This window comes from Myxocyprinus asiaticus, chromosome 15 (genome assembly GCF_019703515.2).
Source record: "Myxocyprinus asiaticus isolate MX2 ecotype Aquarium Trade chromosome 15, UBuf_Myxa_2, whole genome shotgun sequence".
In the NCBI taxonomy this organism is placed as follows: Eukaryota; Metazoa; Chordata; class Actinopteri; order Cypriniformes; family Catostomidae; genus Myxocyprinus; species Myxocyprinus asiaticus.
This window is the reverse complement of record NC_059358.1, coordinates 26764120-26831789: the sequence shown is the minus strand read 5'-3', so window position 1 is coordinate 26831789 and position 67670 is coordinate 26764120. Positions and strand designations below refer to the sequence as shown.

General features: G+C 38.8%; 1 protein-coding gene across 2 annotated transcripts; it reads right to left on the bottom strand.

The window, feature by feature from the left end:
• Positions 1-7229: 7229 nt before the first annotated feature.
• LOC127452782 (epithelial discoidin domain-containing receptor 1-like) lies at positions 7230-61890 on the bottom strand. 2 transcript variants are annotated; one of them, XM_051718490.1, is made up of 19 exons: positions 61549-61890; positions 44805-44957; positions 39629-39731; positions 33906-34134; positions 33664-33811; positions 33435-33537; positions 31604-31790; positions 27740-27989; positions 27065-27178; positions 25727-25774; positions 24555-24721; positions 23762-23963; positions 22046-22159; positions 18998-19296; positions 18723-18850; positions 9050-9247; positions 8704-8968; positions 8106-8255; positions 7230-8022 (listed from the first exon to the last, which is right to left on the bottom strand). In XM_051718490.1, the coding sequence occupies exons 2-19, from the start codon at positions 44899-44901 to the stop codon at positions 7882-7884; spliced, it is 2943 nt and encodes a 980-aa protein (XP_051574450.1). In that variant the 5' UTR covers positions 44902-44957; positions 61549-61890; the 3' UTR covers positions 7230-7881. The 2 variants fall into 2 exon arrangements, with proteins under 2 accessions (XP_051574450.1, XP_051574451.1); XM_051718491.1 differs by lacking the exon at positions 25727-25774.
• Between the last annotated feature and the right edge of the window lie 5780 nt (positions 61891-67670).

The following is a 67670-nucleotide window of genomic DNA, read 5'->3' as shown; positions in this document are numbered from 1 at the left end:
TGATGCTCGCACTGAAACTGAAAGAAGACCGAGTGTGATTTGTAGGAACAAACACTTGAGTATTCATTAGTAAATGACAAGTAACACCACAGTTACTATTAATGGTTTATAATGTGTTTTCACTTTATAATAATGGTCCAGATACCCTTTAACTCCCAAGGAAGGAAACAGTAAGATTTCATTAATTAATAATGCGTTACCATGACCCACACTTTAAAATAATGGTCCAGGTCATTAGTAATTCCTTCATGTTTATGTAGAAACACTTGACTCATTACTTATGGGTTACCAAAATTATTAAATTAAGTTAATAATTTGTAATGAACAGAAGAGATATCCCAAGGAAAACACAGGTTGGGCACATACATCCATATATTTTTGTAAGGTAAGCTGAATATGATACTCTACCAGACACTGTAGCCTTGATTTAGCCTTAGTACTACTCATTTATCCTGCATTCCTGCATAATTACCTATTAATGACGGACATTATTATAAAGTTTTACCAAGATTTCTGTAGCAAAGTTTGATTCCATTTCTGCTAATACAACAAGTTGATTATGATTAGATTTTTTAACTAAATAATCAAATTATTGCTCTCATTCAATATATATATTCGTATTAAATACTAATTCAATTGTCTTACATTTACACGCTCTAATGAGGGGCACTTGCTTGCTAATTTCACCTGACAGGGTAATACAAAAGCAACCCCCTGCTTGTTTCATGTATATCTTCATACACTTTAGCCTATGTAATGGAGGGCCCCATCTGTGAGTCCCAACCACTCCCCTGGAGGATCACATGAGCCCCTGAACTTCCACTGTTGTTTCATGATCTCGTATGAATCAGAAACGCCCCCTCTTGAAAACTTAAACACCATGGAGAAACCTATAGTTTCGTCACTAACCTCAGCAAAATGCTATGGAGGGCCACTTCCTCCATCATCCGGCCCATGAGCCCTTTGAGGTCCACTGTTGTTAACATCACCTCTAACCAAGATGTAAATACTACAAGGGACTGAGTTATTGCACAACAGTTACATGAAAGTTACATGTTTATAACTGAATCAAAATCATTTAATTGAGAAAGTTTACTGATGACAGAATGTTCTCCATAATTTCAAAGGCAGAAGTCAACAATAACAGGTTGACAATGAATTCATGGACCTAACCCCTTTTTCTTTTATTGTGTACTGTATTTCATTTCATTTTCTTTTCTCATATCTTATTTTATGCACTTAAAGTACATATGTATCTAGTGGTTTCTAAATGTTGTTTGAGTTGTGTGTGGATGCACATGTGAAATTATAAACTTCAGATTAAGAAAATTGAATCTGTTTGAGTGTTAAATTGAAATAAATTCAAATAAATATATATATATATATATGACTTTCTTTTTCGTAACACAAAGGGAGAAATTGTGACAAAATGTTGTGTTCAGTGATGTTTATGGCAGTTTATGGTGACCACCTCTTCAAGATTCAAAAAGACGTAAAAGTATTATTCAGAAGTCTAATAAATTATTCCATGAGACTCATGATTGTTATAAAAGCATATGACGAGTTCTGGTGAGAAACAAACCGAAATCAAATGTATTATTTAGTGAAACTGTTGACCGACCGTTGCTCTCATCTGCACGTTCATGAGACCAACAGTTCACGCAGCCCTGCTCATGAGATAGGGTGCTCAAGTGAAAACTCACTTTATCTAAAAACAAGTCTCCCACAGCAATACTAACAACAGAACACAACACAGCTGCACACAAACTAGAGAACAGAACTTACTAAACACGTCTGAAGAGTTTGTAGTTAAAGAATAGATGCATTTCTATGCCCAGCCTTATCTGTTTGAAACGGAGTACTCAATTAAACTGAGAGGGATAGATGGGGAGGCTGAAGGCAACCAAAAATAAGCACCTGGTTTGAAAAGGTTACTTTATTAAAACATCTACAAAATTATACAACAGGCAATGACAATGACTAACACAGGCAGAGAGTCTAAAACATAGACAGACAGACCTGATTAATAACAGATACCAAATATTAACAAAGAAAATTATGTTCCATTAATTATTTACATTTTTCATTTTTTATAAACATGAATAGATGAAATAGCTGAGGAAAGAACATGCCCGAAACTATATTTATTAAAATACAATAAAAGTTTAGTTCAGGAGTTCAGTAAAGCTCATTCAAAAAGCATAGTCGGCATACCAACATAACCATTTATGACTCACATTCTTGTGTATATTACAGTATAGGGCTACTTATGTGTCTTTATTACTTTCCACCCCTTCATACACATCAAGGATGAATGTCCACAAACCAGTTTTAAGTCGGATTAAATGAACAATCTGCAGCTTTTAAAACAGCACCACCGAGAATTGAAGAGTTAACTTATCTTTATGGCAAACAAAACTAACTTTTGGTTTAAAGGTTCATGGACAACATATACACGGGGGCAACATCAATCCCTATTACCTTGTAGCCCCTAAAAGTGGCTGTTGTGGCACTGACAACCGTCCAGTTGCAGCAATTACATACCGCAACAGTCATCACTTTCATCACCAAGTCCCCCATGGTTTTAAATAATTAATGTCATTACTTTTTTAAAATGTTTAACAATTACTTCTCTAACTTTTTAAATGAAAGTGGTTCTATAAGAAATACATTTTCTGATGTCTTAAGTATGTCAGGTTTGTTGAGGAATAAAGTGTTAATGAGAGTGATTGAAAGATTCAAAAGTGCTGCTACTGTATAACAGCTGCTGGATTTTTTGGTACTGCAGTGAAACTTTCAATTGCTCTTTGTAAACAGAAGATTATTCAACAAATTTCTGTCACTCTTACTGATATAAATGTTAATAATTTCTGTACTGTTGCCTTTCTGCTTGTTTTCCTCTCTTTCTCCATACTTTCCAGGCACCTTTGATACAATTCTGGTAGGTCCAGACACATTGAGTCCTTTCAAATAGTACATTAGGAGCATGCTACAATACAGTCCAAAGCAATGATGATTTCCAAAAGTCCAGTTGAACACAAGTTCTGATCAGGAAATTCTGCTTAGTTCAAGTCATTCCACATAATGCCAGGTCAATTACAAAACTATCTGCAGTCATTTTCATTTCTATCAAATGACTACACAATAAACCACATTTACAGTCAATGAAGGGAGGAGTGACAGGGACAGACAGGAGTGAAGTCACAAATATCAATCGTCTGATTATGCTCAAATTGGCAATATAATGCCATATGCCTGTTTTCCTGATAGATACATCACACTGTTGTACGTAATTACGTAACACATACACTTGAAGCCCTATTCTGCTTGTTCATGATCTTCACAGAAAAGTTCATCCACACTTCACATGGGTCTTCAGAAGTTTCACTGACTTTTATTTCTCAGATTGGCTGCACAATCTCCGTATTAACTGGGTGTGTCAGAATGGTTATGATGCCTCATAACATTGAGCCAAAATGCTGACAACTACAGAAAATCAGCATATTAAAAAAAAAACTGGGACAACGCAAGAAAAATGGGTTCACATGACATGAGAATCATGGAATACTTATCTGCTTTTGACATCAAAAATTAAACAGGCATGCGCACAACACTTGAGCACATTGGATAAGCTGGTAAGAATGGTAAAGGTGGATACATGCAGAGTGAAATTATATGTATATTTTTGCCCATTTGTACCGGTGTTCTTATCAAACATGCAAAAGTGTTGTGTGCATGTCTGTTTATGTTTTGACATCAAATGTAGAGAATAATCAGATGATTTCAAGTAAATGTGGTTTTCTTGCCCCGTCTGATTTTTTTGAATAAGCTGGTTTTTGGTAGTTATCAGCATATTGGTGTGCATGTTTACACACTCATTATGTCCGAATCAGACAAATTACCAGCAACAAGCAATTAGTCAACACAGAACATGTTACGTATGTAATTGTGCGACATGACAATTACAGTGGAGCGGGATTTTGGACCAATACGATTTTACAGTGAGTGGGGCAACTCAGCACAATGCCGCAGAAATGTCCTGTCACTCGTCTTTTGTTGCATCACAGCTGGTTAGGACATGATTCAAAACAACAATTTGATATTATTTATTGAGATGAAATAAAGACCCCCACCATGTGAATGTTTAATGATCTGTATGATCTCAATGTCAAATTTCCTAGTATGCAATTTACCCTCCACTACATTAATTTGAAATGTTATTTGCTATTGTTATTTAATATGCAAGAAGAAAAAAAGCATAATTGCTGTATTTTTTATATAATATGTTTCAATACATATGATAATTTGTCAAATGTTGCCCACAGAGAACTATGACTAAAGAGTTTTTCGAGCCATCTACTTTGGTGCTGCCTCTCATCTAGCTACAATACCTTCCACCAGTTATTATGATTATGTTTCGAGATCTATTCATTGTTCAGGGAATGAAGAGACAGTTTTGTTAGCTGTAGGTTCAGGGTTTAAGGATACAGGTTAGACGACCAGGATATAAAGTTCAGCTGCCATGCAACATTTTATTCCAAAATCCCATATTTTTCCTGTTAGCCCATTTTCAGTGCTAAGTCAACATATCTGGACCTCACAGAGCACACTAATCTTGAATTTCTATAGTAAGAAACGAAGGAAACATTTGCAGAAATGGTTCACCCAAAAATGTAAATTACTTTTCAGTACTCAACCTGATGTCATTCTAAACTTGTATGCTGATTTTTTACTATGAAACACAGAAGAAGAATATGCAACCTTGAAACAGTGATTTGAAATTAAGAACTGAATTAGTTTAATTTGTAAACAGAGCATTCTTTTGAGATTCACAAACCAAAATTGATGATTCTTTCATGAATTGGACTAATCCAGTTTTTGAGTTCTGAGAAGAGTGCCACTGAATAAGAACTTTCAGTCTCTTCCTCACATAAAGCTATCGTATATCTTCAGAAGTCTTGGAATACAGTGCATCCGGAAAGTATTCACAGCGCTTCACTTTTTCCACGTTTTGTTATGTTACAGCCTTATTCCAAAATGGATTAAATTCATTATTTTCCTCAAAATTCTACAAACAATACCCCATAATGACAACGCGAAAGACGTTTGTTTGAAATCTTTGCAAATAAAAAAAATAAAAAATGAAAAAAAAAAAAAAAAAAAAAAATCACATGTGCGTAAGTATTCAAGCCTTTGCCATGACACTCAAAATTGAGCTCAGGTGCATCCTGTTTCCACTGATCATCCTTGAGACGTTTCTACAACTTGACTGGAGTCCACCTGTGGTAAAGTCAGTTGATTGGACATGATTTGGAAAGGCACACACCTGTCTATATAAGGTCCCACAGTTAACAGTGCATGTCAGAGCACAAACCAAGCCATGAAGTCCAAGGAATTGTCTGTAGACCTCCGAGTCAGGATTGTATCGAGGCACAGATCTGGGGAAGGGTACAGAAAAATTTCTGCAGCATTGAAGGTCCCAATGAGCACAGTGGTCTCTGTCATCCGTAAATGGAAGAAGTTTGGAACCACCATGACTTTTCCTAGAGCTGGCCGCCTGGCCAAACTGACCGATCGGGGGAGAAGGGCCTTAGTCAGAGAGGTGACCAAGAACCCGATGGTCACTCTGACAGAGCTCCAGCATTTCTCTGTGGAGAAAGGAGAACCTTCCAGAAGAACAACCATCTCTGCAGCACTCCACCAATCAGGCCTGTATGGTAGAGTGGCCAGACGGAAGCCACTCCTCAGTAAAAGGCACATGACAGCCCACCTGGAGTTTGCCAAAAAGGCACCTGAAGGACTCTCAGACCATGAGAAACAAAGATTGAACTCTTTGGCCTGAATGGCAAGCGTCATGTCTGGAGGAAACCAGGCACCGCTCATCACCTGGCCAATACCATCCCTACAGTGAAGCATGGTGGTGGCAGCATCATGCTGTGAGGATGTTTTTCAGCGGCAGGAACTGGGAGATTAGTCAGGATCGAGGGAAAGATGAATGCAGCAATGTACAGAGACATCCTTGATGAAAACCTGCTCCAGAGCGCTCTGGACCTCAGACTGGGGCGAAGAGTCATCTTCCAACAGGACAATGACCCTAAGCACATAGCCAAGATGACAAAGGAGTGGCTCAGGGACAACTCTGTGAATGTCCTTGAGTGGCCCAGCCAGAGCCCAGACTTGAACCCGATTGAACATCTCTGGAGAGATCTGAAAATGGCTGTGCACCGACGCTCCCCATCCAACCTGATGGAGCTTGAGAGGTCCTGCAAAGAAGAATGGGAGAAACTGCCCAAAAATAGGTGTGCCAAGCTTGTAGCATCATACTCAAAAAGACTCGAGGCTGTAATTGGTGCCAAAGGTGCTTCAACAAAGTATTGAGCAAAGGCTGTGAATACTTATGTACATGTGATTTTTATTTATTTATTTATTTTTTTATTTGAAATAAATTTGCAAAGAAAGATTTCAAACAAATGTTTTTCATGTTGTCATTATGGGGTACTGTTTGTAGAATTTTTAGGAAAATAATGAATTTAATCAATTTTGGAATAAGGCTGTAACATAACAAAATGTGGAAAAAGTGAAGTGCTGTGAATACTTTCCGGATGCACTGTGTATTGCACAAGTTGTATGAACTACCTTTATGGTGATGTTTTGGTGTTTTCTTGTCATTTTGGAGCCTTGTTGTTTTATGGAAAATGGTTGCATTAAAGGTTCACCTGAAAATGAAAATTCTGTCATCATTTTCTCACCCTCATGCCATCTCAGATGTGTATGACTTTCTGTCTTCTGCTGAACACAAACTTAGATTTTTAGAAGAATATCTCAGCTGTGTAGATCCATACAATGCAAGTGAATGGTGGCCAGAACTTTTATGGTCCAAAAAGCATATAAAGGCAGCATAAAAGTAATCCATAAGACTCCAGTGGTGAAATCTCTGTCTTTAGAAGGAATATGATGGGCATGGGTGAGAAACAGATAAATATTTAAGTCCTTTTTACTATAAATTCTCCTTCCTGCACAGTAGGTGGTGACATGCACGAAGAATGCGAATCGCCAAATACAAAAGAAGAAGAATGTGAAATTGGAGATTTATAGTAAAAAAGGATTTAAATATTGATCTGTTTCTCAACCACACCTATCATATCACTTCTAAAGATATGAATTAAACCACTGGAGTCTTATGGATTATTTTATGTTTCCTTTATGTGCTTTTTGGACCATAAAAGTTCTGGCCACCATTCACTTGCAATGAATAGACCTACAGAGCTGAGATATTTTTCTAAAAAATTTTCTTTGTGTTCATCAGAAGAAACAAAAGTCATACACATCTGGGATGGCATTTTTGGGTGAACTACACCTATAAGATTTTTCAAAATACAAGTACAGGTTTAGAATGACATGAGGGTGAGTAACTACAGACAGAATTTTAATTTGGGGTGAACTAGCAATTCATTGAAATTGTGAGTCAAAGAAATGTCCCATGTAATTTTTAGGAAAGGCAGACTTAATGTCCATGACGCATTCGGTGAGATTTGAGCTCTGTGTAACCAAATACTGTGGAATGATGATGTGATATGCATCAACAGGGGAACAGCAAGCTTAAAAACTGATTTTGGGCTGAAATGTTGCTTACTGAGTTTTGCATTTTAGGATGGGGGTGAGAAGCAGGTCATTTAGGGGCACTGAACCTGCAGTGGGCCCTGACCCACCAATCATAAAATACACTAATTTACATAAGAGTGCTTAGCCGTCGTGTCTGCTTAAAAACACACCACCAGTCTGTGGTCCACACACACACTTTCTTACATCCCTCTTCTCTCCTGTTAAAAAATGAGCAGAATAAAAGAGCAGTCCTTTTCATCTCTTAGTCTGTCTCTCTCTTTAAACCATGTTCATGGCATCTTCAGTGAGGAAGGAGTGAATGTACGCAAATGAAGGCCGTAGTTTACAGTCTCTGTTCCAGCAGCTAAGCATCAGCTCATACAAACCCTGTGGGCACACTGCCGGGCGAGCCAGGTACACCTGATACAGAGAGAGAGAGAGAGAGAGAGAGTGAGACTATGTCTATGTTGAGTGTTGATGTGTGTGTTTGGAAGTACTCATACCTGTCTGCCCTGGTCTCTGAAGAACTCCCCTGCGTTGTCAATGACCTGTTCATCGGTCATGTGACTGTACGGCTGCTCCTGACACACACTCAACATCTCCCACAACGTCACACCAAATGCCCATACATCACTTGCTGTAGTGAACTTCCCCTACACACAAACATAGAAAAATGACTTGCATGCTCCAGCATAACACGTTTATTTATATGAATGTAAAAGCTTTTAAATTTAGGTTCTGCGACTGGTCACCATTTAATTTCTTTTTCACCATTTTAAGCATCTTTTTGCCTTTATTTGTTCATTTTAAATGATCCTGCAGTGTTACAACTGATTTTTTTAAGTACACATATTTCCTGCAGTCATTCAAAAAATATGAGCTCCTGAAAACTGCATACATTCATAATAAATGAACTCACAAAAAACTGTCTATAATAGTTTAAATAGAGTATAGCATGTCATACCGCAGAACATGTCAACTTCCAAAAGTATTTTTTGTGAACAGTGAAGTTTCTAAAATTTTATAATAAAGACTGCAATACAAATTAGTAATTCTAAATAAATAAAGTTTCAATGACTCATTTTGAGTATGTTCCCTCACCATGAGTATGCACTCCCATGCCATCCAGCGAATAGGCAGCACAGCTCTGCCCTGGATCCTGTAGTAATCGCCAGCATAGAGGTTCCTGCTCATGCCAAAGTCAGCAATCTTTATATGACGCTCTCCACCTCTGTCCTCCCCCTCTCCTCTATCTCCACCCACCAGGCAGTTTCGTGTGGCCAGGTCTCGATGCACAAAGTTCAGAGATGACAAGAACTTCATACCTGATGCGATCTGACTCACCATGGAGATCAAAGCTGGGTAGCTGAGACAGAAAGAGAGAAATTTTACTTTTCTGTATTTTGATAATTCTTTCTAACCATGACAAATGTGTGTACGTGTGTACCTGATGGTTGGTGTATTATGTAGAGGTCCAGTCTTGTCCAGTAACACTCTCTGGGAGAGGTACTGATTCAGGTCTCCACTCTCCATGTACTCTGTGACCATACACAACGGATCACTGCTCACACACACACCCAGCAGTCGGATGATGTTTGTGTCCTTCAGGCGAGATAAGATCTTCACCTCCTTCAGAAAATCATTCCTGTTCAAAGACGAGGGGGAAAAGAATGAGGGGACACACAAGAGTGAAAACTAGAGGTCAACCGATATATATCTGTTTTGCCGATTAATCTGCATCGATAGTTTTCCCCATTGCGTCCGGTGCTGGAGTGGCTGGGAAGGGTCTGCTGTAATTATACAGTATGAGAGCAGTCTCTAGAGGCAAAATAAAAACTATCACTTCACTGATGCCTTGTGGTGTTTGTTTTGACACATGAGACTACACTCTGCATGGAGCGGAACACTTCAGATGCGGATTTAAAACATCAACAACTAAAAGGTATATATACAGTACATTACACGTTGTCATATCATTATAAAGTAATTAATTTGTTGACTAGATGCTGCATTAGTAGAGAACAGCAGTATGTTTGCCAACAAGGCTGAGAGGACCCTAACATTAAAGATAACCTCAAGCAGTTAGAACAATGTGACAAAAATAAGTCCTACCCAAATGTTGAAATGTCACGATTGTTACCATCTATTTGCATTAGTTTATATCCAGCTGGTCACATTTCTGCATTTGTTAGCCAGATAAGTTGCATATTTAAAGCTAGTGACGTGAGAAAGCAAATTAATATCTTCATGCAGCCGAGAGAATCTTATAAACAAATCAGAAACGCATCTAATTTCAATTAAAAAATTTTATTCTCACTGTAATGCGATGACTTCAGATCTATCATATTCTTGCAACACATGCAACAAATACAGTTTAACAGATAGCAGGTGTCTTAATATGCTTTTAAAGTTCTATTTAATTAGACACATCATCTATAAAACAGCGCTCCTACACGAGACACTGAATAAACAAAAACAACGGGAAACAAAGATGTTCGTCTAGCGCACGCTTACATAGAAAAACAAATGGATGGTTGCAAAAATGTTCAGTGTGAACAGCCCCTTACAGTTGGTGGAGGTCTTTGGCCCTTGCGTCTTGCTCTCTTATAAGTGTTTCTCAGATTAAGCAATGAGTTGCTTAAATGCTTTGTCAGGAAAGATGTTCAACTTGGAAATGTGTTAGAGATTCTCACGTTCTGCTCCAGTCTGTTGTGTTCCATCTGTTTGAACAGCCCCTGGCCTGAGCTCATAGTCTGAGCCACTTCACCACCGAGTTCAGCCGAATACCACTTCTATCTGTGAATATTACTCTACATACAACTGTACTGAATAAAAACAATGTTGTATTTCGCTGTTATTATGAAGCTTGAGTCTGAAGTATGAATCAGTGCAAGTGTAACAACATGTGAACTGTCTATTGAAGTGTTTTTCCCCCAGTTTTACTTTTGACTTAACATTTGAAAATATGGACCGACTAAAACTTTATTTATTTTATGCACATTTGTTGAAAATGAAATGCTCTTTTTTTAACAGCCTGGATAGGAATGTTCTATGCAATAATATAATGGTGCTGTTGGTTTATGTTTTTATTGTGCCCTCTGGTGGACTAAGGAGAAAACGTCAATTTAAAAATCAGCTGACTTAAAAATTTGAATATTAGTTCATATATATTAATATTTATTTCAAAGTACAATACATTTTCATGGTTCAGTCAGTACTGTTTATTTTTGTAATAAAGTTCAGCACTATTTTACTTTGAGTGTTTTTTAGCTAACAGCTATTGATAAAGCTAGCTAGCTAGCTAACACTGACATAGGCTATCATATAAATGCAGTCAATGTACACTATATTGCCAAAAGTATTCGCCCACCCATCCAAATAATTGAATTCAGGTGTTCCGATCACTTCTATGGCCACAGGTGTATAAAATGAAGCACCTAGGCATGCAGACTGCTTCTACAAACATTTGTGAGAGAATGGGCCGCTCTCAGGAGCTCAGTGAATTCCAGCGTGGTACTGTGATAGGATGCCACCTGTGCAACAAGTCCAGTCATGAAATTTCCTCGCTACTAAATATTCCAGTCAACTGTCAGTGTTATTATAACAAAGTGGAAGCGATTGGGAATGACAGCAACTCAGCCACGAAGTTGTAGGCCACGTAAAATGACAGAGCAGGGTCAGCGGATGCTGAGGCGCTAAGTGCGCAGAGGTCGCCAACTTTCTGCAGAGTCAATCGCTACAGACCTCCAAAGTTCATGTGGCCTTCAGATTAGCTCAAGAACAGTGTGTAGAGAGCTTCATGGAATGGGTTTCCATGGCCGAGCAGCTGCATCCAAGCCATACATCACCAAGTGCAATGCAAAGCGTCGGATGCAGTGGTGTAAAGCACGCCGCCACTGGACTCTAGAGCAGTGGAGACACGTTCTCTGGAGTGACGAATCACGCTTCTCCATCTGGCAATCTGATGGACGAGTCTGGGTTTGGCGGTTGCCAGGAGAACGGTACTTGTCTGACTACATTGTGCCAACTGTGAAGTTTGGTGGAGGGGGGATTATGGTGTGGTTGTTTTTCAGGAGCTGGGCTTGGCCCCTTAGTTCCAGTGAAAGGAACTCTGAATGCTTCAACATACCAAGAGATTTTGGACAATTCCATGCTCCCAACTTTGTGGGAACAGTTTGGGGATGGCCCCTTCCTGTTCCAACATGACTGCGCACCAGTGCACAAAGCAAGGTCCATAAAGACATGGATGAGCGAGTTTGGTTTGGAAGAACTTGACTGGCCTGCACAGAGTCCTGACCTCAACCCGACAGAGCACCTTTGGGATGAATCAGAGCAAAGACTGCGAGCCAGGCCTCCTCGTCCAACATCAGTGTCTGACCTCACAAATGCGCTTCTGGAAGAATGGTCAAAAATTCCCATAAACACACTCCTAAACCTTGTGGAAAGCCTTCCCAGAAGAGTTGAAGCTGTTATAGCTGCAAAGGGTGGGCTGACGTCATATTAAACCCTATGGATTAAGAATGGGATGTCCCTTAATTTCATATGCGTCTAAAGGCAGATGAGCGAATACTTTTGGCAATATAGTGTATCATGCAAAGAAAAGTGATTACTTCAAACTACAGTCTCGCATAGTCAGACCTATATCCACACTTTGTTTTAGCCCTGTTCCAGCATCGGAGAGTCAAATATAATATACAGTCTCAAAGTTTGTAGTAAAACAATCATAACTGTGTTATTTTAATTATGCTACCTCATCCAAAAAAGGTCACGTGACGCCATGCAAGAGGCAGACGTGTGAGCGACGAGCTCTGCGCACTTTCCTAAATTTGTTATTATTTTTATGTTATAATCTGGTGAAATTTGATACACCCAGTTACACATTTGCTCTTTGAGACAAAACATGGCAAAGAAGTCAAAATCCTCGGGCTCTGGAGACATTAAAAGACACTTATGTGTTCCCCGACAGGCCTACAGACTCAATTTGGATGGCGTGGCGGGAGAGGTGATCCAGCGTCAGTTGTCCAACATGTCAGTGATGTTGACGAAGGTTCTTGCTGACTTGGAGGATCTCGCGGTAATACGTCGATCGATTACGGCGATGGAAATAAAATTCTCTGAGATAGTTACAAGAGTGACTGATGTTGAGAGAAACAGATTTTCTGGAATCTTTGGAGAGGGAATTAACCGCTAATCCGCCCGTGACCAAAGTTGAATTGGAACATCTCCTTGAAAAGCTTGAAGATCTTGAGAATAGAAGCCGCAGGAATAACATTAGAATTGTTGGAATTCCTGAGCATGAGGGAAGAGATGTGGTGAAACTCCTAGATGAGCTTTTCCCGAGTCTGCTCGACATAACAGGCCACAAGCTGGAAATCGAGCGAGCTCACAGAGTCCCAGCTCACAGATTTGCTGAGGGAGACAGGCCCCGATCGATTCTGGACAGATTTCTGAGATCATCCGATAAAGATCTTGTGTTGCGCCAGGCGAGAAGCAAAGGGAAGCTTTCTTGGAAGAACCGTAATATTTTCTTATTCCCGGACTTTGCGAGCTCGACGAGAGAAACGTGATCGGTTCAAGGAATGTAAGAAACTCTTACATCAGCGGAAGATCACTTTTGCTCTGATGTTTCCGGCCAAACTGCGAATAGAAAAGGTCGGTCGCAAAGTATTTACATGTCAAAATCTGGCAATGTCTTTTATAGAATCAATGTCTGAGTAAACCATTGGATGTTTCTCATGTGAGTGGGTCGACTCGCTGTACTTACCCTGGCCTTTGAGGAAGCTGGGCGTCATTTTGGTTTCTTTTTGCTTTTTGCGTTGGCTCCACCGAGCGGCTGGAGTTTGTTTTGTGAATGACACTTTTCCTTAAAGAAACTTTTGCATTGACGAAAGATTACTTTTGCATTGAAGTTCCCAGCCAGTTTGAGAGTGGACACTACGGATGACCGCAAAATATCTACATGCTCACACAAAGGATGTCTTTTATTAAGTTGACAGATTGTGTAAATCATGGTATATATTTTTATGCGGCCTCCGAGTGAATTGGCTCGACCATCCGGGGAACCGGGATGCCGGATTTGTTTCTTTTTGTCGTGGGGGCTCGTGGGCATTCATAGACCTTTTGAGTTTAGAGGGATTGTCACCGGTTGGCACTTTCGAGCGTGGGGTTAATGCGCACGTTTTTCTTTCTGTTTGTTTTGTTCGGGGGGAAGCTCGGGGTTTGATTTTTTCACTAATGGGGAATGTGGTCTGTATAATTTTGTTTTTGACGCACAATTTATTTTTTCTACTATATAAAAATGTAAAATGTTAATATGATTGTACTATCTCTCTCCACATGGAATGTGAATGGGTTGGGGCAGCCCATAAAAAGAAGGAAGGTTATTACTTTTCTTAAACGTAAGAAATATGATATAGTGTTTCTTCAAGAAACACATCTCTCCCTGCAGGAAGCTGAAAAATTTGGGAAGATATGGGGTGGACATGTTTTCTTTAGTGCTGGCTCAAGTAAGAGCAAGGGAGTCATTATATTGGTAAATAAACATCTACAATTCAAATGTCTCAAACAGATTAAAGATAAAATAGGAAGAGTCATTATTGTTTTAGCTGAAATTCAAGGGCAAAGTCTGATTTTGGCTAATATTTACGCACCTAACGCTGATGATCAGGGCTTTTTTATAGATCTTGAAGGGATGCTGCAAACTGCTGGCACCCCTCATGATATAATATTGGGAGGAGACTTTAATCTTTTGATGGACTCAGTCCTTGATCACAGTGAAGCAAAAGTGTGTAAACTCCCTAGAGCAACATTGACGCTTCACAGGATGTGTAAAAATCTTGGTCTTATGGATATTTGGAGACTTTTGAACCCATCTGGTAGGGACTATACATTTTTTTCATCAGTCCATAAGATTTATTCTAGAATAGATCTTTTTTTGATATCCAAATTCCTCATTTCATCTGTTGTTGATTGCTCAATTGGAAATATCTTAGTCTCAGATCACACCTTGGTGAGTTTAGAGATGTTGCCACATATAGAGAAAAAGAAATCATACAGTTGGCGCCTTAATGTGTCCCTTTTGCAAAATCCTGATTTCCAACAAATGCTAAAGACTGAAATCAATGTTTATATGGAGACCAACTGGTCCTCAGTATCCTCTGTGGGCGTGGCTTGGGAGGCACTTAAGGCGGTTCTTAGGGGTCAGATCATATAGTATGCCTCATTCATCAAAAAACCCAAAGCACGAGAACTCGTGGAGTTGGAAGGAAATATTAAAAGTGCAGAGGCAGAGCTGAAGCGCCGTATGTCAGCTGATGGCCTCAGAACTGACCTGATTGAAATATTGATATAATACTATTTTGTCACGGAAAGTGGAGTTTTGGTTATTCAGGGCAGGACAGTCATACTTTGAGTCGGAGGACAAGGTAGGGAAGCTTTTGGCTAGATATTTAAAGCAGAGAGTGTCTCTTTCTACCATTCCCTCAGTGAAATCTGCTGGTGGTGAAATTTTTACCTTGGCCATTGATATTAATAATGCTTTTAAAGAATTCAACTTTGATCTCTATAGTTCCTCGTCTTCGTCTACTGATAAAGATATTAGAAACTTTGTGGAACCATTAGATCTTCCTAAACTGACGATTGAGCAAAAAAACTCTTGATTCTGAGATAACCTTGGAGGAGCTTGACAAGGTAATGAAGTCCCTACCTACTGAAAAGGCTCCGGGGCCAGATGGTTTTGCCGCAGAATTTTTTAGATCCTATGCTACAGAACTGGCTCCACTTTTGTTAGAAGTTTATACTGAATCATTAAAGAATGGAAAGCTTCCTCCAACCACGACACAAGCCCGGATCAGTCTGATTCTTAAAAAGGACAAAGATCTAAGCGAGTGTAAAAGTTACCATCCAATCTCCCTGATCCAATTAGATGTAAAAATATTGTCAAAAATTCTGGCTAACCGATTAAGTAAGGTTATGACATCTCTTATACAAATAGATCAAGTGGGATTTATTCGGGGCCATAGCTCTTCTGATAACATCAGACGTCTCATCAATATCATGTGGTCAGTAGCGAATGATCAGTCTCTGGTCGCTGCCATCTCACTTGATGCCGAAAAGGCGTTTGATATGGTAGAATGGGATTAAGATTAAGATTTTGGAAATGTATGGGTTCGGGAGTACATTTATTGGTTGGATTAAGTTACTTTATAAACACTCTGTAGCAGCGGTACAAACAAATGGACTAATTTCAGATTATTTTACTCTGGATAGGGGCACCCGTCAGGGTTGCCCTCTTTCCCCTTTATTGTTCTGTCTTGCCCTGGAACCATTAGCAGCTGCGATAAGAAAGGAGAATGATTTTCCAGGGGTGGTTGCGGGAGGTGTGGCACATAAGCTTTTGCTTTACGCAGATTATATTTTATTATTTGTCTCTGAACCTACTAGATATATGCCTTGCCTCCACAGAATTATTAATTCTTTTTCCAAGTTCTCAGGATACAAAGTCAATTGGTCTACATCCGAAGCTTTGGCTCTGACAGCCTACTGTCCAGTAACGGCTTTCCAGCCGGGCGCCTTCCAGTGGCCCAAACAGGGCATTCAGTATTTGGGGATTTTATTCCCAGCAAATTTGTCTGATTTAGTTAGTGTTAATTTTGACCCTTTAATAAAAAGTGATGTGGGCAGGTGGGCTTTATTACATTTATCTATGATTGGGAAGGTTAATGTTATTAAAATTAATTGTATTCCAAAATTTAACTACCTGCTACAGCCTCTTCCTATAAATGTCCCCCTCTCTTATTTCAAGCAATTTGATAGCATAGCGAAGTCCTTCATTTGGAAAGGTAAACATCCCAGATTGCATTTTAACAAGTTACACAGACCGATAGACAAAGGTGGGCTAGGACTACCCAAGATTTTGTTTTATTATTATGCATTCGGTCTCAGGCATTTGGCTCATTGGTCACTTCCACCTGAAAGAGCCCCTCCCTGGTTTTCTTTTGAACAGGAAGTCCTTGCCCCTATTTTGCCACTGCAAAGCCTATCAAAGTAACCGGAGAAGTTAAATCACATCCCGTTATTTCACATTTAATAAATAGTATTTAATTCAGACATTTACTTAAATGTTGCCTCAAGCATATGGCTGAACCCCAAATTATGTATCAACAAGTCCCCTTTCTGTTGGTCAGATTGGATTGTGAGGGGGGTTACTACACTCGGTGACCTGTATGAGAGTAGAGTGTTGAGATCTTTTGAGAATTTGGTTCATCATTTTGGGATTCCCAGATCTCAGTTCTATAAGTATTTACAGCTGCGCCACATGCTCTGTACTGTTTTTGGGAGTAGCACACACCCCCCTAAAGCGGCAGGTGCTTTGGGAGAGGTGATTGCTGCTTTTGGAAGAGGTCATGAAGCATCAGTGTATTACTCCCTGCTAATTCAGAGTCTGGGGGAGGTTCGCCTTATGCAATTTAAGATTTTACATAGATTTTATTGGACCCCCTCTAGATTATATAGGCTTGGCCTTAAAGACACACCCACCTGCTGGCGATGCCAGTCAGAAGTTGGAGACACTACCCATGTCTTTTGGGGGTGTGTTAAGATCCAGGAGTTTTGGTTGAGGGTTCAGAGTTATTTGTGTGATGTTTTGAACATTCAGGTTTTGCTTTGTCCCAGACTCTGTATTTTGGGTGATGGGGCGGTCAATTTAGGGGATAATCACATTAAAAATTGGGTTCTGACCAGTCTCATGATCGGCAGGCAAGCAATTTTAAGGGGTTGGAAGTCAAGTGGAACACCCAATTTTTCGGAGTGGTGTGTGGAAATGGGGAGGGTAGCTGCATTTCAGGAAGCAGTAAGTAGAAGGCTGGGGTTTAGGGACTTATTTGTTAAAAAATGGGGCAAATATTTAGTTTTTTGGGGGGACTCTCGGGGAGGGGATGTGGAGAGTGTAGTTTAGTTTAATCATGTATGCTTATTATTATTATTATTTTTTTTTTTTTTGGATTGTGTGTGTTATGTGGGACAACAGGGGTGTTCGTTAGGGGTCAGGGTGGGATTGTATTAGGGGGGTTTAAATGTAAAATGTTGATTCTTTATATATTTGTTGAGTTTTTCACTGTCGTGCATATGAATCAATAAAAATGTTAATTACAAAAAATTATGCTACCTCATCTGTTAGCATGATGCCGGTGAATCACGTTCAGCCTCTTTGTATGTTACGTCATTGTTTTGGTCGATGCTCGCGTCCCTATGGAGTGTGTGCGCGAGCACAGGTAGATGGCTGCAGTTCACTTAACGGCCACAGGTGTCATTAATAACAAGGGTTTCTGAATCTTACATACTGCACCTTTAAAATATCATATTGAAATCATCTGTTTCTTGTTTTGTTTTTTGTTTTGCAGGCATGATAAATTTTTTTACTTAGAATTCTTAGGAAACTTGTCAAGGAAATATCCTGATCATATTTAACTCCAAATCAATACAAAAAATTAAATTATATATAATTTATTTATATATGATGAAATTATATTTCTTGTACATTTAGGACCATTAAGTAGTTTTGCATTGTGACATTATTTTCAGGACACTTGAACATATTTTATCCTCCAATTCTCATTACTGTAACAGGTCTGGACATTTTACTTTTTTCCAATTGTTTTTGATGACAATTCTCATTACTGCGGCAAGGTAATTTTGTATTGTATTTTTATTTGATTAAAATCATAAAAAATGAAAAGACAGTAGCAAAGGAATACTACTATGATGTATAAATACTTCACAATTTAAATAAATTATTTTTTCACATTACAGTAATGAAAATATCACAATGACCATCTTGTATTGCGGTAATGAGAATTGGGGGTAAAATGTGTGTAACCGTCATGAAAATAATTTCACAATGTAAAAAAAATTAATGACCCAAAATAGGCTTTAATTTCTATAAGTAAAATAAAATTTCTTATTTGTTTTTGATTTTGAAGTTTAGAAGGACTAGGCCATTTTTGGAGAAGTTCAATGATTTGGTGTGTTAATAAAAAAATAAATCAACCACTTTTTTGTTGTTTTATCACATCGGAATTTGGTTTGAACAATCAGTATCTTTCCACTCTGAATTCAGTTACCTGGCATTTTTAGAAGCATCTGGCCGCAGAATCTTCACAGCTACCAGCAGAGGGCGTCCTTTCCTCACATTAAATGGGAACTCCAGGTTCGGAAAGTCCTGCAGGTTTTCAATCTCACACAAATGAACCTAAAACGAAATTAATAGCCAGGTATACATGGAACAACATCAGTTGTCTCAAGTTCTCTTTCAGCTGCACAATATCATTTCTGATTTAAGAATTTTATATTGGAAAGAGAGGTCTGAAAATATACATGTTTGTGTAAGCCAAAGTACCTCTCCAAATTGGCCTTCTCCCAGCTTTTCTTTGAATATAAGTCGTTCCCGTGGCAACTCGGGCAGTGGTGGGCAGTCTGTGGGTGTGGTCGAAAGGGCAGGGACTGCATATGTATTATTACCACTAACGCCTTGCAGACTGCTAATGATTTCAGCTTCTGCATAATGAGGAACACTCCCCCCGCCTCCTGATGCTTCTCCATAATTTATGCCTGATAGGCCAGGGGGTGGGGCTCCAGGGTAAGGAGGCGGTCCTTCCTGAATGGGCAGGCCTTTCTCAACTATATCAGTAGCACAAGCTGAGATTAAAAAAAAAGTAGAGTGACAGAGGAAAAAGTTATAAAAGAGAGCTAATGACCCATATTATACATTAATGAGTAATTATGAACAGCAAACATGCACTTAAACACTCAAACATACACTGAAGAGGACACATTACATACATGCATGCTGTTGTGATATGTATGGTTTTATGACAGTAAGACTCAGTAAACATTAATGGGGCTTTTCCACTGCACGGTACGGCTTGACTCGACTCTGCTCACTTTTTGAGGGTTTTCCACTGTGGATAGTACCTGGTACCTAGTACTTTTTTTTAGTACCACCTCGGTCGAGGTTCCAAGCGAGCCGAGCCAATACTAAAGGTGACGTTAAAACACTGCAGAACACTGATTGGTCAGAGAGAATCGTCACTACCAGCGTCACTGGATTTGCGACATGGGACATCAAACCGCTAGTTTTAAAGTTTTAAAGTTAAAAACAGCGATAGCAGTATCATTTGTTCATGCGACTTTCGAATTGTAAAAAGAAATGGCTGTGCGCAAAACCACGCCGAGGTCAATAAACGAGGTGCAGACGTTCCTCTCGTTAGTAGCCGAGGAGAGGATCCAACGAGAGCTGGATGGGGCGACGCGAAACGAAAAACTTTTTCAGGAAGCGTCTCAGCAGTGACTCAGCAGCTGTTGGGGCCGCACACGGCTACAACCAGACCTACCAACAGTGTAGGGAAAGGTTAAAAAACTCAAGTGACTACAGAACCATCAAGGACCACAACAGCCGGAGTGGATCAAACAGAAGAAAGTGGAAGTGGTTCGACCAAAGGGACGCTATCTATGGCAATAGACCAGCGAGCTATGAGAGGGAGAGTGCCCTGGACTCGGTCATGGCGTTATTGGAGTCCACGATGGAAGATGGTACATTTATGTTAACTCTATATTCTGCTTGAAAGCTTCACTTTATTTAGTTGAACAGCTACTGCTTTGTTGTGTGTTTGTGTTGAGTTTAAGATGATGTCACGGCAGTAGAGGTGGCGCAACTATGACGATCAACCTATAATCCTACCCACGTTGAGGCTGCACTAAACTGCAGTGGAAATGCAAGCTCAGAAAAGTAAAGCCAGCAGAGTCGAGTCGAGTAGAACCATAACTTGCAGTGGAAAAGTGCCATAACATACCCCTCACTCCCTAATGGCTCATATGGCATCAAATCCAGGGTCTAAAATGAACTTTTTGCAAATTCCATTGGAGAGTAAACTGAGAAAATTTAGTTCACAGTTTTTTTCATACCAGTCATGAAACTGCATTACTAGTAGGCAAGAAAAAACATCTAAATAATCCCATGTCATAGGATTTACTATACAGCACAGGTCATTGTGTCACTTGCAGCATCTAATCTACAAGCTACTTTCCATCTCTTAGCAAAACTGCAACTGTCAAAAAACAAAAACAAAACATCAAAACACATCAAGATTTCATTCCACATATTTTTGCTTTGCTGGCTTAATGTGAGAAATTCCAGAGCGTGACGAGTTCTGGAGAAATTTCCTAGATAAAATTCTAGATATAGATTCCTTCTAGGGTGGTTTAAAGTCCTTACAAGATGCTAGTCACGACAGATGTTTTTTAGCTTGTATATCTTTGATTTATAACCAGTCATATTGCTTACATCAGCTAGTGTCAGACTATCATTGTTACTTAAACTATGTATTATGTATGACCCTTCACTAAGCTCCGCCCCAATTGGTTATGGTCGCTCGCTCTGACAAGCTCTGCAGAACTCCCCATTGGAATGAATGGGAGATTGCGGTGAACGATGTGGTTTTTGGCATAATATTCTGGGAATAGATCATATTTGTTTGTGGGCTGGTATGAAGAGTGACATTGTAATGCAAATTTATCTGAAGGTTTTTGTAAAAGAAATGGTTACATTTTGACAGTCATTTAAAAAGAGAAAAACTTCATTTAATAGCGATTACACATCTAATAACATTAGCTAAGTGAACAGAACTGCTTATAACGGCTCATAACACACTCATTATGATTCTGTGAACTGTTTATTTACTATCGCTTTGACTTCAATCATACATAAATTAATGTTCTGTTATTAGCTTTAATTTGCCTTGGAACAAATGTAGGTGTCATTGCAGATGTTATATGTCCATTTGGGAATGAGGGCTGACACAGTTTAATCCATAACATGCTCTTCTCCAGATTTATTTAAAGATTTAAAAAAGAAAGAAAGAAAGAAACACACTGCGGGTATCCTCTCTACTACAAATGACACGACAACAACATGTTTAACTTTTTTTATTATTATTTTATAAATCCCACTTAAAAGTAATCAAACACACATGACCAGAGCCCTTCTAATAGTTGAGCCTACAAGCTTAGCCTAAAATAGCATAACGTGGCACTCCCATAGACATTCTATGGTGGTACAATAGTAAGAGCATCTCTGACATTACTTCCATAGGCTCTCATTGGAAAAAAGTAAACGCGTGTCAGAGTAATGGCACACAGCAACAATTGCTAAGACAGGATTGGTCAGAAGCGCTTTTAAGGCGGGGCTTAGCAAAGGGTCAATTGTGGACCCTGATCACATCACTGAAAAAACTTATGTCGTACCATTTTTATGCACATGTTTAAGACCTTCTCTGCTGTTCTGGGGCCATTTTATAAGCCTAACTGTTACCTTAAAAAGGTCAGTGACTTTAACTGCTCCCTAGGGAGGACATCACCCCTTTGCCATTTCTTTTCCCCTTTCTCTTACCCTGGGGCAGGTTTTGGGGCTTTTCTTGCTGGCTGTGGCAGATTGTCAGCCTGTTGGGGCCATGTGTCAGGTCAGACAGGAGGAGATGATATGCTGGGTTGTTTAACAACAGTGCTAGGAGACATACACAAATCCCACAGACACACAAGTCCACAAACACAGGCACAACACCATAAAACGACAACACAGAGTGAAGGGTGACAAAACAAGTCATAATGCATAAAAACAACATGAAACAGCACAACCACAACACGATACAAAAAGACGCATCACAACATGAGATGACACAACAACAAAACACAAACAACAGGGCCGTTAGGCGAACACAGCATACCAGTTACATGTGAGATGCACAGACACAGCAGGCAGTGTTATCGTTGATAATTATGCAGGCTGTTAATTATTTTTCATTGGTCAGTGTGTTTTGGGGCATTCTTTTAAGTTGATTAATGTATGAATACAATCACACAATGATTCAAAAATGTATGATTTCAGCATGACAGCAACAAAAAGATTTAATGAGGGGAAAAAAAACACCTTAATTTGTTTCAAAGAGGAAAATATAAGTATAAGTGGACTAAATTTGGAGCTTTATAAAGCCACACTTCAATGTATGAATGTCTTTACATTATATAACAATATCAATCCAATGGCATTTACATTGGACACAAAAAGAAGTTTTTTTGTTTAAAAAGATAACACAAGCTACATTGTAAAAAATTAAGTATTTTGACGTGGGGACCTGGGTAGCTCAGCGAGTAAAGACGCTAACTACCACCCCTGGAGTCGCGAGTTTGAATCCAGGCGTGCTGAGTGACTCCAGCCAGGTCTCCTAAGCAACCAAATTGGCCCGGTTGCTAGAGAGGGTAGAGTCACATGGGGTAACCTCCTCATGGTCGCTATAATGTGGTTCTCGCTCTCGGTGGGACGCGTGGCGAGTTGTGCGTGGATGCCGCGGAGAATTGTGTGGGCCTCCGCACGCGCTACGTCTCCACGGTAACGCGCTCAAAGCACGTGATAAGATGCGTGTATTGACGGTCTCAGACACGGAGGCAACTGAGATTTGTCCTCTGCCACCTGGATTGGGGCAAGTCACTACGCCACCACGAGGACTTAGAGTGCATTGGGAATTGGCCGTTCCAAATTGGGGAGAAAAAAAAAAAAGAAAGTATTTTGACACTTTCGGGTTGTCAAACTTAATGCAACATATTTAATGTGATGACCTACACTTACATTCTGCTAGCACACATGTGAACTTGAGGGGGACTGACTTCAGACGTCCAGTGTCAATGACTTTGAGACTTTTTTATGTCAAAGCCATTTCAAAAATTGCTAAGAAAAGTGAAGCTACTGCAGCTCTGAGAACAGATCTAGCATTTTTGGTTTGCAAATGCCACTTTGATATTTTTGTATCTAATGCAATGACATTCAGACATTTTTATACGAGACTTTAGTGTCTAAAAGAGTCTAAACACCTTTTGGGGCCACTGTAATATAGAAAATGTGGAGTTTGCTGGAATAAAATCTCTGTGCTTTTATCTTTTCCCCTTCCCCCTCGCTCTCTCTGTCAGATAGGACAGTGGGCCTTTGTATCTGGGTAGTAGATTGTCCTAAAATACTTTTTCTGATGCTGTTTTGGCAGTGCTGTTCCTTCTCTGTGGTGTGCACTTACAAAGAAGGATGCACTGAAAGTGTGTGTGTGCGTGTGTGTGTCACCTGTGCTGTCACACTGCTCTCGGGGCCGCAGTACAGTGCTGGGCTCCTGGTACTCTCCCTCTCTGTCTCTGTCGTCTGGGAAAGTGTGTATGCGCTGATAGCGGCTGGAGTACGTGTGTGTGTTAGTATTGTTGATCACAACGTTATCCAATGGAACTGAAAGATGAACTCGTAGCTCGTCACTGGAGAGACTGCCCTGGGCCTGGAGATATACACAAAATCAAAACCCACGAAACCAAAATTGGAGTCTTCTGGCTTTTATCCATATATGTCAGCTCTAAGGCCATTGATATGCCAGTGTACTCCTAAAAATTGAGAAAAATGTTTAAACAGTCTTTCTCATCCAAAAAACTATGAACCAAAATACTGATTGACAATATTGATGACTCTGGGGCATAAACAACTTTTTGTTCAATAAAATGTTCTCTAGAATGGAAATGTCCTCTCCCACTAATTTACTAAAACTATACTAATACATTATACTAACATACTTCCATTTTGATTAACATTATATGTAATGAAAAAAAATGTATGCAATCACTTTCTTACTTTTTTATTTTTATATCTGCTTCTTTTCGGATATGTGAAGCACTTCAACTACAAATAAAATGTATTATCATTATCTGCTCTTGAATATGTCCCACCACAACTTTGTTTAACGAAATAATAAAATTACATTCATCTAACAATTTCATAGGGTCTTTAAATTTAACTGAAACACATACTGTTTATTAAGATAGTCGAGAAATACAATGTATATTTAGCCATTAAAAACAAGCCCCTCCCTCCCCACCTTGCCAAGTAGCTTCTTCCAGTACTGCCTCCACAGTATGACAGCTATAATGGCCAATAGGAGCAGGATAATTCCAACCAGACAACCAATCAGGATGGCTGTGTTGCTGCTGTCATCTTTGGCCACAGGTAATCCCGCCCTCAGAGTGATGGCAAGGAACTCCGCCCCTGTCAAAGACAGCAACTCTCTGATTACATACAATGCACATGTGTGCATGTTTACGCATCACTGACCTGACATTTAAATCATTACCAGAGGCATTTCAAGGAGTGTTTACACAGAAAAGCAAAGCTTATCTGTCCAGAACAGCCACCTTCTAATCTAAGACATGATGGGTGGGGCAGTAAATGAGTACATGCCTTCATGGTCATTGACCCACCTTCTCTGATACGACTTTATTCCTTATACACTACCTATCTCTCCCTCTCTCTTCGCGAGTGTGTGCTTATGTCTGTAGATTTAGGAGGCAGCTGTTGATTTGGGGGGGTTTAATGAGCTTTGACGCGAGTAAATGAGCTGTGAGAGAGGGCACGGTCCTAAAGTTGAGGGAACAAGAGTTAATTCATAGAGGCAAAGGACCAGTGACCGGAAAAATATCACAATAAAGAGACTTTATGAGTTGGGTAAATATGAAACACTAAATCAAACAATAGCGCATTGAGTAAAAAAAAAAAAAACAACAAAAAAAAAAAACAACCAAACCATGCAAAAACATCTCCAGGCTTCAACCCTGCTGAAAAGACCAGCTTAGGCCAGCTGTTTTATGTTGGTCTAGCTGGTGGAACAGCATTGCCATGTAGTTCACCACCAAAAAATACTACTCAACCAGTATGGTATTTTTAACTGGTTAACCAAGGTAGGCTTGCTGGTTAAGCTAGTCGAGGTGCCTGGTACGGATACCAGTAAACCAGCAAAACAAAATATATGCTGGTGACCAGCAACACTGGTCTTTTCAACAGGGAAGATGGACACACGTGCACTCAAACACATACAACCAACAACCACATTCTCAAGGCATTTTATGTGAGGGCTGGATTTTCTAATTGGAAGGGAACAACATGAAAGGACTTGTACTGGAAAACATGCCGTAAAAATCCAAGATATATAAAACAGCAAGCATGGAGACAATGCTCTTTTCTTTCCTTTGTGCCCCTCTCTCATTTCTCTCTCACCTGTTGGCATGCTGCTGGGCAGCTGTGGGGCTGTGCTCATGAAGAGGTCTGGAAAAATGAGGGTGTACAGGTCAGAAGAGTGAGAATTAGAGAAATGGGTGTGAGGGTGGAGGGTGGATGAGGGGCAGAAAGAGAAGTGTAAAGATGCTGAAAGATGAGGGAGAGCAATCTGAGAGGGTGGAGTAGTATTAGCCCCTGCCAAAAATAATGAATTATCCAACATTCAACGATCAGACAACCTCACCATTAAACTTTATGAGTCACTACTGATGAACATATGTGACATGCCAATGCTTTGCATTCACAAATGTAATGCAGTGGTGTTGACGTGCACCTAGTCTAGCACAGCTAGACTTTTGGCTTGCGGCATACAATCTGGTCTTCATTGCAGCCAATTCTAACCAAGAACCGCCCACTTAGGCAGGAAGAGACTGTCCGACTGACATAATAAGCGACCAACCACAGTTCATTTTGTTTTTAAGTGACATTTAGAGGCGGGTTTATCGGAAATCGATAATAATACAATAATATCGTTACTGTAGCTCATACGGTACAGCATAGCGCTAGCAACACAAAGATCATGGGTTTGATTTCCAATGAACATGCGTACTGATAAAATACAGTATGCACTTATTACCACAGATTTGCTGTAAGTCAGGGGTTTCAAACCGGGGTCTGGGGAATCTGAGGGGGCCGCAAAAGGGGGCTAGGGGTCCCGCAGATAATTTTAGAAAAATTTTTTTGTAAAAAATAAATAAATAAATGATCGTGAACCGAACCAAATTGTGAGATTTGTGAATCGTTACACCCTTAATAAATGTACATTTTTGTATGTATATTACTGTTCACAATAACAAAGTAATTATTGTTGTCTGTTTCTCTAGCTTTATACCTGCAAAATTATTCTAAAAAAAAAAAAAAAAAAAAACATAAAACAAGGTACATATTCTCCATATACTTTTTTTAAGATTTTTGGTTTTTAACTTTAGTACAATAACAATATATAAACAATATTTTTTTGCAAACAACATGTCTTTATAATCACACATACTGTTTTTCTGAAACATACTGTATAAATGGGCTTTTAGACAGTGTCACTGTCCTTGCAAACTTATTATTTCCTCATAAGTGCTTGTTGTCTCAACCAGGTACATTGTTATCATGACTGCTTTTGTGGACAGAGTAAAAAAAAACTTGTGTACCCTTACTCCCAGAAGTTGTCTAAAGCCAGCCAATCAGATTGGACCTGTCAATTTCAGACAGCACTTGGCATTTTTGTGTGCATTATGCATCAGATGGTCAGTGAATACTTTGGGCACTAACGTGCATTTGACTCACCGGTGGGGCTGCTGGTTCCATTTACATAGTTGGGAGTGTTTGGAGGGGTGACATTGAGAGGACGAGTGCTTGAGGAAGGGGGAGTCGGAGGGAGAGATCTATCGTCAAATGGCACTGGAAATGATAAAGACAATTGATAACAAACAGAGAGTGAGAATCAGATCACAAAAAAAAAAAAAAAAACTCAATAAGAAATAGATAACCTAAGCGTTATCTTGCACACTTGGGCAAAATTTCATGAACGGGCAATAGAAAGAAAATTAAGCAGCGGTTTGAGGAAGAATGCCAAACATTCAGAGAGAAGTGGGAACTTTTTTCAGTGTTGAATGTGGGAATGCCTGCTTTCTTACAACAAGACTCTCTGGAACACTTGATTCTGATTGGTCGATTGCAGCACTCTGCGATCAAATATTTTTGTATAGCTGACCGCAACTCAAATCAATACTTCAGGTCTATTTATTTATTTTGTAAATAGCCATATAGTAAGTGTGATGATGTACTAAATGACTACAAGTATACATATTAAAAGAGGACGTTTTTAAAATGTGGTGCTTGTAGTTAAATTAAACTTGTTCACTTTACTGCTAAACTGGCTATGGTTGATTATCGCTGCTGTAAGGTAATGATTTGGAGTGTGATGCTGTGAGAGGTTCAGGTTTGTGTGTGTTTGCGTACCAGAGTAGAAGCTTATCTCGCTTATGAGGAGCCAACGGTCGGTGAAGGCGAAGCGGCAGCGTAGGATTTGCGCCAGTCGTCCTCCAAGAGGCAGTGAGATGGTGCGGGACGAAGGGTCATGCAGGTCATCCAATGGCACCTTAAGGCTGAGCACTGGCTCCGCCCACGGACTCAACAGACTGGCCTTAAACTCACACACTACCTCACTGAACACCCGCACACCCTGACTGTGCCTGTTATTACTGTGCACCTGAGACACACAAAGAGACAGAGAAAGAAAAATTTAAAAACAACATCCAAGTACAACTGATTGCAGCTGGGTCTGAGTGGAAAATTAAACATTCCTTAGTATTTGGTGTGTCCCCCTTTTGCTTTAATGACAGCATGCACTCAAGCAGGCATGGACTCCACAAGTTTGTGCAAAACCTGATGGTACATAGTGTTATTCCAGCATAATTTGAGAATGTTCAAAAGAGCATTTTGTGACTTTTTGTAATAAGAATTTAACATGGCCAATGCCACAAATAAGCTCATTTGATCAGTGATCTAAAAATATGTGATATTGCATTATTTTCATAACATTTCTATGTTCTGTTTATTTGCAGTTTAAAATTAAATTTGAATTCTAGATTTTTAATGTGGTCTTTTGGTCCCCACTACATTTGCAATTAGAAACTATTGGAAAATAGAAAGATGGGGGGCAGGAGGTTGGCATAATGTAGAGGCATGTGCTTGGGAGCAATCTGTCCCGAGAATGTTATACAAATCACTGCGGTGGAAACAAAGGGCATCAGGGAGACATCAATAGAAGTTATTACTTTACAAATGGGAGATGAGGGAAGAGGAAAGAGAGAGAAGAAACAGAGGGGGTGAACGAGGAGAGGATGTATATGACAGGTTTGACATTAATGGTCCTGTTAGGTCACCGTCTAACTGCACACATGTGTGCAAACACTCACTGACACATGAAATATGTGTTTAAAAACTAACGGCTACAACAGCGGCGACCTGGTGAGGAGGTTATTTGATAGTCAAAGCTATCATGACGACACCTTGTTAAATCAACATGCACGCGCACAAACACGTTTGTTTTCCTAGAATAGTGTGGACATTTAAATGACTTGCACTGTTTTTATACTGAGCAAGTGATATTTTCTATCGCCTACCCCTAAACCTAACCTTCACAGAAACCTTTTTGCATTTTGTTCATTGACATTATTCAGTATGTTTATTATGCCATTTTTCCTTGTGGGTACCATTGGCAGATGATTTCTGGTTTTACAATTCTTGTAGGCACTGCAAGAAATAATTTTCTTACTCTGTATTTTTATCTTGTTTTCCAGTAAACATCTAAACTTTCAATCAAAACACATTTAGTTGAGAAGCAAAACTAAACTAGATACTGTATAATTTTAAAATGATTTTATTTTTATATTTTTAACTCATCCCTCCTTTCTTTAAAAAAAGGAAGCAATAATCAAGGCGACAGTGACGCACTTTCAATGGAAGTGAATGGGGCCAATTTTTGAGGGTTTAAAAAGGTAGAAATGTGAAGCTTAGAACTTTATAAAATAACTTACATTAATTCTTCTGTTAGAACTTGTGAATATTTGAGCTTTAAAGTTGTTAAATCTTTGCTTTTACAGTAATTTTAGGGTTTATGCCGTTATGTCGCCATGGCAACAGAATTGTAAAATTGGATATTGCTTCACATTGTAAAATTTAGTAAGCAATTTTATCACACTAAAATCATGTTAACACACATTGTTTACGTCTTGTGGTTATACTTTTGAAACAGTGTGTATTTTAACTTTTACGGATTGGCCCCATTCACTTCCATTGTGAGTGCCTCACTGTAACCCAGATTTTGTTTTTTTTAAGAAAAGGTGAGACATCTCAAAATACATGTTTGTGGTATTTAACATTATGCCACAAATGCTGTTGATTGAGCTTAACTTGTATTGAACTCAGAATATTCCTTTAAGTCTTATTTGCTAAAAAGTTAATAATAATAATAAATAAAAAATATCCAGATTGGGTAAGAAAATTAAGCTGGTTTTTCTTACATCATTGGCACATAGATTCTTCTTAAGTTTTAAGCATAAACCTCACTACATTTTATTCTATTTTTTTTTTTAAAACAAGACTTTATATGTTATGTCATGTTGCATCTCAAGTGAATGTATTTGTAAAAATGTACATTATTACAAGAAAACAAGGTTGCTTAGTAAAACAAACAAAATTACCAAATCAAAACAAAATTTGTGAGTATAAAGATTTTTTGCAGTGTGGACATCTGGTCCCCATAACGTAGGCAAAACCTGACACACGCACACACAACATTTGAGGGAGCTCCTCCGCTCCCCTTGGTGAACTGTGGCAAACATTGTGCTGGCATTCCTGTTCACCATAGGGTAGATGATTTGTAGGGGAAAACTGCCTCGAGAGGCTGCAGGTATTCTGTAACTGGAGGAATTTCTATAAACAAAGGTCTAGGATATGGAGATTATTTAAAGGGAGGAAGAGAGCAGAGGGAGGTGTCATAAATCATCTCACAACGGCACTTGCACATGTGATGTTTTTTTAATGGGAAATGTTTAATGGGCCCTCTGGTCCTGTTTCTCTGTATCTTTTTGGAATTTACAACAAGATATACAGGGAGTGAGGAGAGGAAGTGTATGAACAGTGGGAAGCCACAGGAAAAACATGAACAACATGGGAAGTGTTTATGTATGCTGTGATGACAGAAATCACAGAGTGTAAAGAATTCCCTCTCAAAACTGTAAAGTCACATACAGATGGAGACTGTCAGAAGTGGGGAAAAACAAACCAGCATTCCTGGTTAGAAGACACTCAAAAAATTACAATACACACGCATACCACACACAAAAGAAAAATAATTATGGTTCTGCAAATTGTCCAACAAAACACTCGGATTGCCTTCACAATCACACACCACCACAGAATCAGACCCACAGGCACAGAGACAAACACAAACAAATCAAATGTTCATTAAAGGGTTGAAAGGTAATGACAGGCTCCTGAGGGTGGAACTGGGAGGATTTACTGAGCTGGAGAATTATCATTACTGCCTTACTGACTGAGCTGAATTCTCGGATAGCTTTTGCAGTCAGGCATAGTGCGTAGTTCAGTAGGGTTGAAGATGAATGGTAGAAAGATGATATATATCACATATATTCACACACCAGCCTCTGAAATTAAGGGAAGCAAAATGACACAGAAAGTAACAAAAATTCCCATGAAATTCAAAATACAGGGGGGAATAAATGCCCTCATAATGCATTCCTCTGTTTTGTATTTGTAACATCTGATATAGTTTTAAATAGTCTATTCTAGGACTGGTTATACATATTATTTGCCTAAAATAGTAGATTTAACTATGAGTAAGGGGCCGTTCGCACTGAATGCGTTTACCTGCGCTGTTTTTCAGTTGTTTTTTTATGTAATCATGTGCTTGATGGATGCCTTTTAACATTGGGCCATGTCTTGCTGTTTTTTCAGCATCTTGTGCAGGAGTGTTGCGTGGTTAGATGCCTTGTAAAGTTGAAAAGAACTTCAACTTTTAAAAATGGGTCTCCAGACACTTGCGTTCTGTTCTATTTGTTATGCTGTGTCTGGTCTGAATGGACTCTGAGAGGTAATACATCTAATTATTTAAACAGAGAATGTGTCAATTAAATTATTAAATTGAAGTATTTCAAATTTAGGTATTGCAGTATATTCTTCATATTGTTGGAAAATAATATGCCCTCAAAAAGAGCAAAAAATGCCCTGGAAATCAAATCAAAGGGGCTAATGTTGGTAAAGTAAATTTCTAACACTAATACACACACAAATACTGACCTGCATGGTGTGAAAAACCCGCGTTTTCTCAAAGTGGAACTCAATGTTGACAGTGGGCTGACCCAACGCTTCGCGACTCCATCCCACATAATCATATCCTGGCCACACTCTTAACTCTTTACTCTCCACAAAATCATTCCCACCTAAAACACCATCACACAACTGGCCTAAGCCTCCAAACATCACCCTACAGAGAAGAGAGAGAGAGAGAGAGAGAGAGAGAGAGAGATACATTACAGAACTGAAGTAAAGTTAAATTGATCATGTCATTGGGCTTGTGCACACATATACAAAGGTGTATGTGCTCACATTTATGTTGGCATTTCCCATGCACAAACACATCTGTTAGAGTCCCATCTGGCTAATGTCAAAAACGTTGGCTCTGCTATTGCAAACATTTCTGCCCTATTACAAGCACATCTGGGAGTGTTTCTACAAGACATTCACCAACCTCAACCAACATACACACACACACGTTGGTGAAACTATCCTTATGAGGCCTCTCCATAGACATAATGATTTTTATACTGTACGAACTATAGATTCTATCCCCTAACCCTACCCCTAAACCTCACAAAAAACGTTCTGCATTTTTACATTTTCAAAAAAACATCGTTTAGTATGTTTAAGAGAATTGAATTATAGGGACACTAGAAATGTCCTCATAAACCACATTTATAGCATAATACCCTTGTAATTACCAGTTTGTAGCCTAAAAAAAAAATTTCCTCGTAAACCACACACACACAGAGAGAGAGAGAGAGAGAGAGAGAGAGAGAGAGAGAAAAGGGGCCTGGACTTTAACATACATCACAGAAAAAGGAATAAGTCAACCAGATGAGATTTGAAAAGGTTAGCCCAGAAAGTGTTTGACTGCTTGTTTCTGACCAACATAAGCATAAACCTACGTGGGAAACGAACTAGACGGTGATTAAAAAAAAAAAGTGTTATTTGGCGGTATCAAGATCACATTTTCTCTGACTTAATTTGCAATGTGTAACACACGAGGCACATGCCAGACAAAAATGCAGAGAACGAAATCTTGGCGGGAGATCAAGATGACAAGGACAGTTTTTGGGTGAACTAACTTAGGGATAGTTCACCCAAAAATTAAAAGACAGAACAATGTTTATGTCCTGTTTTACTCTAAATCTCCACTTTAACTTTCAGATGTGAAAGTGAAACTAAACAGGCACCACAAGTGACTTTCAGATGTAAAAGTGAAAGTGGAGATTTAGAGGGGAAAAGGACTTAAATTTTTATCTGTTTCTCGCAAACACCTATCATATCGCTTCTGAAGACATGGATTTGTTTTTTCTGTTTCCTTTATGTTATGTTTGTGTTTTATGTTTATTTCCTTTAGTTACAAAGGTCTGATCACCATTCACTTGCTTTGTACAGTGCTGAAATATTATTCTAAAAATCCTTGTTTGTGTTCTGTTGAAGAAAGTAAGTCATACACATCTGGGAAGTCATGAGGTTGAGTAAATGATGAGAGAATTTTCATTTTTGGGTGAACGATCCCTTTAAGAAATTTGAAATATGATTGGGAGCGTGTGTGTGTGTATGTGTGTGTACACGTGCTTATTAGCTATAGTTTGGGGAAAGCTTTAAATTACAAAACCACCCTTTCGGACATCCTTATTTGGAAAAAAAATGGTGCCTGTTCATAAATTAAAATTTTTTATTATTCTAAAAATTAAAAAAGTTAGTTGGTTAGGGTTAGTCTCTAGTACTTATAATTCGTTTTTTATAAAACATTAGAAGTCTATGGTACAGTGTGTCCCAATTTAGACAGTTACTGTAAGTAAAAGTGTGCACTGCATATTACCCTGCCTCTGTACTGCCATCATAGACAGAGTCATTAAGATAGACAGGTGAGCCTGACAAGTTCATCACATGACCCACAGGAGCGGTGTACGCCTTCAGTCCATCTGTCAGAGAGCACAAGAACATTAAAGGTAAATGTCATTTGAATGCAAAATGTGCCTGTAGTTAATGTTTTGAGTGTGTGTGAGATTGTTACTGATGATGGATTGCATTTAATGTGTTGAACTCACCTTTCCAGACACAACCGTACAGTTCAACTCTCAGGCACACACTCATCACGCGGTCCGCCAGCGGGTAGAACCGTACCATGCGTGCTATAATGGGAGGTCCCAGGTCCTTCAGGACTATATCATATGTGTTCTTGTTCCCTGTCACCACCTGAGACAAACAAAAAAATGACACACACTACTAGTGCCATTTCTACTACATGCTACTCATGACATTATTCTAAACAAATGTTTAATGCTGAGACCTCTTGCCCCCAGCGGTCCTTCCATGTTATCCAGTGTCGCCCATCACGGGAGTAAAGGAGCCGATAACTGCGTGCAAACTCCCGCCCGAGCCCGTCTGCATGCCGCCCCTGCGTGCCCACCAGAGACAGAAAGTAAAGTGTGTGCAGGTCTACCTGCAGGTACTCAGAACCACTGGGGAACACCGGACCAGCTGGACACCACGCCCCGTCCCCATCTCCAGTGCTTAGCCTAGGAGAGATCATAAAACAAAATAATAATATTTGCAGGCATAAAAGTATTATTATTATTAAATATAATATATAAAAACATTCAGTGGGTACTTAGTAAATGCACTGTATGCATATACCTAAACACAAATTGATAAAATATTAAAAGGATTTGTTTGCATATACACTACCAGTCAAAAGTTTTAAACACTTGACTGAAACGTTTCTCGTGACCTTAAAAATCTTTTGCTCTGAAGGCGTATGCTTAAATGTTTTAAATTAGTTTTGTAGACAAAAATATAATTGTGCCACCATACTAATTTATTTCATTATAAAACTAAAATATTATTAAAAAAAAATAAAAGTAAAAATAAGTTTTTGAAATTGATGACTTGGACCAAATAATAAAGAAAAGCAGCCCAACATAGATGGGAACTCCTTCAATACTGTTTAAAAAGCATCCCAGGGTGATACCTCAAGAAGTTGGTTGAGAAAATGTCAAGAGTACATTTCTGCAAATTCTAGGCAAAGGGTGACTACTTTGAAGATGCTAAAATATAACACAGTTTTGATTTATTTTGGATTTTGTTTAGTCACAACATAATTCCCATAGTTCCATTTATGTTATTCCATAGTTCTGATGACTTTACTATTATTCTAAAATGTGATAAAAAAAAATTATAATAAAGAATGAGTAAGTGTTTCAAAACTTTTGACCAGTAATGTGTATAAACAAAAAACATTAATTACTTAAGGCACAGTATGCATAAATAATTGCATAAAACACTAGAGGCACTGTGGGCATATGTTTTGTAACATCTGCTAGGAAAGTGTACATAGGGACAAAAATTTTAAGTGCACAATGCAATTTCCTGGCAACAAACCTGTGTGCAATGAGGTGATATGTGAGAGGTGAGGTATGTGTGTATTTGTGTGCGCATGTTAACACCTGCATACTGAGTTCACCTGGTTCCACTCTCCCACATAGTTCTAACACATACACACACACTCGCTCTCTCTGGTATTCAGTGATAAAACACATGTGAGACAGTTTAAGCCTTTTCTACTTTTAAACTGTCAAACACACACATGCATGCACTATGATGAATAGTGGGCTGAGACCATATCACAAAGTGGACAAAAACATGTACACAGTTGACAGGTACAATTTGAATATGAAGAAAAGCTTTTTTTTATTTGTTTCAGTGTTTTATTTATTCATTTAGGCTATTTGCTTGTTTGCTTGTGGCTAAAGTGAAAAGGTCTGAATTTGGTTAGGTTTAAGAGGACTCGTGTGAACCCTCAAAGAATAGCGCAAGTCTTTTTATTGGCAGAAGAACATGGTCAAAACATTACCAAATATCAGTTAAAGTAATCACTTAATTACTATTTTATCACATCGCAGTTCAAATCGCACTTGCAATATTTTTCAAAATATATGCAATATAACTCTTCTATCGGCATAAAATCTGGTCCAATTTGCAGCTTCTTCTGGCCAAAAACAACACACTTAAAGGGGGTTGCACACCAGACATGTCTAGTGGACAACATGGTGCGTTCTAAAATTCGAAAAACAATTGTTTTCTATGAATGCACGCACACCACTGCCACCGCTCGCTGTCTGTCAGTGGCACCCAGCTACGACTCCGGAAGCTGCTCAAATTCCTGCCGTGCTATGGAGCTCAACAACATATTTTCCACTAATTTCGACCCAAATAATTATCAACGGACATAGATTACTCATGCATTGTTCGTTTTGTCCACATCGACGTGCCGTGTTTGATACCTGTGTCCTAGCCGCGATGCGTTACCAGTACCTAATGATTTTCGTGACTTGCGGTTCGTTATCGGTTCCCAAACATGCAATTTTCAGACGATGCAGATGGATCACAGCAATAAAATAATCTGACAATGTTTCACACACCGCAAATCAGCAGCAGCGCTGTCCTGCTATTGAACCTACAGCGCAAAACGTAGAGCACATGTACGTCCAATTTCCGAACAAATGAGCCGTTTCAGTTGAATCTACAGTTTGCAAAAAACAGCACTACCAGTGTAGTCAGATTCCTGAACACGGATTCCTCAGCATGGCTAACTAACTGTACTCAAGACAGAAAACCGGGCAGGTGGAACGGCTTTAGTGATTTTAGTGACATGTCCAAATCGTTACGAAACAGCACGATTCAGCAATGGTAACCGTTTGGCCAGATGGTGAAAAGGAGGCTATAATTTTTTATTTCCAAATAGCAACGCTGCATGTGAAGATGTTGTGAAATCCATTTTATTTATTGACAGTAGCAGAACTTAATCTCAGGGGGTACTTCAACTAAATTATTTAGGTTGTAGTGTCCAGGGTTGGGAGGGTTACTTTTGAAATGTATTTCACTACAGATTACAGAATACATGCTGTAAAATGTAATTTATAACATATTCCGTTAGATTACTCAAGGTCAGTAACGTATTTTAAATACTTTGGATTTCTTCTTCAGCACTGGTAGATTTTTTCACTTGTTTTGACTATAAAAACTCTGCCAGTACAGTAAGACAAAATACACGTTAAAAATACATTCGCTGAAAAACCTAAATATCTTATGTAGTGTTGTTTCTAAAACAAGATCAAATCGATCTTGTTTTAAGGATTTTTAGATATTTGTACAGGAAAACAAAAAAAATCATCATCAAGAATAGGGATGACCCGATACTGACATTTTTAAATGGATCAGGTATCGGTCCAACGAGCTGATCCAAATCCGATACTGTGTGTTAGTCATGTTCGTTACTGTCAAGCTAAAAAAAAAAATGATATAAAATGCACGTGCAGCTCCAGTGCATCAGTGAATGGCGCTAATATTTTTAGTCTTCACGTGGTGTGCAATATTAGAGCGCTACTCATGATCAACATCTCAGATGTAGATGCTCAATAGTTCGGTTCACTTATATGCATTTTTGCCAGAATTTGAATAAGAAGCAAATTAAACTACTGTGAACTTTCCTACAAACAGACACATACAGGACTTCCTGGAGCGTTCAGAATGTCAAAATAAAAGTGTGAGGGTTTAAAAGTTAAAGGTGTCACAGAGGCAGAGATATGAACTCAGTAGCAGGGTTAACTGAACAGATGATTGAAACAGTGATGTAACACTGCAAGTAAATCCAGCTGAGAAGAGTGGCAAACAGCAGATGAGTAATATCCAGACAGGGTATAGACACGATGAACAGATAACTCACAACAGTCTTATGATACTTGCAGGCAATAATGAAGACACAGGTATGTTTGACATAGTAGAAAGGTCTAGAGTCTCAGAGATACTATCGATGAGAACAGACAAAAGTTTGCGTGAAAGCGGGTATATATGCAGTCCTTGATTAGCCACTAATTTTATGCAGGTGCGTGTAATCAGAACTCAGGGGAGAGTGAGCACTGACGGCAGTGAGGAAGAAAGAGAGAGAGACCAGTGGATCCGTGACAAAAGGTGCACGATTGAGATATATTACTATATATTACTATTATAATATATTATTATTATTAGCATTTGTTTACAAATTATAACAATATTTAAGTTGAATGGGTTCCAAAAAATAACTGTGTGAATGAAAATTGAGCTGATGTCTTACAACTACATTGAGCAAAAAAAGAGATCTGAATCCTTTAAAGTCCAGACACAAGTTGAAAATTTTTTGCTGATGACTTATACTGGAATTACTGTTAATTTTACTGCTACATTATCCAGTATACTAGTTAACAATAAAGTTTTTCTTAATAAGCTATACATTTATATTGAAATAATGTGTAGTTAGAGGTTTGTGTTTCTTTACATATTAAAGAGTACTCCCAATTAGTTCCACACAATAATGTAAAGATATTCTAAACTGATTATGCAAAAAACAACAACACTGGTATCGGATTGGGATCGGTATCGGCCGATACTGAGATTTCCGATATAGGAATTGGAAGAGAAAAAGTGGTATCGGTGCATTCCTAATTAAGAATACGATTTCTGCCCCAATATCAAAGGTCTTACTAGAAAAAAAGAAATTATGATCCAAAGTGAATTGCCTGGTAACATGTGCATGTAAAATGGCTAGAAAAAGCATTTTAGCTTAGCGTAAAGCTGACAATTTACACAAGGTTTATTTCTATTTCTTCTGCTCCGAACTTACTTCAAACTTACTTCTCTGTCTGCTCGTATGAATGTAACACATCATAAGAAAATGTTTCACTGCTGTTCAAATGCACTTTGAATCGCATCATTTATATGTATATATGTTTTCCATCTGAAAGTACAAAATATTAAATGAAACAAATGACAATAAAATGCAAAGTAATCTCTTCAGTAATCAAAATACTTTTTGAATGTAACTGTATTCTAATTACCAATAATTTAAATTGTAACTGTAGTGGAATACGGTTACTTGTATTTTGTATTTTAAATACGGAATCCCGTTACATGTATTCCATTACTCCCCAACCCTGGTAGTGTCTCATAAGAAAAAAAGGTTGGGAAGCCTTTACTCTAGTGTGAGAGCAACATTAGGGGACTGCAGAGAAAAGGAGCTGCATGCAGCTCTACAGGACACTTGTTTGAAGCGTTTTGATCTTTTTTTAATGAACCAAGAGTTTGTGTGAAGCTGCTCAGAAATAGACTCTCCTTCCTGCAAACACCCAACGCAGCAACACTTATTGCCCTCCATTCCTTCAGAGAATACATTCCTCCATTCCATCTCTTGGTCTTCAGCATGCGGTCACAAAGCTGTTCCTCTGTGATGTCATACAGTATGTGACAACCTTTCTGAACATAACAAACACACTGTATCCTCTGCATAAATCCCTGCTTCAGCACCACATCACTTCTCTTCACCTCCACTCTCTATCTCACCTTTATTCTCCCTCCATGCTAAAGGCCATATCCCCCTCTCCCTTGCCCTGATTCTCCTGTAAGCTCCTCTCCCCTCTGTTTAAAATCCCTGTGCTGTCTTCAACAGAATGTGGACTTAATAACAACCACATGATATGTGTGCTGCCAAAAGACAGAAATGCACGTGCTCACACACACACACACACACACACACACCAAAAAAAAAATCACACAATAAACAAAAAGGTAGATACAAACACACACACACCTCATTGATTCAGGACAGAATGAGCTTATTTGTCAGTGTGTGTGTGTGTGTGTGTGTGTGTGTGTGTTTGCATCTGCCTTTTTGTTTATTGTGTGATTGTGTGTGTGTTGTGTCTGTGCTACTCTGTGTGTGGTATTGGCCTTTATTCAGCAGTATGCGAGTCTAGTCCAGGCAGACAGTGCTGTAATGTCATTACCTAATGCTCTATATCAGGATACGCTCCATTATTGACATCTAACGTAACTTAATCATGGCCCTTCATGAGAGTTACAGGGTCCACGAACACAAACACCCACCCACAGATCACACAACACCAAATCAGAGTGAAAATATACTTTATTATGCACAACATTCAGGAGAAGTCTCAAAAGAAAGCATACTCATGTTCATACCTGCCGTGTTTGGCTTCAGTGGAGTCGGACCAGGCACTGGACGCGGTGATGTCAGAGTCCGGTATGGTGCCATCCTCCATCCCTAGAGCGTAGCGACACCTGGCTGCGTGATACAGATGAAATACATTAGACTGGCTCTGACAGTACCCTCCAGAACAAGCTTTATAAGACACTTACACAAATAAACAAACATGTTTTCTCGGCTATCTAAATGAGGATATTCCACAAACATCTAATGTTTTAATAGAGCTTATTATAATGATTATAGAATTACCCTAACCTTACCCTAAAAGCCTTGCTAAAAATACAGACAACTATGGTGGCAAGTTCCATCGTTTCCAACATAGTTCAACGATTTGGTGTTTTTTCCGAAACCCAAGTTTCAACGAAAATTTGCAAACAGCATTGGAAACATGAGGTTGGAAATACAGCTCGCCACCTGTTGTTAGAAAAATGTTTCCCTGTTAGTTTGCTTTGTGGACATCATTTGACTTTGCCGAGGTATCTATACCTTTCATTCCATATTTTGCATTACACAATGCTTGCAGCTTTCGTGTCTTCAGCAGCTTTCTCGCATTAAACAGCGTTATGGTGTTCATGTAAATGAGCTATTATAATTTAATATCTATTTGATCTCCACCCCTTGCATAACATCATTAAAGGGATAGTTCACCCAAAAATGAAAATTCTGTAAACATTTCCTCACCCTCATGCCATCACATGTGTGTATGGCTTTCATTCTTCTACAGAACACAAACGCAGATTTTTAGAAGAATATCTCAGCTCTGTTGGTCCATTCAGTGCAAGTGAATGGTGGCCAGAACTTTGAAGGTCTAATAAGTAAAAAATAAAATAAAATAAAAAAAAATAAAAAAGGACATATATATTGATCTGTTTCTCACCCTCACCTATCATATTGTTTCAGAAGACACGGACTTAACTACTGGAGTCATATGGATTACTTTTATGCTGCCTTCATTTGCTTTTTGAGCTTAAAGGTTTTGGAACCTGTTGACTTTCTTTGTATGGACCTACAGAGCTGAGATATTCTTCTAAAAATCTTTGTCTTCAGCAGAAGGAAGTAAGTCATAAATACGGAACATCTCTTTATGGTTCTACACGCATCTACAAACAACATAGAATGGCAGTGAACACTAGCTGGCCAGCACACCCTCATCCACCTTTATTCATTTGGCTTTTTTTTTCCATTCATGGTCCGGGGCTTTGTAGATTAGTGGTTAGATGGACCGATCAGATTATTTTTTCACTTTCCTTAGTGAAATTAATTAATTAATGACATGTTCTAAGACTTCATCAAATTATAGTCCTTCCAGGAATATACTGTACTGTCCGTTGATGGTTATGCTTGGGGATTTGCTATTTGCTGTTGTTTTTGCATAATTCATGAGGTATGTCTGTGCAGGTTTTGGGGACTGTTTTTGTGGGTGTTATTTATTAACATTTAAAAGTAACTGGGAGTTATAGTTCTGTTTTTATGTTTAATGTTAATTATGTAGTTTTATGTTATGACATGGGTTAATTTTTTAGTTACCCTGGGTGAGATTAGTGTTACTTTGAGTTACATGTGATCCTGTTTGAATCAGCTGAAATTTGATCTATTGTTTGCCAGTGAAAGTCTTCAGTGTGATCATTATTGTCTATCAATGGCAGGAAAGTAATGACTCATTGGGGCTGGTCATTTAAATCCAGTGAATTCCCACGCTATATTACTTTTAATGCATGTGCCTATGCCTGAAGCATGCATCTTTTCATGTCAGCAGAAGTTCAGTTGAGGTGTGGGCTGAAAGTGTAGTAAAAGTAGGGAAAAACAATATTTCTGTGTTGAGCTGGCCAGGCCACTTAAACAAACTGAGCAATATTGAAAGTCACATTGTTCGCACTCTTCAGGGAAATCAACCTATGAATTATTTTCTTATAGTTGACTCTGCATATAGTATATATACATTTTAAAAAATGATGCACAGCTTTAACTTCTGCAGATGATTTAGTCCCTAAACTATAGCTAAGTAAACCCACACACACACACAATGTAAAAAATACCACAGCCATCTGTTGCATTGTTGGAATGCTTGAGTCACTGTGGCAATGAATTACAGGTGTATCTCAAGAGAACAGAAAAAAGAGAAAGAAATAGAGGGAGTGAGTGGAAAGAGAGATGAAATGAGGATGGTAGAGAAAGATTCTGGCACAAACACTGGGTTTAAATCATCACTGATCATATATCAGTCCTGCATATAGGGTGTGCCTGTCAGTGTGTGTGTGTGTTAAAGCTGGGGGTGATGGGTGAGGTTTTGGGGGACATACTTAGTTGCAGTAAAGTGAGTCATGAGATAAGAATGTTATGGCTGAAAAACAAACCCTGCCCCCCACCACACACACACACACACACACACAACACTGCGGACAGGTGCCTGTTTCATTACATCATCACACTGCTGCCAATAAAATTCTCTCTCTCTTCCAAACTCTCTCTTTCTCTCTGCATGACTCTTAATCTCTCTCCCTCCCAGTCTTCATCTCTCTCTATCTCAAACATCTCCAGCTATTACAGAGCAGAAGAGAGCTGTGCTTTACTGTCATTGCGTATTATGAGCAGATGTTTTTGAAAGGCCTCAGTGACATTCTCCTCCTGATCTATTTGCACACACTAGTCATCTCTCTCTCCTCAGGAAACACATACAGTGGTATGCAAAATTTGGGCACCCCTGATCAAAATTTCTGTTGCTGTGAATAGCTAAGCGAGCAAAAGATGGCCTGATTTCCAAAAGGCTTAAAGTTAAAGATGACACATTTCTTTAATATTTTAAGCAATTTTACTTTTTTATATGAATCTTTTACAGTTTCAAAATAACAAAAAAGGAAAAGGGCCCGAAGCAAAAGTTTGGGCACCCTGCATGGTCAGTACTTAGTAACACCCCCTGGGAAGTATTACAGCTTGTAAAAGCTTTTCGTGGCCAGCTAAGTGTCTTTCAATTTTTGTTTGGAGGATTTTTGCCCATCTTCCTCGCAAAAGGCTTCTAGTTCTCTGATTCTTGGGCCATCTTGCATGCACTGCTCTTTTGAGGTCTATCCACAGATTTTCGATGATGTTTAGGTTGGGGTACTGTGAGGGCCATGGCAAAACCTTCAGCTTGCACCTCTTGAGGTAGTCCATTGTGGATTTTGGATCATTACCCTGTTGTAGAAGCAATCCTCTTTTCATCGTCAGCTTTTTTTACAGATGGTGTGATGTTTGCTTCCAGAATTTGCTGGTATTTAATTTAATCCATTCTTTCCTCTACCAGTGAAATGTTACCCTGTGCCACTGGCATCAACACAAGCCCAAAGCATGATCGATCCACCCCCATGCTTTATAGTTGGGGAGGTGTTTTTTCATGAAATTCTGCACCCTTTTTTCTCCAAACATACCTTTGCTCATTGCGGCCAAAAAGTTATATTTTAACTTCATCAGTCTGCAAGACTTGTTTCCAAAATGCATCAGGCTTGTTTAGATGTTCATTTGCAAACTTCTGATGCTGAAATTTGTGGTAAGGATGCAGGAAAGGTTTTCTTCTCATGACTCTTCCATGAAGGTCATATTTGTGCAGGTGTCGCTGCACAGTAGAACAGTTAACTGTTCCTGTTAACTACCATTTCTTAATTACATTATGAACTGAGGAAACGGCTACCTGAAAACGCTTTGCTATCTTCTTATAGCCTTCTCCAGCTTTGTGGGCATCATTTATTTTAATTTTCAGAGTGCTAGGTAGCTGCTTAGAGGAGCCCATGGCTGCTGATTGTTGGAACAAGATTTGAGGAGTCAGAGTATGTATAAAGCTTAGAAATGTGCATCACCTGGCCTTTCCAAACGATGATTGTGAACAAGCCATAGCCCTAACAAGCTAATTAAGGTCTGAGACCTTGGAAAAAGTTATCTGAGAGCTCAAATCTCTTGGGGTGCCCAACTTTTGCATGGTGCTCCTTTCCCTTTTTTCACTCTAAAATTGTACAAAATAAAAATAATACACTAATATTGCTTAAAATGTTGAAAAAAAAGTTTCATCTTTAACTTTATGCCTCTTGGAGATTAGTTCATCTTCTACTCACTTAACTATTCACAGCAACAGAAATTTTGACCAGGGGTGCCCAAACTTTTGCATGCCACTGTAAGTCTCACTAAATTATCAAATTCTTTATGTCTCCACTAGAGCTAGGTCATATATATTATATTTATAACATACTTGCGATTCAAAATTAAGCAACATTGTGAATATCTTGTTGGTTTTAATGCACTTTTTATTTGGCCAATATGTTTCCTAACGATTGTGTCATTAGACTAATTTCTTTAAAAACAATGCAAGGTTTCGCATGAACACGCGAGCCACTGTCAACGAGCTTCTCACATGCACTCATGAACATGCAACGGACGTGAAGATTTTCACTGAAATATTACTTACATTTTGGGTTGTTTCTCACCAAAACCTATTGTGTGCCTTCTGAAGACTTGGAATATGATGCACGAATCACATGGACTACATTTATGACACTTTGGGTGCATTTTTAAGCTTTAAAAGACAGCCAGAGATATTAGTTACATTTTCTTTTGTGTTCCGCAGAAGAAAGTCATACAATTTGGAATGACATGAGGGTGAGTACAATCAGAATTCTCAATTTTGTATGAACTATCCCTTAAAATGTGGTTGTCACTTCAAACACTTTGCAGTGTGTAAGTGTCCTATGTCTCCCCCCTCCCCCCCTTACTTTCTCTCTCTCTTCTGGAAAGCAGTTTGACCAGACTTGTCTCAGTTCCAGCTTATTACATGATTAACTATTAGTAACTGGACATGGAAAAAAACGCTGTAGCCCAAACACATGGATCATGATCTTTCATTCAAAGACTGGGCTTGAATTGAATGGCTTTTAATGAACACAAAACCATTTCACAGACATTAAAAACCCTCGACAAAAAAGCAGAGAGAAAGAGGAAATGGACAGAAAGAGAGGGGTTAAGACATGAACATAAGAAGTCTGACGAAAGGAAACCTGACTGTAGGACTGACTGTAGACTTCAGGATTTGACCACAAATCCACACTTAAAATAAACTGAAAATGTGTGTTTTTCACACTTGCTGTTATGTATGGCAGCTGCAATAAACAGAATACCTGATATTCTTACCCGAGTCAAAATGCCAATCCAAATCCTGGGCCGTTGTCCAGGAAGCAAGGAGGACAGTGAGGAGGGCAGGCAATAATGGCAGCATCTGTGTTGCCATAGCAACAGTGACACCTGGTTACCTGTCCGGAGTTGTACTATCTTCAACAGACATAACTGAGGAAGAGAATAAGAGAGAGAGAAATTAAATTAGATTTACTTAATTGCTTTGTAAGACCAAATCCATTATAACAGTACATTTATTATTCAGTATTCATTTTTTGTATATATATATATATATACACACACACACATATACATATATACATATGTATATATATATTGCATAAATAAATCTTTTTTTGTGCCATGAAAACTATTGGCATTGTGACTTTATTTTCATGATAATCAAGCATAAGAAAATACAGCCCCCAAGTTACAGTAATGTAATTAATTTAAAACTTTATCATTAAAGTATTTACACATCATGGTAGTATCTGTTGTACTGTCTTTGATTTTAATCAGAATGATGATCACTTTAAATGTACTAAAGTATGCTTTTCTTTACTGTAGAGCAGTAATTAGAATGTAATGAGAATCATCATTGAGAATAATGAGAATTACAAATCAACTCAAAAGTAAAACATCCAGACGCATTGCAGCAATGAGAATGGAGGGTGGAAATGTGATTAATTGTCATGAAAATAATGTCTATCCAAAAAATCTTAATGATCCTTAAAATTCATTTTCTCTAAGCAAAATGCAATTTATTAATTTTTCTTTTGATTTTGTCATGATATATTAACCTAGGCATGTTTTTGTGAAATTCACCCTATGATGATGTCATAATATGTGATGAAGGAAATCTCCATTGATGAAGCCATTTGGATGGAATAGATATAAACCCTTGATACCACCACACTTACACTGTGGTCCATCAGTCTAAAAAATCTCCCAAACACAAAATACTGCCATTCCAACAGCTACATGTACCAAAACACTACAAAAAGAAAATGAAACTACACAGCACACCATCTTTTCCATGAACACCACCCCTTTGTCTCTGTGAATATGATGTGTTTGTATGTGTGCGCATGGAAGGCATGGAATGAGGGGATATCGGTGTGTGTGTGGTGGCAGCTGTCCCCATGCAGAGTGACAGGGCTAGTTCTGAAGTCTGAGAGAGAGACAGACAGCTGATGCACAGCTGTGCAGACACAAGGACAAAGAGAGAGTAAAAGAGAGCAGGAGAATCTGAAAGGAGGTGTGGAAAAGAGGTGTAGATGAGGCAGCCATGTAATAGAGCCAGCTTAATGGACTGTGTGCTAGTGTGTGCATGCAATATTTTACATAGTGCTGTGTGTGTGAGAGAGTGAGCGCGGCAGCCAGTGCAGCTGACCTGAGATCGAGACAGGCGGTGGCTAACACATACAGAAACAGAAGGGAAGGGAATCTGTGTGTGCCAAATAATACGGTATTGTAACTCAAGTTTTGGTCTCACGTCTGTTGACAATATGGGCAATTACTATTGCGTAACTTTAGCGACCCATCAATAATTTCAATTAATTAAATCCAAACGATTGAGAGGAAGAAAAATTGCAAAAGAAGGTGGAAAAAAACAGAATAATGTACAACTCAGGAAATGAGTATTGCTGTAAACTCAAAGGTGGGGCAAATGTCTCTGTTCAGTTTGATCTGAAAGAACACTTATTTTCCCTATAAGCTCCTGTGTCAGGTTCTTGAAGGACATTTGCTGTATATGCATTACATGGCCAACAGTTTATATGGACCCCCCTTTCTATTTTACAGGTTTGGTTATTCCAATAATTTCAGTGCAGACAAACCATGCTATGGCTCACAATGAACATTCTTTGGGGCCCTTTTCTGCTCCAGCATGACAATATCTCTGTGCACAAAGTGAGGTCCATAAAAGAGACACCCCTTAAGCTAAGAAAACCCTTACTGATAATAGCCTTAGAATGATAACAATGGGTTTTCTTAACCCTTGCAACAAGGGTCCACACTTTAAACTCCTTTAAACACCTTTAGGATGAAATGGAATGGCAACTGCGAGCAAGACCCCATTGCTCAACATCAGTGCACGACCTTGATGAAGGTCTTGTGTCTGAATAGTGAGACAGGGCTATCAACCGAGCAGGAGCCAATAGCCTCGGACCTTGAGCCGTGAGACCAAAATCTATCTGCGTTCCCACCACCGGGTCAAAATCCCGCAGTGTTGCCCTAAAACCCATCCATAATACGCTGCCCTGGTGTCAACAACCAACGACCCAGCCCATTTCACAAGTAAGAGCAAAGCTCAAGCTGAGGTATCATGTTGTTATTTAGTTATCTAGAATATCAAGTTTATATCGTATATAAACATAAGCTAGCTAGCAAGATAAGTTGGCACTGACAACTCACTGACTGTAACTGCCATTGTGTCCCAAGTGGTCTCTCCACTAACAGCAGGACGATGTCCCAGCATACCGTCCATGATCTCGAACCCTGGAAAGTTCTTCCTTTGGGTACCGCTTTGTCCATTGTGCATTTTAATGGATTTGTACTGTGCCCGCAATTTTTTAAATTGTAAAAGTTGTGCACTGGATAGACAACCTGCACGCTCTGCGATCTTGGTGCTGAAACCTCTGACCTGACTCTGACCGCCTTTGAAATTGACACCACCTCAATGCCCAGCTGGCCTTTTGTGGCCCAAAGAGTAATCGGCGGGCAAATGGCTATTGGCCGTTGGCTCCAAGGAGGCACGATGAAGCCCTGGAAGTGACAGTGGGAAAGCAACTGACCCTGGCATGCACTAGCATGCCCTCATTTGGCCCGATAGTGTAAACGTGGCTAATGAGAGCAAAGCTCCACAGTTGTGTCCCAACATATAGTGGAAAGACTTCACAGAAGATTGGAAGCCGTTATAGCAGCAAAGGTTTGGAAATTAAATGTTCAACAAGCACATATGTGAGTGGTGTTCAAGGTAACCACATATTTTTGGCCATGTAGTGCAGCTGTATTATCTTTTAATCTTCCTGTAGGAAGGAGTGAATGGGCTAAACCTCACCAGTGGTTTAAGTCCTGCAAATTCAGTCCAGTGGGAGGGAACTAGTGTGAAATGAAGCCCATATGTACTGTGTTCAGTTTAAATAGACCTTAAACACACTCAAAAGACTCATTACGCTTACATACATCAAAACTCAACCAGAGCCCCTCATTACTTCTTAATTAAAAATGAAACTCATAACTCAGGATGACACAGTTGAGGTCAGACCAGCTCAGGGCTTCCTTCGTTTTGTGTGATTCTGCTCTGGGGAATTTCACACAGTAAATTTGTCAGCTCAGCTCCATTTGACAAAAACCCTCTAAACAAAAAACGGTCTAACTGACTTGCCTGAAGCAAATTCTCACTCACTCACTCACTCACTCACTCACTCACTCACTCACACACACATACACACACACACACACACACACACACACACAAACACCAAGATCTGTCAGTGTTACACCTGCTCATAAGGCAAAAGTGTATGCGACTCCCTTATAACCATCACCCAACCCCTTAGGAGCTACATATCACATCAACTTGAGCAACACATCATCACCCGTTGACAATTACCTTCATGACTGCATCTGCACTGTTTCAACCACCATAGGCAAAATAATGCAATCTTATTACTTTAATGCATTAATGTACTCAATGTTTAGTACTGCATCAGTAAATATTGTGTACAGACAATGTTATTTTTTTATTAAAATAAGCAAAGAAAATACAATAATACTATCATGATGTATACTTTATATTATGTATACTTTTTTCGCATATTTTATAGGCTATTAAGAAATGGTAGGAGGGTAGATATGACATTTTTTTAATGGTCCTAAAAATAGGTCTCTTTTTGGTTATTAAATGTTCTCTCTCTTTCTCTCTCTCTCTCTCTCTCTCCCAATGGTGGGGTGAAACATGACTTGGAAATTTCTTAACAGTTTTAATGATATTTTATCACCCAAATATATCACTATCACTAGCTATGCTGTGTAGTCATCTATAAATTATCTATTGCATTTTGTTAGAGATGAGATCAGACTGGGAAAAATGTCTGGATGCTGTTTAATTCCATGGATTCCTACCATTTTGCACTGACAAATTAAAAAGAAAATTATAGGGACACAAAGCACTGGGAAAGGATTCAAACCTGGGCCTCTTGTATGTACACCACAGCTCAACATGGCCAGAGTACATGCTCTTTATTATGCTCTAACCATTAAGCCACGATTCCGACAAATCCCCGCAAACATTTCCAAAAAACATAGATGTAGGAAAAAGTATGTGAACCCTTGGATTTACTATGGAATTCTATTGGTCAAAAAATTGTATCTGAACATAAACTACTGTAAGTCGCAACAAAGACAAACACAGTCTGCTTATATAACACACACAAAAAATATTAGTTTCCATCTTTATTGAACACAACATGAAAACATTCTCAGTGCTGGATGTAGTATGTAAAACCTTGGGTTTAATAACTGTATAGGGTACTTCCAAAGTACCTATCTATGTTACTGTTTTTTATCATAAATGCTTTTATTTTAACATTTTCTGCCATTATTGCTATTTCATCACCACAACAACATTGTAATGCTGTAATACAACACTGATGGAGAAAAACTGTATTCAGCCCATTTTAAATGACAGCACTGATTGTACCATCCTTCACGCCTTTGTGTACATGTGAGCGTATTATTATGAGGGAGTCCTGCTAAATCTGCCAAGCAGATGCAAAGTTTCCAGCCACTCTGACCAAATCTGCAGAGAATGACTGTAACAGTGTGTGAGTTCACACTGGCATAAGAAAGAAGCGGTGAGTAACAGCCGCTCTGAAATGGGCCTCAGCTCCATTGTTCTGATGTTTTCCTTTAAACATCAGATAAGAGGGACTTTCCTCAGTGGCCATGTGACCTATGAGTCTTTGGATCAAAGAGTCTGACCTCACAAAATCACAGCTCTGCTGAATTTGGCAACTTGAATCTGAGAGTGGTTTGAAGACAGATTTTTTACACTTGGCCACACGATTTTCAAGGCAAATCATGACTCGGGTGTGCGTCAGTTGCCGGAGTGCGTCAGCCGCATGGATGAGCCATTCCTCCGGCAGTCCAGCCAAGATGACCGTTAACTTGTGAAAAACCTGTGGCTGGTAGGAAGGGGATATAAGAATGTATGACTTAGTCAATGAACAGGAAAAGAGTCAGAGATCAGAGAGAGGGCAAATGAGGGAGAGCAATCAAGAGTGAAATGAGTAGCAACTAGGACTGAGCGATATATTGATTAAACACATGATTTTACTGAGGATTTCAAATAAGCAACATTGTAAATGTGCTGCTTATTTAAAACATCATCAAAAACGGTGTTAGAGTCGGCAGGTATTTGTTTGCTTCATCTCTAACAAAATGTTCGCAGAAGTCTCCACGTGGCATTTTTTATGTATTAAAATGTATCATAGCTTAAATATCTAACAACAGTATATACTGTTATGTAAATGATTAAATCTTTTTTCTCGTACTCATTTAGTGAAAACAGTATGGAAAACATGCATTTATTTTTTCAAATATAGTTTTACTGTATTTTACTTGTATTAAACAATGAATCTTGACAATAGTGGCTGTTTGTTAAAAACGATGGTTCCTCTTATTTGAAAAAAAAAAAAAATCCCCTATTAAGCCATCTCAGAGTAAATACATATTTATATATTTCTGTAACATTGTAAAAAGGCTGAAAGGATATAGATGTAAGAGATGTAATTATTTAACAATATCACTAAGCCCTAGTGGGAACCAGATGAAAAAAAAAAAAAAAAAAAAAAAAAAGAAGAAGAGAAAGAGAACAGAAAATGAACAAAAGGTAATGAAGGTTGAATAATGGCAGGAAGGTTTAGTCATTATAATATTTTACTGGAATTGTCTGGAGAGGGCCAAATGAAACCTTCCCTTTTGCACCTCATCTACATCTAAACACACACACTCACCAGACATTACATGGATTTGACCTTCCAGGTACACTTCTGCCCTTGTCTAATTGAACTCTTCTAGTTACAAACACTCACTCCATAGCTGACAGTTCCCACAGTACACCCAGGCCATTTGAACAGGAAGCCAAATCCAAAGCTTTCCCATCCACAGATATCCAGACTGAGAGCATCACTCTATTCAGTTTCCTGATCAGTGAGTGCACTCATGAAATTCAAAACATAAGATGTTTTTTTAAAGAGCACCTATTATGGTTTTTAAACGTGCCTAATTTTGTTTTAAAGGTCTCATACAATAGATTTACATGCATCCAATGTCAAAAAACACTTTAATTTGCTCATAATTTAAATTGCAGCATTACCTTTTTTCCCAGTGTCAAAAACGACTCGTTCAATGATCCGTTCTAAAGGCCTCATTCTAAACTCCTCATTTCAGAGAGCCTACTCTGCTCTGATTGGTCAGATGTCCCAGTCTGTTGTGATTGGTCTACCGCTTAGTGTAGTGTTTGAGGGCGGGTCAAAGCTGTTCGCGAGCAGCCAATGAAGACCAGAGGCGGGTTTTTTGTTACCAAATTACGTAGGTTAGTACCGGAAGTAAGTCTGGAATTACTAACGACTCGTTTCAGGTGTTCAGAATCAGTTCTTTCTTTTGGGAGTCAATAACTCCATTTGTTGTGCACTTTGATTTTTGAAACTTTGCAGACTTTTTTTTACATTCACAAACAGCTATATAACACACTACATGAAAGGTAATATTTGAAAAACCATAATAGGTGCTCTTTAAGTAACCATCTGTGTTGATCTGCCAAATACCAAGACATCTCATCGATGCGGTCAAATATTCCACTGGTGGCAGAATGTGTCTCATAGAATAAACATCTAACAGTCTTTCACATTTTATTAAGTCAAACCTCTTTTTGTGTGTAAATTAATTTAAAATGTTGTTTAAAATGAGAGATCGGGAGGAGGTTGTTCATCTTATCCAAGATATTTAACAGCCTGGTTACCTCATTCCGTTGAAATTCTCCCAGTGGCGTCCCCCCAAAACCCCAACTCCACATTTAATTCTAATATCTCTATTATTTATTCATTAAATGTAATTAAGTAGTCCAGGGGAGCTTAAAGCCTGAATCGAGTCTAGTGCTTCCGTTACAGGCAAATGGAACCCAATCTGTTTACAGTTTCAGCATCATAGGATTAAATTAACATTTATTGTATAAATTAGACTAAAAGGCCAGGCAACACTGTTGATCAGTGAGTGAATTAAAAGCCCTTTTATTTCAACCTTTTATCATTTAAAATACTACCAGAATAGCACTGAGGGGGGAATTTAATCAAGAATAAATTGCACCGGCTGATAGCATTATTTATTTGCTCACGCTGTCTGCGCAGTTTTAGCACCCAAATCAAAGGTACACACACATTCACACACACACAAACACACACACACAAAAGGCGCTAAAAATGTTTCCCTCATCTTTCAGGCATTGATCTTCATGGTAGAATGTCAAGGATACAGGCAGCAGACTAGCATGATCTGGTACACTTTAAAATGCTGAAATGGTGCTCAACAGTTTTAATAACACTTCTGATCAATCATTTGATGAATTACAGTTGCCATGATCACTAGAAAAACTTACAAATGTCTCTTTTAAAATATATTTGTTTACCGTCTGCTTTCTCAGCTGGTAATAGCACAACATTATTGCACAAGACAAACAGAGCTGACTTTGTTAATAAGGTTCAATCTAAAATAAGCCTAACTTACATAGAAACATGTGAAAAACAATTACAATGGACTTAATTTAAATACACATGCCGCAGTGCTATTTAACAGCATATAGAGTCTATTTAAACTGGATTGCGGGTACTTAGTGAAGAAGACGCAGGTTTTTGCACTGAAATACAGTGTGCAAAAACGGCACAACTGTAATAAAATAATATTAATCTATCCCTGAATGTCTTCACATTCAGTGTAAACATGCAGGGATAGATTTAGTTTTGCAACACAATATAACAGTTTAAATAAACCGTAACAGAGTTTGAGAGAGACTGCAGTATGTGACAGACCTGTGTAACTCTTGCAATGACCAGCTAGAAAACAGTCAGTTGACGCACATCACACATGCGTACAAAAACACAAACAGCAAAGTGAATCCACACTCTTCACACACAGGCAGTTTCTGCAATGGTTAAAATGTCGAGTAAAGAATGGAGCTGAGAGAGAAATGTGCACAGAAAGGGATGTTTTACTGCTCCATTGTCCAACTGTTTATAAAGAATTAGAACACTTTTGCTTTAGACCATGGAGAACAAATTGGACAAGAAATAATAAAAGATGAGCAAAGACTTTAGAAAATAGTATAGAAGTCAAATAATTTAAAACAGGTGAAAAGAAGAGAAAGGCATTATTAAAAAAAAAGGAGAAAAGCATAAAGTGAGGGAAAGTAAGAAATGGAGAGAACAGGTCAAACGGGAAAGTGTATTGTAAAGCTAAGCACAACGAACAGTAAAGAAAGAAAGAAAGCATCTTAAAGCAGATTAAAGGTGCTGGAAGCGAATTTTTCATGGAAAAGTATGCAAAAAATGTTCCTACACCCTTAAAGATAGTAGTGAAATAAATGTCCTGAGATATCTCACCAGTCTCTGTGACAGCTGTAGACTTGGAAACAGCAAACAAAAATGTGTCTGCGGGCCGCAGACATTGACGCTTTTCATCTGTCAATTATTTTGCTTGTTCTCATAGTGTTGTATTTGAAGTGGATCATTAAGGCTGTGATTCATAATGTTTGTCAGCTGAGGGCGCTATTGTGCCACTGTTGAATTTGACAGCCACAGGAACAAATTCTGCTCTTTTGCTCGGTTTTGGTCTCAAAATTATATTTGGAGGGCGGGGTTTTGGAATGAGGGGGTGTGGCTAATTCAACAGCTCAGTCAGGTGAAAGCTTCAGAACCACTGATATATAAATAGAACTGGATCGCTGATGCAACTTTAAACTGCCAGCAGGAGGTGAAGCCACTGGAAGTGTTCGAGCAGTCATTTTAGTGAGCCCAAACTCTTATAAAGCATCAATGTCTGACAGGCGAAAACACCCCCGTTTCACCGTCTACGACCTGCGGATACGACAGTTGCATTTCGCCCTCTAGTGACAATCTTTTTTAATGTTTAATTAGCTTGTTATGGATAATATTCGTTATGAGGGAGAAGCTATACACCGGTCGTGAAGTCACGATTTGAAGCATTCACCTGCCCCAGGTGTTCAGTCTATCAATGCAGCACAACAATCACCAAAGAAAGCGGGAAAACTGTCCACAAGTTGAAAAGTAGGAAAAGCTGTAATATCTGCTTGTCCTGACTTTAAAAAAGTCAGAACCGGGATTTCTAAATCGTCCTAAATGCCCGGGATTTGCTTGTTTTCATACTGAAGTGCTCTCTGTAGTCATTCATGGATACGTGTCATAAATATGTGTTCGTATGCCATTTAAATCTAGCGTATCAGTTTAATTTGAACCAACTTTGCTTTGCATGTCTCCCTCTCTGCGGGTCCGCTGTGCGTGTGATAGAGGAAGCTAGTGCGTGCTCTTATTCAAGTGACTGCGAGAACAAGGCACTTTTTGATAAAAACACAAGACAAGTAACTCTGAACAAACACTTCGATTATCACAATAAATAAGTCTGAAAATGTCTGTTTGTATGTTACCTCAGTTTCAGTGAAATTGTTTACATTCAGCTGATCTGTTCACTGATTAAGTTTGTTAGAGGTGGATACTGTTTGTTATACAGTAGATATACATAACTCGCTTGGGCTTTCAAGAAACAGGAAAAATTTCAGACTTTAAATAAATAAATAAATAAATACATGTGTGGGACCTTTGCGTTCTAGGGATGTACATGCCGATTCCTGATATAAAATATGTGACTGAATGATTAATGTTTACTCGCTGAAATGAGATGATTTTAATAGGTACACTGGAATGATTGGGCACAGCAATATGGCAGTGCAGTGGCACTGATATGATGTCATGAGCAATCCAGTTCTATATATATATACAGTGCATCCAGAAAGTATTCACAGCGCTTCACTTTTTCTACATTTTGTTATGTTACAGCCTTATTCCAAAATGGATTAAATTCATTATTTTCCTCAAAATTCTACAAACAATACCCCATAAAGACAATGTGAAAGAAGTTTGTTTGAAATCTTTGCAAATGTATTTAAAAAAAAAAAAATGAAAAAAAAAAAAAAAATCACATGTACATAAGTATTCACAGCCTTTGCTCAATACATTGTTGAAGCACCTTTGGCACCAATTACAGCCTCAAGTCTTTTTGAGTATGATGCTACAAGCTTGGCACACCTATTTTTGGGCAGTTTCTCTCATTCTTCTTTGCAGGACCTCTCAAGCTCCATCAGGTTGGATGGGGAGCGTCGGTGCACAGCCATTTTCAGATCTCTCCAGAGATGTTCAATTGGGTTCAAGTCTGGGCTCTGGCTGGGCCACTCAAGGACATTCACAGAGTTGTCCCGGAGCCACTCCTTTGTTATCTTGGCTGTGTGCTTAGGGTCATTGTCCTGTTGGAAGATGAACCTTCGCCCCAGTCTGAGGTCCAGAGCGCTCTGGAGCAGGTTTTCATCAAGGATGTCTCTGTACATTGCTGCATTCATCTTTCCCTCGATCCTGACTAGTCTCCCAGTTCCTGCTGCTGAAAAACATCCCCACAGCATGATGCTGCCACCACCATGCTTCACTATAGGGATGGTATTGGCCAGGTGATGAGCGGTGCCTGGTTTCCTCCAGACATGACGCTTGCCATTCAGGCCAAAGAGTTCAATCTTTGTTTCTCATGGTCTGAGAGTCCTTCAGGTGCCTTTTGGCAAAAACTGAGGAGTGGCTTCCGTCTGGCCACTCTACCATGCAGGCCTGATTGGTGGAGTGCTGCAGAGATGGTTGTTCTTCTGGAAGGTTCTCCTCTCTCCACAGAGAAATGCTGGAGCTCTATCAGAGTGACTATTGGGTTCTTGGTCACCTCCCTGACGAAGGCCCTTCTCCCCCAGCTCAGTTTGGCTGGGCGGCCAGCTCTAGGAAGAGTCCTGGTGATTCCAAACTTCTTCCATTTACAGATGATGGAGGCCACTATGCTCATTGGGACCTTCAATGCTGCAGAAATTTTTCTGTACCCTTCCCCAGACTCATTTAAATATTCTGTCAATGTAATGCAGTCTAGGGGATTTTTGGACACTTTGAAAAGGCTTAAATGATGCCTTCGCAGGGCTTTTCGATGGAAGAATAATAATGGTAGCCAAGCTGTTGGGTCGTTCCAAACAGAATTTCCCCCAAAATTACCAAATGACCACTATTTTTGAGCCCCACATCTTTTAGCCCTTCAAAGCTCTCACAATGGAGGGTAAAGTCTTTGAAGGAAATAGGGTGTAGGGATGATCACTTCTGAATGGAACGCACCTCATCATTCAGATGAGTTAGTAAATATATAGCAGCACAAGCCAGAACTGCCTGAACTCTTTGCCGAATTTCACCAAACCCTTACATAGATACTGTAGAAGCCTACTGTATTTGTTAAATTCATCAATATTTAAAGTGTTTAATGAAGTTAAAATATTTAATAATTAATATGGCCTAGGGCTGGACGATACAGCTAAAAAATTTATCACGGTATAATGTTTCATATAATCCGGTATCAATAATTATTGATACATTTTAATAACCTTCTTTAAACAAAGACCAGTAGAAAAAAGGTTTGAATTTAACCACAGTATTTTTAATTAACCCACTCTATTAAGGCAAACAAAAAAAATTATTTGTTTTTCTTAGATCTTATATGAAGATTAAATAAATAAGTGTTAAAGAAACTCTTGAACTTAATAAATAAAATGTTACAAAAATCGTTTGGAGGATTTCTTAAAAGGCATTGTTGCCGAGTACCTCTGCATCGTGGACTGCTTGTGGGTTGTTCGTTGAGGTGAGGTAGATGTTGGTCGTGGCGGACAACATGCTGCATATTCCAAAGGGTGGAAGCGGTTAAGGTGATGAAATAAGTTGCTTGTGTTTCCGTACTTGGCCGGGACGTTTTTCTTTTTTTTTTTTTTTCGCAAAGCTTACACACAACGGTGTTCTGATGTTGGTCAGATGTAAAGAAACCAAAAAACTGCCACACTGGCGAGCTGACATCCTTTTTTATTCACAATCTCCTCATCACTGGCAAGCACGGCACTCATTTTCGCATGTGTTCGTGTGTTCTGATGTCACATGGCGATGGCGCAACCGAACCCCACAGCAACGCAAATTGTTATTGGCTGTTTGCTTGTCACTTGTTGCACGCTCCTTTATCAAGCCACATGATAGGCTGTTTATGATCCAGGGACGGCGCACGCTTGAGGGTTGTTCAAGCAACCAAACTTCATGTATATATACATTTTAATGCATTTAAGTGAAACTATCGAGCGTTATATCGAACATTTTTTATATCATTATCGATAAAGGTGTACCGTCGATAAATACCGAAACCGTTTTATCGCCCAGCCCTAATATGGCCCCTTTAAATATATGCATTTTGTATGCGTAATCTGTAGCATTTACATTGAGTTTACATTATGAATGACAAACGTACTGTCTCTTTAAGAACAGTGGCGTGTTTTGGTTGAGTGGTTTCTTTACCACATCTGTGCTGTGTTTGAATTAATCTGACTGTAAATAACAGAACAGGTATTAAAAGAGACTTAAATCAATAAAAAAATCGATTGCGTAGATCTCAACTTAAAAAGATAATTGGACCAGGGGGACCCTAAAAGAAAATTGGCCCGGGGCCCTTGCTAATCCGCCACTGCTGGGTAGGATATGGTAGTACAGATTCTCAATGCAAATGTTTTTTCACTGTTAAAACACTTTTACATTACAAAGAATAGGGATGCAAATGAGTTTCCCTCAGTATTTAAATTACATAACGTGGCTTAAAATAATTGAATCGAGAAAAAATTAAAGGCTGCATCAAACTATTTACATATACGAGCTACTTCTGTTATCGATTCATCTAATTATGTTTCAAAACAGTCTGTCCACTTTGTGTTAGGTGATGTATCAATTCTTCCTGCATGGGTGAATCATTCGGAAAAACACTCGAGAGTTTAGTTTGTCCATCTCACTGCTGTTCTGAGACAGCAAATTTGTTCAAAGCTGGGTGCTGTGAGCAGAACTGGCTGTAATGTTTCACTTTGCGGTTACTCCTTGAAGTAAGTCATTAATGAACGCCGAACCCTTATGCAAGAATGATTCAAGAAAATTCTCAGAAAGTAAACAGCACTGCCAGTAGGGTTCATATAAACAAGCCAAGGATATATCAACATTGATTTCCTCATTGATCCAAGCTACAACACAGGGGTTATTTTTATCTCTAAATACATGAAGAGTAAATAATAAAGCTAAAAATGTGAATCACACAAAAAATGTTATCTCTAAGAGTCTATGGCAGCATTATGAATGCATAAGCAACTATTAAAGAAACAGGCTTAAGAACCGGACACAAAGAGATTTAAAAAAAAAAAAACTCCTTTTGAAAGTGTTTAAGCCTTGTAAAAAAGAAGCAAATCTGGAAGTGGTGCAAATATAGGAAAATGAAGATAGAGTAAGTAAGACAGAACTGAAAGATGTAGTGACGGCTGGATGGACAAACAAGTTCGTTCAATAAGAAGAAGGGACAGCTTGGAGACAGGGATGGAAGAGAGGAGACAAACATAATGTGATATGAAATGAGACAGATTGCTCAGGAGAATGAAGTGCGCATTGAAGGTATGAGAAGTAAAGAGAGAGAGAAAGGTATAGGGCGTGTCAAAAGGCAATTTAATAGATGAAATATGATAGTCTGACATTAGTTCCAACTCAGAGGACGTTTTCATTTGGTATGCCACTCATGTCGCTCCCTCTCACTTTCAATTCTCCTTCAATCACACTATTACTACACATCACACACTAGTGGGGGAGCTCACAGATAATTCTTCCGATTACAGTGGTATGAGAGTGTGGACAAAACGGCATAGATACAGTACCGGTGACGAACAACTCATTGTGAGGTTAAACAGAAACACTCATATAAACAGAGGATGAAGATGAGGCTGGGGAGAACTTCAGGATGAGATAAAGGCAGGTGAATGGCAAAGGAAAGTGATTTATAGAAAAGCCAAACCTCCCTGAAATAAGGCCCCAGCACACAGAGCTCTGGGCTATAATAAAGCCCACACTGCCCAAATCAAGACATTCGGCCCCCTTTTGCTCAATGTGTGCTTGCTTACACACACACACATTCCTCTGTACCCCACTTGACACTTGGTCCCCTCCCCTGGTGACACAGCACAACTCACTGCACTTTTCTTTGTGTCCTTATGCACAAGTCTCCAAAAAACCTTTCAGACAGAGTGAGCATAGAGGAGAAATGGGAGATGGAAAAGGGGGATGGGGGGAATTTTCAGCTATGTGGTGCATTCATTATCATCTCTTCAGAACATGCTTTTGAGCATACTCTGCGTTTTCTTTTTTCTCCTCAGTTCCTAAACCTCTGTTTAGAGAAACACCCCTTAATACATTTTCCATAAACATTGTTTCTCCAATAAAGACCATAGTTATTACAATTATTGTTAGCAAATATTTACAACAGTGATAAATTGGTAATTGCCACTGCCATCACAAAAAAATCAAAAATAAAATACAAAGTGACTGAAAGCTTCAGAGACATGTTTAAATGAGATCCCATATTAGCTTATTATGATTTCACAGTATTAAAGGATTAGTTCACCCAAAATTGAAAATTCTCTCATCATTTACGCACCCTAATGCCATCCCAGATGTGTATGACTTTCTTTCTTCAGCAGAACACAAATAAAGATTTTTAGAAGAATATTTCAGCTCTGGAGGTCCATACAATGCAAATGAAGTGTCCAGAACATTGAAGCACCAAAAAGGACATAAAGGCAGCATAAACGTAATCCATAAGACTTAAATGGTTAAATCGATGGGTGAGAAACAATATTTAAGTCATTTTTACTATCAATCTCCACTTTCACTTTTACATTCTTCTGTTTTTGGCTATTCACATTCTTCCTGCTTATCGCCACCTACTGGGCAGGGAGAATTTTTAGTAAAAAAAGGACTTAAATATTGATCTGTTTCTAAACCACCCACTATCATACTGCTTTATTTACGCTGCCTTTATTTCCTTTTTGGAGCTTCAAAGTTCTGGTCACCATTCACTTGCATTGTATGAACTTAAGAGCTGAAATGTTCTTCTAAAAACCTTTGTTTGCTGGTCATCAAAAAGAAAGAAAGTCATATGGCTTGAGGATGAGTAAATTAGAGATTTTTCATTTTTCGGGGTGAAATATCCCTTTAATAACTATTGTATTTTGGCGGAAACTATGGTAGTATGGTTACATAAATATATATTCAAAAGTCCATTCAATTGACTTTTTTTTCTTGTTGCTTGTTCATTTTAAGAGCTTTGCAACACTGAGGTGGCTTGTGTGGGTTCGTGGTCTCTAGTCACACAGTATAAACTCACTCTAGTGACTCTGGTCCGTCTATTGGGTCTCGCGCTGTCTAAGGTCACCTCTCGCGCGGAAGGTTCGCAGAACTACCGAAACCACCTGGGCGCATGAGCTAATCGTAAAAATGGCAGTTATATTGAGCTCATTCGTCCAGTTAGTGTAAGGTATCATTACCCGTATCGCAACTCAGTGTCCGGCATGCACAGAATTTAATTGCGCTAGAGGCGCGCGCATTGTGCTGAGGGGGCTTTTTGTAATGCATCCACATCTGATTATTTCAACTTAGCGCAACATTACTATCCTATAATTCAAATACGCTACTTTTTAGAGGCTGTTAAAGAAAGATTAAACAAAATGTCACGGTGGCTTAATGTGGTAGACCGTTATTTACATAAAAATTGTAAATCAGACACCATGAGCAATTGTAAATTAGTTCATAGTGCGCTATCACGCGCAGGTCTGATAAAATATTTGCATTATATATATATATATATATATATATATATATATATATATATATATATATATATATATATTACTGATTTAACACAGTGTCTAGCGTGTTTTTTTGAGACTGCTATGTAATTACAGTTAAAAGCGAGATCGCGGCAGCCCATAAATACCATCTGACGCGTAATGCCAGGGCCACAGGTGGGTAAATATACCACCAGAATGACCCACATCAGTTTAAAAGCGATTTCACAGTATCTGCTCTAATAAATAGTCATTAAACCAGGCTTCCAGCCAGGTATCATAACCAGAAACCCTTTAAATTAAGAGAGCGGGTGTGAATATTAATAACAACTTCACCGTGACCACAAACACGACCTCGCGACAGACCGAGCACATTCCCCGGTACCATGGCAGGCGTCCAAACTGTCCTCACACATTCACACACCGAGACTTCTGGCCGCCATGCACGAGACAAAGACGGTGAAGTTAACTCGAGCGACGACTTGACACATTTCAGCATAATCTTAAAAACTACTGGAATTAAATGGATAGTTTCCACGCGGTGGTCGACACAACATGGACCATCGCAATCCGAGAATCCACGGTGCATTTACACACCAAACATGCATGACAGCATGTTCCGGATAAATACACGACACATGTACATGTGTGTGTATATATCTATATTCACGCAGCCTGTGTGCAAGCAAGTATTCCGTGTATGTTTTGATAACTTACCTAGAAGTGTGTCAGCAAGCTTAAAAGTGTCGACACGCGAAAACGTCTCCCTCCTTTTTTCTCCTGATCTTCTTTTTAATCCGAGTGGTTCACTTTGGCAGGTTGTTTTTACACTAAGAGGCAAATATAGTCCGGCATAGTCTAATGAGTTTGTGCTTATACCCACTAAAGCACCAAATGGATAAACTGAATCAAGAAGGCGAAAGACATTCAGAAAGTTTTTTTTAAAGGAGGCAAGTTGTACGTCCCACACTCGACAAGTTTGAACAATGTTCTGTTAGATCCCACTACTCTATTACGCAGGGAAAAACAAGCGCAAACTACATGGACGACCGTATTTATTTCTCAATCACAGCTCCTCTCTTGGTTTTAGACCTCTCCCTCTCTCTCTTCCCCTCAGGGCTTGCAAACTCAACCAGGTGCTCATTTACATAACTGCACTAGCTGCGTCCAATGGCTGGCCTCTATCAGGTGCCTGTTTGAATATTTCATGAGGTAATTGACCAATCCGAAGCGAGTAATGGAAGGAACCCGTGACCTGGCAGCGCCGCTGTAGATGATACTTGATGCGGACCTCTGAGAGACTTTTTTTTTTAAAAAGTGTTACAGGAACGCAGAGATTGGGCCGGGGAATATGAAATGTAATATTACTGGAAAGGAAACAACAGGATTTACATTGCTAACCCTTCCCAGTGTCCGCTGTAACACTTGACTTATTCAGAGTAGCGCCATATTTGACTTTTGAGGGGAATTGAAATGAGGCTGTGAGCAGGGTCAGCAGATGACAAATAATGTGTCCAAGAATTTGTTTGCCCTATATGAAGATGCTAGGTTAAAATGTTCATGAGTTATAAAGGAATGTATAAGGGAAAGTGTGTATTTTAGGTGCTGTGACAAGACGACATTTCAAGTTTTTCACCATTTTAATCCATTTAAACTTTTTCTTAGAAGTATAAATAAACTAGTGTCTGAGTTAAAATGAGGTCATGGAAACGGCATAATAATTACAGTATACAAGATAAGAAAATGCTGTTTAAAATAGATTTAGATGAAGAACACAAGGTCACAACATAAATACCCACATAACAACAGTATGTGTAAATGTTTATTTAGTGCAACATAATCAATGAAAACAAATAGTTGGCTAGAATATGTCCAAAGGTGAATAAAAGTTTGTTTAACAAAAGGGATTGTTCACCCAAAAATGACAATTCTCTCATCATTTACATCATGACTTTCTTCCCACAATTTCTTCTGCAATTTCAAAACACAAACGAAGATTTTTAGAAGCTCTGTAGGTCCATACAATGCAAGTGAATGGTGCCAGAACTTTGAAGCGCCAAAAAGGACATAAAGGCAGCGTAAAAGTAATCCATATGACTCCAGTAGTCAAATCCATGTCTTCAGAAACTAATTATAAGTTTGGGTGAGAAACAGATCAATATTTAAGTCCTTACACTATCAGTCTCCACTTTCAGGGAGGAGAATTTATGGTAAAAAAAAAAAAAAAAGGACTTAAATATCGATCTGTTTCTCACTCACACCTATCATTTTGTTTCTGAAGACATAGATTTAACCAATAAGGTCATATGATTTACTTTTATGCTGCCTTTATGTGCTTTTGGAGCTTCAAAGTTCAGGTCACCATTAACTTGCTTTCATGGACCTACAGAGCTGAAATGTTCTAAAAATCTTCCTTTGTGTTCTGCAACAGAAAGAAATGCATACATATCTGAGATGGCATGAGGGTGAGTAAATGATGAGAGAATTTTAATTTTTGGGTGAAAGGAGACATTTATTATTAAAGGAGTTTGATAAATATCAAAAAGTTATGTTAGCAGATTTCCTATAAATTGCAGATTTGATGTTAGGGGTCATATTGATGCAAATACCCTAGATGTGTGTGTCGAGAGACTTCCCTCTTTGTAGTTTTAAAAGATTGCATTATTACAGAGTAAGATTCCAACAATATACCATTATGTCCTCAGGCCAGACAGTAAAGACAGTGTTTTAACAGACTAAAAACCTGAGCTCTCAGAGGCAATGAGGTCAGATAAGAAGGAAGAGTAAAGAAAAAGAAATGTCTTTAGCACTAGAAAGATCAAGCACTAGGTTGGATTATACTCATGCACAGGAGATTTAAAAGGGTGTGGTGCTTTAATGTCAGTGAAAAGTGATATTAAAGGTAAATAGGACAGGTACAGGAGGGTGGATGAATGAAAGAGAGAACTATTCCACAGCTATGTGTTGCTACTTGCCCATCCATTGGAAGGAGATGGGAATTGGAAACTTGTTGGCAGTTATTCAGTAACACTTAGGTATATAGTGGACTGAGTTAGACAGCAGTCTACCTAGTGTGTCAATATTGTCTCTCAAAGCACATTGACCGCAAGCATTGTGTATGAGCTTGAGTATGTGTGTGTGTGTGTTTGTGCAAAGTTATTGCTTTTTATGGCACAGAAAGTATTTGCACAGGGAGAGCGAGAGCAAAAGAGCGCATTTAAGACAACAAGAAAAAGAGATCATTTAACACCTTAGGCATGGAACTGAGAGGTGTGTTGAGAAAGATACAGTAGAAAGAGAGTGGAGAGTAAAATTGTCAAAAGAGTCCTGTTTGAAACTTTGCTGTGACTTGCCATTTTGTTTTGTATAAGGGAAACTCATTTTTCTCAACTCTTTCTTTTGTCCTCTTTGCTCCGAAAGAACAATGGTGCATGGCCTGGTTTGACTTTACATATGATTAACTATAGCTCTTGAACACACACACAAACACACACACACACACGTTGGTGCGGCTATCCTTATGAGGACTCTCCATAGACATAATGATTTTTATGCTGTACAAACTATAGATTCTATCCTCTAACCCTAACCCTAAACCTAACCCTCACAAAAAACTTTCTGCATTTTTACATTTTCAAACAAACATCATTTAGTATGTTTTTTAAGAGATTTGAATTATGGGGACACTAGAAATGTCCTCATAAACCACATAGCATAATACCTTTGTAATTACCAGTTTGTAACCTAAAAAAAGTCCTCGTAAACCACCCAAACACACACACACACACACACACGCACGCATACACAAACATACTTGTAATGGTTACTCCAACCGCTTGGTTCTTCTTGCTCCCATTTCGCTTTGTTTGTTTTACTGGCGGATTCAATTTCTGCAATTCTGTGGTTAATTAAGTTGGGAAGCATCAACTCATATTTCAATATGAAATTTAATTGACTGAAGGGGAGATGTTTCAAGTGATGCAACTAATCTTTCATGTTTTATTATGAAAATCAATACTGTGCAGGCCATTTTCACCACAGCATAATAAAACACAGAGGGCATGTCCTTGTGCAGAGCTCATTTTACCAGGATACCACAAGAAAACAGGATCTATAACTTTTCTACAGTGTCAGAAACAGGGGTTTCTTTGCCACAGGCTTAACTCGTGAAATGGCTCTTGGCAAGCTGGTCACTTCTTCCTCTCCTTCTCCCTTTCTTCCCACTTCTGTTTCTCTGTTTTTCACTCCCTCCCTTTTTTACTTACCACTCTCCAGCTGGCCTAGCTTGTGTGTTGCACTGGCAACCTCTGATCCCCCTATAATTTTGCAATGACCTTTGCACATTGTTTCCACATCTTTCACTGGCTTTGTCTCACTTCTCTTCCTAAAGATAAGGCTCTGTTACGCTTGTTGCGAATTGCTCTTTTTTTCAATAGATCTCTTCTGCAGCCATATTTTCTTTCTCGTTCCTTCTCTCTGTCTCTCTCTCCCTCTCCTTCTTTCCAACCCCCACTTGATGCAGCAAAGCATGAAAAGCAGGCCTGATCCTGTGTGGAATTCACTGTGAAAGATATAGAGGGATGGAGAGAGAGGAATAGGAGGTAAATCTGACCAGATAAATCTTTGTTAAAGGAATAGTTCATTAAAAAAATGAAAACTCTGTCATCATTTACTCACCTCCAAGCCTGTATGACTTTTGTCTGTGGAACACATATCTTTTTTAAAGAAAATCCTGGCCAATGTTTTCCATATAATGACAGTGAATGATTACAAGACCTCACATTGCATGAATTGTATGGCTTCAGATTACTTGAAAAATAATGAATCTTATGATTCTTTTACAATGCTTTTTTTTTTTTTTTTTTGTTTCTTCTTCTTCTTTAATTTTTACTGGAACTTAACAGTCCCAGTCCACTCAATTTCATTTTATGGTAAAGAGTGGCCAGGATATTGTGTTCACACAGAAAGTCATATATGTTTGGTACAACATCAGGGGTAGTAAATAATTACAGAATTTTCATTTTGTGTGGGCTATCCTTTGAAGCTGGATAGACAGCAAAAATGAGAATGATAAGGAAGGGAGACAGAAAGTTTCTGTTAATTAAAGTTTCACCCTGAGAGAAGCCTGTAATGCATCACATTATCATATATTTGAATTAAATAAAAACTGAGTTGATCTCTATGATTTATGTTTTAAATTCTCAAAGGGGAAGTGAGGAAGCTCAGAACATATGTACATCCATACATACATATATGCACCCCTCCCTGCCAACACACACACAAAACACACACCACAGCTGTTGAGGGGCAGAGCGGGCTGATCAGTCTCACAATGTCAGGCCTGCAGAATTTAGGGAAGTGACAGAAACTGGCATTCCTCTCATTCCCTTACTAAAGCACCTAATCTATTCATTTCTCCCTCTCTCACTGCATGCCTCTTGCTATCACTCTTACCAATGAGTTCTCAATGTCACACACATAAATCTTCTCCCACGTCCACACACACACACACACACACACTTGAAGAATGCCAGGACACTCTCTGTTCTGCCCTATGTGGTGTCCTCTTTAAAAATGGCAGTATCAGGGGCCCTGGGTTTACAGAGAGCTTCTCTAATGTGTCATAAGGAATAAAAGACAGAGATGATTCAGGGAGACAGCATAAAGGGTGTGTGTATGTGTGTGTGTGTGTGTGTGTGTGTGTGCACAGATTTTACTATCCTTGTGGGGACCAAATGTCCCCACAAGGATAGTAAAACCTGAGATCACCTATGTTGTGAGGACCAGCCAGCGGTCCTCACAAGGGAAATTAAGCTTTTTGTGAGAGTTAGGTTTAGGGGTAGGGTTAAGGGATAGAATCTATAGTTTGTACAGTATAAACATCATTATGTTTATGGAGAGTCCTCATAAGGTTAGCTGCACCAACATGTGTGTGTGTGTGTGTGTGAGAGAGAGAGAGAGAGAGAGAGAGAGACAGAGAGAGTGACTGAGGGAGTGTTTTGTGAAATAAGATCAGCCACATTTGGTGTCTGAGGCTCAAAGGAATTTGAGACTTTGTTCTGTGTGTATGTCTGTCTCTGCTTGTATGTGTGTGTGTGTGTGTGTATGGGACAGACAATGACAATGACAGAAGGAGATTTCCCTGGTGTTATTTTACAATCAAATCTAATACAGCAGAATAACTGGCTAAATGACAGTCATAGCATGAAAATCTTCTGTGGTACACTGTAAAATCATTTTGTCATGTAATATAAAAATATGGTAACTTCTACATTATCTGGTTTAATTCAAGTCAAAAATATTTTTAATCTGTCTGAACATGACAAATTTGATTACACCAACAAAGGTCATTTATATGGGTTAAATCAAGTAGAAATAGACCTGATATATAAATTGCAGGTTACCACTTTTTGTATGTGTATGAATACAGGGGCGTAGCAGTCATTCTAAAAGTGGAGGGGACACAACTGTCAGTAGGTGGCTCGCACAGGCCTAACACTTACAGTGCAGTATTAATATATTACAGTATATATTAATATATAAGTATGATAAAAGTATTATATTAATATATACATATTATTTAAATAATTAAATATTTATAGTATTTTAAAGATTCAAGTATTGCAAAATAATTGCAAAATGTAGCAAAATTAGCTGCAAAAATAAAGAGCATCTTGTGGAGCACTTGCTTCTGTTTCACACATGACAATAAAAGACTGAGCACAAGCTGGTCCTGAATAAATTATTTAATCAATTACAATAATGACAATTGTGCATGTGCACAATTTTATTTTTACTCTGTGCTTGTGCATTGTGGGATTTAAATGTATCCAAATGGC

Bases quoted from the DNA above. Each gene is read 5' to 3' on its own strand.
- LOC127452782 (XM_051718490.1), bottom strand. From the start codon at position 44,901: ATGGCAACACAGATGCTGCCATTATTGCCTGCCCTCCTCACTGTCCTC. The intron at 27,179-27,739 runs GTACGCAAACAC...TATCATTTCCAG, and splicing joins CGAGATAAGCTTCTACTCTG to TGCCATTTGACGATAGATCT. The intron at 25,775-27,064 runs GTGAGTCAAATG...TCATTTTTCCAG, and splicing joins TGGAACCAGCAGCCCCACCG to ACCTCTTCATGAGCACAGCC.